General features: G+C 36.5%; 1 protein-coding gene across 1 annotated transcript; it reads left to right on the forward strand.

Annotated features, from left to right (window-relative positions):
* Window positions 1-23532: 23532 nt before the first annotated feature.
* Window positions 23533-53622, forward strand: LOC141690452 (uncharacterized). The gene is made up of 7 exons (XM_074495249.1): window positions 23533-23716; window positions 23852-24324; window positions 50045-50188; window positions 50327-50444; window positions 50972-51421; window positions 51506-52685; window positions 52836-53622. The coding sequence occupies exons 1-7, from the start codon at window positions 23533-23535 to the stop codon at window positions 53620-53622; spliced, it is 3336 nt and encodes a 1111-aa protein (XP_074351350.1).
* The last annotated feature ends 18467 nt before the right edge of the window (window positions 53623-72089 follow it).

A 72089-nucleotide genomic window follows, 5' to 3' on the forward strand; every position in this document is an offset into this window, starting at 1 on the left:
TATCCTTTTCCATTTTGGAGTCCGGTGAGGTCCGAGTTATGAGGGTGATGGAGGAGGCTCGTCTAGAACTGACTAGGGACACCATTCGCACCAGGCATATTCTTTCCCGAAGGTAGAGTTCGACATCATTCACGGCTTTAGTTACCTCTCGAGCTTCAGCGACGACAACTCCCAGTATGATTCCCTATCATGTGTATACTGAGATGGGACGTGAGTGTGATTTTCTCAAGGGACAGAATGCGGGCATGAGCAAGGCCAGGAGAGTGATAATATAAGCTACAACTATGAGGACAGGTATTTCTGGGTCCTAGGTACAACCTAGGGTCAGGGCCATCGAGCAGATCGTGAGGCAGAGGTTGGCGAGTAACTCGATTGGTTAGCTGGATACTTACTGAGTTGCGCATAGTTCATGAGCCGCGTGGCTAGATTCATGAGCCAAGAGACCCGATATAGTATGTAGGATGTCTGTTCTCTTTTTGTTGTGTATTATGGCATGAGCCAATAAATAAAGGCATAGTTTGGATGTGAGTGTGGTGCGAGCGGCAACTGGGATGGTTTGGCATAGTTGTGGTATCTTTTGTATTTATAGCCTATTCCCCTTCCTATCATTTTTATTAGTGACTAATATATGTGGGATTGTATCGAACTAGTTGATAAAGCGTGTTTGACGCTTGTATTAGTACTCTGTTAGATATATTTGATAATGTCATGGCTAATATAATTTATGTTTAGATTTCAGATCTTACTTAACAGGACAAATCAGTACTTAACCGTTGATCAGTACTTATACTGGAAGTCAGGACTTAAGGATATCAGTACTTATATTATCAGGAGATAATCATCAGAAGTTAGATATCAGAACTTAAGTGCTGAAGGACGATCAGATAAGGACAATAGCTGATTAAAGGAAAGAAGATCAAGATAAACATAAGAAGAGATATGCATGAAGAAGGAGTTCCGTGAAGAATGGAATACTTGGAAGAAAAGATATCTGATTGATATATTTTAGGAAGCAGAATTATATTCCATATCAATTAGCGATTATCTTGTAACTGTGTAGTATATAAACACAGACATAGGGTTTACACTATAAGTGTTATCATATTCGAGAAGATTATTCATTGTAACCCTATCAGCTCTCGTGATATTTGTTCATCACTGAGAGGTAACAGTTCCATACTGTAACAGAGTTTATTGTTTCAATAAAGTTTGTTTTCTGTTACTTAAGATTTTAAAGTTCAATTTGATTGTATTATACACTGTATTCACCGCCTCTACAGTGTGTGTGACCTAACAAGTGGTATCAGAGCCTATCTGTTAACACACATACAGTTAAAGATCCAAACACAATCATGTCTGACACAGAAACTCCAACTAAGCCTACCAAAACTGAGGAACCACCAAAGACACAAATTCAGAGTCGGTATGAGACCATCAGAGTTCCCATACTGAGACCATCTGAATATCCCATATGGAAGGTGAGAATGACCATGTTCCTGGAAGCAACAGATCCAGAATACCTTGATAGAATCAAGGAAGGGCCTCACAAACCAACCAAGCTTGCTGTTGCAGTTGCAGGTGAAGCAGCAAAGACTGTACCAAAGGAAAAGAGTGATTATACTGCTGAAGATATAGCATCGATTGCTAAGGATGCTAAGGTACGACACTTACTGCATAGTGCCATTGATAATGTAATGTCAAACAGGGTAATTAACTGCAAGACTGCTAAGGAGATATGGGATGCTCTGGAAACAAGATGTCAGGGAACTGACATAATTAAGAAGAACAGGAAGAAAATACTCACTCAAGAGTATGAACACTTTGACTCAAAGACTAATGAGTCATTGAATGATCTCTATGATAGATTTGTCAAACTTTTGAATGATTTGTCATTGGTTGATAAAGAGTATGATCTTGAAGATTCAAACCTTAAATTCCTGTTAGCTCTTCCTGAATGCTGGGATTTGAAGGCAACAACAATAAGAGACAACTACAATCTTGATGAAACAACTCTTGATGAAATCTATGGAATGCTCAAGACTCATGAACTTGAGATGGAACAAAGAAGCAAGAGGAAAGGAGGAAAGTCAAGGACAGTTGCTCTTAAGGCTGAAGAAGAATCTCCTAAAGTAGCTTCCTCAAGGAAAGACAAGGGTAAAGTTGTTTTCATAAAGTCTGATATTGAGTCATCCAGTTCTGAAAGTGATGATGACTCAGATTCTGAAAGCTTTCCTGCGACTGATGCTGATGAGGAGATGATGAAGTTGTGTGCTCTTATGGTGAAAGGAATCACAAAGATTGTATACAGGAAGTTCAGGAAGGGAAAGAAGTTTTCCAGGAAAGGCATAAGTTCTGATAAGAAGAATTTCAGAAGATCTGAAGGCAGAGGAGGAAAGTATGATAGAGGAGATTATACCAATGTTAAATGCTATAACTGTGGTGAGAAAGGCCACATATCTCCTGATTGCAAGAAGGTAAAGGGTGACAAAGGCAAGGCTCTTGTCACAAAGCAGAAAAGCCGGACAGACACCTCAGACTCTGAAAGTGAGGAGAACTATGCATTGATGGCAAATGCTGATAAAGAAAGTGCTGAGAGCAGTTCTGAACTGAAACAAAGGTACCTCAGACTACTTATGCTTTTCATACTGATGATATTAATGAGTTGAGAAGATATCTTAAAACCATGTTTGTTAGTTATAGAGATCAAACTTTAACATGTGAAAGATTAACTTCTGAAAATCTTGCTTTTAAGAAAAGAAATGATTTCTTAGAAAAAGAGTCAGTCATGTTTCATCAAACTCAGAAGGATAGAGATGATGCTTTCTATGTTAGGGATGAAGTGCTAAAAATGAATGAATCTCTAAAAACTGAGTTAGAAAAGGAAAGAGAGATTATCAGGACTTGGACTAATTCTGGCAAAACAACTCAAAATTTGCTAAGTAGTGGAAACTGGAAAGAGGGCTTAGGTTATGGAGAGGATAAGAATGATAAAGGAACTGAAGAAATTAAGCCTGTTGTTAAGCAAAAGCCAAAGTTAAAACCTGTTAAGTTTGTAACTGTAAAGTCTGAAAATGAGAAATCAGAAGTTAAAGAGGAATTAACTTCTGAAAAACTAAAACAGGAAAAGACAGCTGAAGTAAACATAGGCTTAATGACAAAGAAGCAGCTTAAGCATAAGCTGAAAGATCTTAAGAATGCAAACAAGGTAAAATCACCTAGGAAAAATAGGAATGGAAAGGAAGGTGTGAATAAAAGCAATGATTATAAACCTGTTCCTGATGCTCCTAGGAAAATATGTCATAACTGTGGAAGTTCTAATCATCTGGCTTCTTTTTGCAGGAAGAATAAGAATATTAACTCCTTACCTTCAAAATCAGGAGTTAAGAGTCAATCTGTTAGATACAAACCACAAAATCCTTGTTTTCATTGTGGTAGTTTATGGCATTCCATTTATACTTGTAAGGAATATCATAGTTTGTACTATGATTATTATCAAATAAAACCTTCTTTGAAGAAAGTTTCCATTGTTCCTTCTAGTGTAAATTCTGATACAAAGTCTGATAATGTAAGTTCTGACAAGAAAAATGTTAACATAAACTCTGATGTTAAATCCGCTGCAAATGTTAACAAACTTAATAAGACCAAAGGATCCAAGCAAGTCTGGGTCCTTAAAACTAATAATTAGTGGTCTTTGTGATTGCAGGGCAACAGGAAAAATATTCTAGTTCTGGACAGTGGATGTTCCAGACATATGACTGGAAATAAGGCCCTGCTATCAGACTTTGTGGAGAAAGCTGGCCCAAGTGTTTCCTATGGAGATGGCAACATTGGAAAAATATCGGGATATGGAAATATCAATCTTGGGAATGTCATAATTAAAGATGTAACTCTTGTCTCAGGACTTAAACACAATCTGCTGAGTATAAGTCAAATCTGTGACAGAGGTTATCATGTTGATTTCTTTGAAGAACACTGTGAAATTGTGAGTAAATTTAAAGGCAAAGTTGTTCTGAAAGGATACAGGCCTGGTAACATTTATGAAGCTAAGCTTTCAACAAGTACTGATGGTCCTTGAAGCCAAGTATGGCCTTTGTGATTCCTGTCAGAAGGCCAAACAAAGAAAATCTTCATTCAAGAGCAAGACTGAATCATCAATTCTTGAGCCTTATCATCTACTACATGTTGATCTATTTGGTCCAGTGAATGTCATGTCTATTACAAAGAAGAAATATGTGTTGGTCATAGTGGATGAGTTCACCAGATACACATGGGTGTATTTCTTGCACACAAAAAGTGAAACTGCATCTATCTTGATTGATCATGTCAAACATCTGGATAAATTGGTCAAAGATTCTGTGAAAATCTTAAGGAGTGATAATGGCACTGAGTTCAAGAATTTGATGATGGAAGAGTTCTGCAAAAACCATGGAATAAAGCAGAAATTTTCTGCTCCTGGAACTCCACAGCAAAATGGAGTTGTTGAAAGGAAGAATAGAACTCTCATTGAAGCTGCACGTACAATGCTTGAAGAAGTAAAGCTTCCAACCTATTTCTGGGCTGAAGCTGTGCAGACTGCTTGTTTTACTCAAAATGCAACAATCATTAACAAGCATGGAAAAACACCATATGAGATGGTGAAGAAAAAGAAGCCAAATCTGAAGTACTTTCATGTATTTGGATGCAAGTGTTTTGTTCTCAAGACTCATCCTGAACAGCTATTCAAGTTTGACCTAAAAGCTGATGAAGGAATCTTTGTTGGATATCCACTTTCCACAAAAGCCTTCAGAGTCTATAATTTGAGAACAAAAGTGGTCATGGAATCTATCAATGTCTCTTTTGATGACAAGAAGATTACTGGTCTTGAAGATTTCATTGATCATGATCAGCTGAGGTTTGAAAATGAAGACTCAAATTCTGATACTGAAAAACCTGACAGTCTAAGTCCTGATACTGTAAACTATGATGGATTAAACCCTGATGTTATTGAAATTGTGGTGACTACGTCAAAGGAAGATGCACCAATGCAGGGGGAGCATACTCAAGATCCTACCACATCTCAAGAAACATCAGAACATACATCTGGCTCTTCAAGTTCTGATTCGTTAAGTTCTGATAAGCAAAGTTCTGATAGTGCTGAAAATCTAAATTATGAAGAATCCAACTCAGAGAGCATAGTTTCAAGGGGAGCATCAGAAAATGAAAATGAAGACAGCATGGATCATGGGGGAGCATCCAGTTCAAGAGAAAACCTTCCATCTGCAAAGAAGTGGACAAAGTCACATACACCTGATTTGATAATTGGAAATCCTAATGCAGGTGTCAGAACTAGAACAGGTACTTCAAATGAATGTCTTTACAATTCTTTTCTCTCTCAGACTGAGCCAAAGAAAGTGGAAGAAGCTCTTCAAGATGCTGATTGGGTGCAAGCAATGCATGAAGAGTTAAATGAATTTGAAAGTAACAAAGTCTGGACCCTAGTGCCAAGACCAAAGAATAGATCTGTTGTTGGTACAAAGTGGGTATTCAGAAACAAAACTGACAGTGATGGCATAATTACAAGGAATAAGGCAAGGCTGGTTGTAAAAGGATATTCTCAACAGGAGGGAATTGACTATGATGAAACATTTGCACCAGTTGCTAGGTTAGAAGCCATAAGGATATTTTTGGCTTATGCTGCTCACAAAAAGTTTACTGTCTTTCAAATGGATGTGAAAAGTGCTTTTCTCAATGGAGAATTGGAGGATGAAGTATATGTTGAACAACCTCTAGGTTTTGTAGATTCCAAACATCCAGATTATGTCTACAGGCTTGATAAAGCACTTTATGGACTTAAGCAAGCTCCTAGAGCATGGTATGAGACTTTAGCTCAGTTTCTTCTGGAAAGTGGATTCAACAGAGGAACAATAGACAAAACACTGTTCTACCTCAACCATGGAAAGGACTTACTTCTCGTCCAGATTTATGTTGTTGATATCATTTTTGGGTCTACAAATGACAGACTTTGCAAGAAGTTTGCCAAACTGATGCAGTCAAGATATCAGATGAGTATGATGGGGGAACTTAGCTATTTTCTGGGCCTTCAAGTCAAGCAGAATGAAGAAGGCACTTTTATTTGTCAAATTAAGTACACCAGAAACTTGCTAAAGAAATTCGGAATGCAAGATTGTTCAAGTGCATCCACTCCCATGGCCACTGCAACAAAACTGGATAAGGATACTGGTAAATCAGTAGATATTACTGATTACAGAGGTATGATTGGCTCTCTACTCTATCTAACTGCTAGTAGACCTGATATCATGTATGCTACCTGTCTTTGTGCAAGATTTCAAGCAGATCCAAGAGAACCTCACTTAACAGCTGTGAAAAGAATTTTTAAGTATCTTAAAGGAACAGCTGATCTGGGATTGTGGTATCCTAGAGAATCAGATTTTAAACTAATAGGTTACTCAGATGCAGATTTTGCAGGTTGCAAAATTGACAGGAAAAGCACAAGTGGAAGCTACCAATTTCTTGGAGGCAGATTGGTTTCTTGATTCAGCAAGAAACAAAAGTCAATTTCCACATCAACTGCAGAAGCAGAGTATATTGCTGCAGAAAGCTGTTGTGCACAGATTCTTTGGATGAAGAATCAGTTACTGGATTATGGGTTAACATATTTCAAAATCCCTATTTACTGTGATAATCAAAGTGCTATTGCTATGACTAGTAATCCAGTTCAACACTCTATGACAAAGCACATCAGCATCAGGTACCACTTCATAAGGGAACATGTGGATGAAGGTACAGTGGAATTGCACTTTGTTCCAACAGATCAACAACTAGCAGATATCTTCACAAAACCACTGTGTGAAGCCACTTTTACAAGATTGGTAAATGAACTTGGAATGGTTTCAGGTTCTTTTTCTAAATCTGTCTAGTTTTGTTCTGTTTCATTAGACTTTCTGATCAGTATTTACAGAATGTAATCACTTTGTGTATTCTGTGATTAATTGAAATATGCGTTCAAGTACTGATTGTTGTCTGATATATGTTTCTAAACTCTGATAAGTGATATGTCTATTTAAGTAACTATTCAATCCTATGAGGATAACTGTGCTAGATACTGACCTAGTAGTCTTCAATAAACAAATGATCCCATGTAAGAAGTAATTATTTCTGTGGAAATCTTATGACACAAGCAAATTCTGATAATTGAGCTTAGTTGAGTTTACTTTGTTTATCTTATTACTAAGTCACAAATTAAAATAATGCTACTCATCTGTTAAGTTCTGATACTAGTAAATCTGCTGAATGTACTAAGTGCTGATAAACCTCAATTCTCAAAAGAAAAAGCAAAAAGATCAAAGAATAAAATCAGGTACTCCTTTGAGATCTAGAGTAAAAATGTGGAAGGGACTACCCAAGTGCATTGCTGGTATTAAGTAAATATGCATTAGAAAAGCAAAATATTTTCTTGGTGACTTTTCACACTCTATGATTACTGGAGAAATACTCTGATAATAGCATAAATTCTGATAAGCAGTTGTGACTCACTTACACTGAGAAGCCACTGTAAAATAGAATTTAAAAAGATGCATAAAATTAGCACAAAACAGTTGAGGTGGACTCAAGCATGAACTCATTCATCCGTAGGTTTCAAGATAATGACAGCTCTTTAGCAAAATTTTAGTTATGCCTTATTTCTAAGATATACTGAAGTGAATCAGACTTTACTCCTTGTCTGAAATTTAGCTTAATGCACACACTAATCACTCCATCTGAATGATGAAAATTACTGTGGTGGTCTATGTTGTTTTAGATAAACACTCATTGTGTCATTTTGCACTAACTCTGAGGACAAGTTCTGGTTGCATATTCTGACGATTAAGTTCAGAAGAGTATAACTCAGAACTTGTATGAGGATTTACTCAGATAGGCATTCCTTTTTCGAGTTAAGAAATTATGTTTTGATGATTGTTAAGTTCAAATTGATTTTGATTATGCAAGTGCTGTCTTAGGTTTTATTGGGAATAGGATGACAGAAGATCGAAATACTGTATATTTTGCCAGATTCTGTCAGCTTATTTATAAGTTCTGTTGTTATCAGCCCCAATTTTTGGTGATTTAATTACATCCTTCAGAATTGCTAAACAAGCTTTCACTGACTTATTATCTACTGATAATAAGAAGGCTGTGTTAAGACCCCTCTTAATACCTTTATCTGTCAAACAAGCCTTAATCACCTATGACCCTGTTAAGTACACTGCACTTTTTCCTGATGTTCAACCATCAGAACATCATCCCTCAACATCTACTGTGAAATCTTCTTCTTCTAAATCTAAGAAGAAAAAGAATGTTCCTAAAACACTTCAGAAGAAAAGGAAGTTTGTCTTGAGAGTTGAATCTGATACTGAGGAACATGTTCCTTCTTCAGAACCTGTTGAAAGTGAAGCTGAGAAAGAGACTTCTCAGACTTCTCAGAGGGATTCTAGAATTGGGGGAGCTAGGCTTCTCAAGAGGCTTAGAAGAATGACAGTTCCTGAAACTCCCAAGGAATCCAAATCAACAAAGAGATACAAGAAACAGAGGGCACACAGGCCAGTTTCAGATGATGAAGAGGAAGTAGCTAAGGAAGGGGATCCAGAATCTCTGATCTCACAAGACAAGGAATTTGCTCCAGTTACTTCTTCTCCATCAACTACATCTAAGGAAGCTGTTTCTGAAAAGGCTAACACACCTTCTGTGTCTCCTGTTCATCCAGGCACAAGTGCTGATATTGATGTTCAAAATTTAGTTGTGCCTGAAGTAATTCTCTTAGAAGCTCCAACAGCAACTAATCCTTCAATAACACCTGCTCCTGATGCTGTTCAAACTCCAGAGTTATCTACAACACCTTCTCTGCATCAAGATGCTAATGATCAGACTTTAGGTGAGCATCAGGATATGGCTGTTGATCAGAACTTAGAACCAGATCAGCAATTAGAGGATGCTGAAGCCTCCATTGCTACTCACACTATTGTTTTAGCAGAAGATACTGATTCTTTAAGTTCTGATGCTGCAAATGATGGAGATACTGGTGATGCTGCTCCAACTGCAGATGCTGATGCAGCAGGCCCTTCAGGACATGCTCCTCAACAGACTATTTTAAAGTCTGAACTGGTTAAGAAGTTTGTTACCAGAGAAGCACCAGTACCTTGGAGTGAAACTCCTGCAGGACAGGAGTGGACTAAGGAATGGAACTCAGTTTCATGTGTTCCAACTGAAAAGCATCTTGCTGAGCACTTGACTAAAGCTGATGAAATGTTAAATTCTAATGATTTCAAAACCCAGCTTAGAGTCACTGCATTGAGTACTAAACATCTACAAGGTCTTCACTCAACTACTCATGCAGAGCTACACAAGATTCAGGAAGAATTTATCAAACAGGAACAAGTTTGGAAAATTGATAAGAAAAAGTTCTTCCAACCTACCTTTGACAGGATTGCTTATATTGAGAAGACTCAAGATCATCAACAAGCTTAGATTGATGATATTCTGAAAAATCAAGCTTCTCAGCAATCACAACTGACTGAAATCCAATCCTCAGTGGAATTGCTTATCTCTCTTCTACTACCTGTTGATGCCAAAAAGGGGGAGAAAGTAATTAAGTCCAAATGCAAGACTGACAAGACACTGACATGGAAGGATGATGAAAAAGATGATCAAGGAAACCATGGAATGGGTAGAGGTCATAGTCAAGGTAGAAGATTCACATCAAGAAAAGCTGAAATCACAAGTCACAGGACAAGTTCTGATACTGGGAAAAGAATAAGTTCTGCTGCTGGTAAAAGGATAAGTTCTGATGAACTTTTAGATCTTGATGAGGAAATGTCAAGACAGTTATTTCTTCAGGAAAATCCAGGAATGGACTTGGAAAGTTTAATGGAAGAAGAAGCCAGGCTTAAATCAGAGAAAGTCACATCTAAATCTGAAGCTTCTGGTAAAAAGCCACTTCCAAAACTTAAAGGCATTGTGATCAAAGAAAGGACACATACTGAAGCAACATTCACTAGATCACAACCGTAGATAGATCCAAGATACAAGGGTAAAGAAAAGGTTGGTGAACCTATCAAGGTTTATGTGCCTCCTGAGGATGAAGAAATTACTGATAAAAAAGATAATATTGCTCTGACTTCAAGAAAAGTTCTTAAAACAACCTCTGACATGGCTCAAGTTGTTCAGAGTCAAGAAATTGTAAGTTCTGATATTCAGAAGAAGCAAGTAACCTCTGACATAGCTCAAGTTAACTTGATATCAGAAGATAGACCAAAGACACTCTTACCAGGATTCACTAAAGCAAAACAGACTCAACCTTTGAAGACTACTGCAAGTGGTTTTCAAGCAAGAGTAGTTACTGGAAAGGAAGCAAGAGATAAAACTGGATTGGGAAGTGCTGATATAAGAAGAATACATAACACTACCAATGATCCAACTTCCTTGAGTGAACCAGGTATTAGAGCAACTCCTGAGAGATTGAATCAACTGGAATCTGTATAGATGGTTTAACATACCTACTTGAAAGAATACATCTTGTTATATTTCATGACAGATGGTAGGGTTTATCATATAAGATAAAATACCATTCCATTGAAGTATTTTGAAGAATTGGAGCATGTACTATTCTTACTTCGAGTGGATGACAGAATAACAGGAACTGTTGCAAACTATTTGAAAGAACAGATTCAGAGATAGAAAAGGCTTTATTCTGTTAGTCTGACAGCACATACGTTCCAAAGTACAGAGATCACAATGGTGATATAGTTGAAATGAAGCCCAACACTGCTAAGATTATAACTACCTTTTTGGGGTACAGGGCTGTTGAATTCAATCTTGAGTCTGATAAAGCTTATTTGATCAGACTGGATCAGGATATAAGAAAAGCAAAGATCAATGATCTCAGAGCTGCAATCTTCCAAATAGGTGAAGATACTGCAGAGCTTAAAGATGCCAAAAGGAGAATGATTGATGAACTTAGATATGCTGAGAGATATTTGTTGAAGAATTATCTCAGAACAACTCCTGACATCAGAGAGATCAGATGATGAAGCCAAGTCAAAGATCTACAACTGCTTAAATTCTGATATTTGTACAGATTGAAGTTGTTATCAGAAGTTGAATATTCGTAAAGCTTTAAGGACTGTAAGTTGTAGTTATCTAGTCTAATTCTCATGCATTTGTACTTAATGTTTTTGACATCATCAAATATCTGTTAAACTTGTATATTATGTTAATTTACAAGTTGGGGGAGATTGTTAGATATATTTGATAATGTCATGGCTAATAAAATTTATGTTTAGATTTCAGATCTTACTTAATAGGACAAATCAGTACTTAACCATTGATCAATACTTATACTGGAAGTCAGGACTTAAGGATATCCGTACTTATATTATCAGGAGATAATCATCAGAAGTTAGATATCAGAACTTAAGTGCTGAAGGATGATCAGATAAGGACAGTAGTTGATTAAAGGAAAGAAGATCAAGATAAACATAAGAAGAGATATGCATGAAGAAGGAGTTCCGTGAAGAATGGAATACTTGGAAGAAAAGATATCTGATTGATATATTTTAGGAAGCAGAATTATATTCCATATCAATTAGCGATTATCTTGTAACTGTGTAGTATATAAACACAGACATAGGGTTTACACTATAAGTGTTATCATATTCGAGAAGATTATTCATTGTAACCCTAGCAGCTCTCGTAATATTTGTTCATCACTGAGAGGTAACAGTTCCATACTGTAACAGAGTTTATTATTTCAATAAAGTTTGTTTTCTGTTACTTAAGATTTTAAAGTTCGATTTGATTGTATTATACACTGTATTCACCCCCTCTACAGTGTGTGTGACCTAACATACTCTTATACATATTTTTATCTTTTGTACAACAATTCGTGTCTTGTTTTTATAAGTTTTATCTTTATTTTCAATTTTTTACTTAATCTATTTAGTTTTAATTGTCTTTTATATTATCCAGGTTTTCTCGGTTAATATCTATATAATTAATAAAGCCTGAAGGCTTAATAGAAGTGAAAAGATGAAGTTGCCCTCCTGTTTTAACTAATTTTACTGCTATTTCCTTCTCCTCCTTCCCTTTCCTCCTACCCCTCGCTCCCGCCACTGTTTGCAACTCAATTTCCTCCTTCCTGTTCATCCCAGTTGCTCCCACTACAGTTCTGCTCGATTCTCTGCTACAGTCTGGTCGCTTGAAGATTTGTGTGGCTGTGGAAGCTGGAGGTTGTCCATCTGTGTTTCCTCTGCACGTGTAGGGGGTGGATCATTTGGGAGGCTGTTCTACTTTTGATGCTTTCCCATTTTTCATTGTTTTGGGTCTGTGTTTCTACTCTAATTGTTGGTTCATCTGTTTTTCTGGGTTTGCTTCTTTCTTGCATTTGCTGGTTCCTGCCGTATCTATTTCTTCTGGTTCTGGGTTGTGTTTTGTTTCGTGGCCATCCTTTTGTTTGTTGGCATTTATGTGTCTCTTTTGTGTTAATTATATAGATCTTCTATGTGTGTATTTGGTGTGCGCTTTTTTTGGTTTATCTTGTTTTTTTTGTCTGTGTTTTCATTTGTGTGTGTTGTGTCTGATTTGTTTTTGTTCTTGGGTCTGTGTGTTGTGTCTATTTTTTTTTGTTCTTTTGCTTGTGAGGTTGAAGTGTTTTGTTTTTATCTGTGTTTTCTTCTGTGGATTGTTCTCTTGCTTGTGAGCTTGAAGTGTTTTGTTTTCTTCGGGGTTTTTATTTGTGGAAAAAATGTATTTATTTATGCAAGAAATTTTGGGAGGCTATATTTTGTTATTTTGTTGTTGCTGGTGTGTTCTGTCTGTGTTCTGTTTTGTTATTTTTTGTGTGTTTGGAGTTAGGCCTCTTTCATGGGACCAAAAAAATTGGGCGTCTGTTAGGCCTTTGTTGGATAAATTATGTTGGTGCATTATTGTTGTTGAATAAATTATGCTAGCGCATTATTGTGTGGCTGTTCCACCTTTAGAAAATGTGGAAACAAATTTGGTGGTTCTTGATTATTTGTGGCTGCGGAATTTGCGCCTGTTTATTTTTTTATTTTGTTGGGTGGTAGGTGGGCTTCATGTTGGTGTTGCTACTCCTTCGAGGAATCCACGCGTTGCCATGGGGAGGAAGCCCCGTTAATTTTGAGGTTTTCATGCTGACCTTTCTTCAAAACAACCACTCGTTGATCGGGGGAAGGAGCCGTGTCTAGATAATATTTGTGTTCCCGAGGTTACCGTTCCTCGGGGTCGAGTAAAATAGCCCGTTCATAAAGGGAAGGGGCCGCTGGAACTTTTTCAAGTTTACGACCTAAGCTCCCTTCGAAACAAACGCTCGTTGACCGCGGGAAGGGGCTCTGTCCGGATTATGTTGGTGTTTTACCGAATTCCAAGCTTCGGGGTGATGGGAGACCAGCTATTGATAAAGGGAAGAAGCCACTGCAAGAATATTGCTCGGCATTCGGGAACGATGTTATCAGTAAAGGGTTTGACTTCTCTCTAGCTGATATGTATCTTTCCTTTGCCTTAAAAATTTGATTTTATTTGTTGGTGTTATCTGTCTGCTTTCTCCATATGCCCTGGCTCCAAAAAACCTGTGGGTTAGTTGTTGTTGTGGATGTGCACTGTATATTTATTTTGTTGAGCTTTTCAGGTTTTGTTGGTGAGCCAGAGGTTGGGGCCAATGATAGTGATGAGGCATTGGACTGTGATAATTTTAACGTTTAGGGCGTGATGTCGGTGTTTGAATTATGTTTCTCGCCATGCTGGTCGATTAACAGAGATTATTTACAAGTTTTATGGTTCTTCATTGTTTCTTGCTGTGATTTTTTTGCCAGTTCATTTTATTTTTTTGTTGGGTGGTAGGTGGCCTTCGTGTTGGTGTTGCTGCTCCTATGGAGGGTATATGTACAGGGCCTTTGAGGGAGAACCCTGTTTTAAATAAGATTTGTAAGTGGTCGACTACTTAAGTTGTTGTCTAACGGGTGCATGGTGTGAATAAATTATGTTGGCACATTATTGTGTATCCCTGTGTTTTAAAATAGAGCTTTGGTTGTTTATTTATTTAAGATAATGTACTGCTTTTAGGTTTTCACCCGCGGCAGTCATCTGTGGAGCTTGGGTTTGAGCCCCACGGCTTAAAAGGTAGTGTGTGAGTGTTGTGAATATATTGTGTTGGTGTTCATACATTATTATTTTTCCAGGAATTGTATTTTTTATTTGTTTGCATGTGCTCAAGGATTGAGATGGCCCTATATATTGGCAGGCAATACGCTTGATGGATATTTCAGGTCAAGAAAGAGGCGTGCTGGTGATTGTTTCCGTCGTCAGCAAAATTTGATGCCCGTGATTGTTTCTCCTAGTGAGTGCATTATTCTCCTTTCACTCATTGATAGTTGCTCTGTATTGTTTTCCCGTGTTTTAGCTATTTTTTGTATTTGGTGCTAGGCTGTCACCTCTTAACTTTGTGAAAATTTTGTGTTGCTTATCGGCAGAAAACCATGGACACGAAAAACAGCCTCTGGATATGGGGAAGGCTTCAAGTTTTCAGGCCAGCCTTTCTTTGAAGAAACCATGTGTTGATGTGAGGAGGAAGCCCCGTCAATTTTCAGGTTTTCGTGCTGACCTTTCTTAAAAACAACCCCCCGTTGGTCGGGGGAAGGAGCCCTGTTTGGATAATATTTGTGTTCTCGAGGTTATCGTTCCTCGGGGTTGAGGAAAACATTCTGCTGATAAAGGGAAGGAGCCGCTGGATGATTTTTCAAGTTTACGGCCTAAGCTCCCATCAAAAAAACCACTCGTTGATCGCGGGAAGGGGCTCTGTCCGGATTATGTTGGTGTTCTGCTGAATGGCAAGCTTCCGGGTGATGGGAGACCAGTCATTGATAAAGGGAATAAGCGGCTCCTAGTATATTTCCCGTCATTCAGGAACGATGTTCCCAGTAAAGGGTTCGGCGTCTCTCCAGCTGGTATGTATCTTTCCTTTGCCTTAAAAATTTATGTTTGTTTGTTGGTGTTCTCTGCCTGTCTTCTCCCTGTGCCTTGGATCCAAAAAATCTGTTGGTTAGTTGATGTTGTGCATGTACACTGTAAATTTGTTTTTCTTGACCTTTTCAGGTTTTGATGGCGAGCTAGAGTTTTGGGCCGGTGATAGTGATGAGGAATTGGGTCGTGGTAATTTTAACATTTAGGGCGTGGAGTCAGTGTTTATATTATGTTCCTTGCCACGGTGGTCGATTAACAGAGATCATTTTCTGCCTATTATTTTTTTGTCAGGATGTCATATGGACTTGCGTAGGTCGTGTGGGGGTCATGTTCGTTGGAGTGCAATGGAACACAGTGTGGAGGCTACTGCTGATGACATAGGTGAATCTTTGTTTTCTGTGTTTTGTGCCCCGGTTTCTGATCTGTTTTTGTGCGGGGTATGTATTCTTAAACTATTGTTTTATTGTTCTGTAGAGTATTCCTACATAGCGGATTTTGAGACTAATCAGAGTGATGGTGACTCGGGTGGCGGTAGGTAGACTTAAATGCCATATTTTCGCGGAAGATTGGTGTTCATGCAATTATCTTTGTACCTTAAGAGAATCTTTTGTTTGCTTCCCAAATCCGACGAAAAATTTAATGGTGGAAATTTTGAGGAGTACTCCGCAGCTACAGGTGGAAATTTTGAGGAGTGCCCCGTATATCATTGTGATGGTGACTCATGAGGTGGTAGGTTCTAATTTTTGTGCTTATTTTTTCAGGAGATTTATCCTCAATCTTTTATCTTTGCCCTTCTGACATATTTTTTTTGGCTTCCAGGATCTGATCACGGATTTAATGCTAAAAATTTAGTGGGGTCGTCTGCAACTTATCGTGGTATAGTAATGTTGTAGCTGTATTTTTTTCCTTTGTTTTCATTCTTTCTTCAAGTTTGTTATTATCTGTGATTTGTGGTTGGTGTTTTAATGGCTATGAGATGTTCTGTTTGGGTTCTTTGTATAAAAAGATTGACAAGTTTGGATTGCGTTGGGGACTGGGATTATTAGTGGTCTTTCTGTGTATTTTTGCCCTTATTTTTGTAGGAGATTGGTCCTCAATCATTTATATTTTTCCTTTCCGGCATTTTTTTATTGGCTTCCTGAATCTGATTAGGGATTTAATTTTGGTAATTTAGCGGAGTTCAATGACAAAAATGTTTGCAAATTTTGGGTTACGTTATGGATTGGGATTATTAGTGGTCTTTTTGTGTGTTTACTGATAACTTATGCAGGTTATGTCTTTGTGTAAATTAATCTTGGTGTAAATTAATTATATTTGTCTTGCATTATTTACGTGATATAAGATTTCTATAAATTTCAATATGTGCTTTCTCTGTTATAGCGTCATGATTTTTTTTATATTAAATATGTGTTGCCGAAGTAAATTTGGTTTTTTTTGTGAGGGATGCCGGAATTGTGATATTTGGGTTTTTTATGTGAGGGATTCCTGGATTGTGAAATTTGAGGATAATTTTGCAATTGTCCAGGAATATTTAAGTCGTGGACCTCCTAATATTCAGTGTGAACACTGTGGGGCTTGGATGTAGAAGGAGGAGCGGGTCAATAAATCTGTTACACATGGTAAGCCAATTTTCTCAATTTGCTGTGCCAAAGGGTCTGATCAAGCTCCTCAAAGAGAAGCCAACTTCTGTGCTCCTTTGGCATTTGCATAACAACAGAAAAGATCTAGAAGGTTCAAGGATGGGATGCGGCTTTACAAAAGCCTTTTTGCTTTTACATCGACTGGGGGCAGAGTTGACCATTCTGTGAATAATGGTGGCGCACCTTACACTTATCGCCTGAATGGGCAGAATCACCATCTGTTTGGTTCGTTGATTCCTGAAGATAGTGAGGATCCAAGATTTTGTCAGCTATATATTTATGACACATAAAACAAAATTGAGAATAGGTTGCGATGGGTGAATATCACTAGCGGTAGTGAGGTTGATACTGAGATTGTTCAGTGTTTATTGGATATGTTGGATGACACTAATGAGTTGGTTAATGAATTCTGTTCTGCACGGGACCATTTTGGGGAACATAGCACGGTAGATTTGGAAATTAGGCTAAAGGTCTCCTAGTCTGAGAGTGGGCGGGAAAATCATGTTGGGCCTTCTAATGAGGTGGTTGGGATTATGGTCAGTGGCATGGATGAAACTGATAGGTCTCGTGATATTATAATCCACTCTCGCGTTAAAGGATTGGAGATGATATCTGACATTCATTCTAAGCTCATGGCTTTACAATACCCCCTGCTATTTACTTATGGTTATGAAAATTTTCATAAAAAAAATACCATTTGGCAAGGTGAACAATGTGTCGGATAAAAAAAAGCAGATGATCACAATGAAGGAATATTATTCGTATAAGTTCCAGGTGCGCACAAATCAAGGTGTGTTTTTTTTGGGGTTTAGTTTACTGTGTAATGTTAGGAAATTTTGATGTTATGCGTGTGTTGATTGGTGAAGTTTTGAGTTGTAGCTATGACACCACGTCTTGGTGGTCGTCTTTACCAGCAATACGTTATTGATGCTTTTTCCACAATTGAGCAAGCTCGACTGTGGTGGTTTCATACTAATCAGACTACTTTGCCAACTGAGTTATACAGTAATATAAAACAATCAGTGACACGTGTTTAGTCTGAGTCATCCAATATGGGTAAAGAATTTATTCTTTCTTCTGGATTTGTGGAATCACGGAGATATATGCAGAAGAACTTCCAGGATGCCCTTGTTTTTTGTCATTTTATAGGACATCCCGATATTTTTCTTACAACGACTACAAATCCATTATGGGATGAGGTTGTTCAAATGATAAAGCTGTTACCCCACTGCTCTCCATAGAACTCGCCTAATGTGATGGCGCGTGTCTTCAAGTTAAAGCTTAATCAGCTGATTGATGACATTAAGAAAAAAATTACTTTGGTACTTGTCTAGGGGGTAAAGTTTTAAACTATTCTTTGACAGTAATTTCTGCTTATATTATTTTTGTTGGGCTGACATTGGTGTTTTTTTTCTGGAAGTGATGTATGTAGTGGAGTTTCAAAAAAGAGGGCTTCCGCATGTGCACATGTTGATATGGTTGGATCCTGCCTCGAAGCAGGACTTGCAGGAAAATGTTGATAATTTTGTTTCTGCGGAAATTCTTGATCAAGCGGTGGATCCTATTGGCTATGCTGCAGTGATAGAATTCATGCAGCACGGGCCTTGTGGGAAAGAGTGGCCAAGATCTCCATGCATTAAACAATATAAGTGCACAAGGCATTTTCTAAAGAGGTCAGCCTGAGTTTGTTATCTATTTCTTACTGTATCACGGTTAACCACAATACCTTGTGTCACCGCACAATAATTTATTTTGTAGCTACTGTGAGTCAACCACGTTTGACTAGTCAGGGTTCCACATTTATAGGTGAAGGAAATCAAAAATAACAATGAGGCAGGGGAAGTTGATTTAGATAACCAATGGGTTGTTCCTTACTGTAACGCCCTCCAGACCCGGTGTATAAGTCTTGAGGTTATTAGCTAATAACCAAACCTGTACAATCTGATTAACAAATAATAAAGAAATAAATCTAAACCCCTTTAACACTAAGCATGATCTTTTTAGGTTGAAGTATGAAAACAAGAACCACTAACTATTTTATTACAAACCAAATTCAAAATCTTACAAACTCTCTTTATTACAAACCATTTCCTGACCAGTTTTAAACTAAGTTCATCTTTTTTCAAACACACACACACTAACTATTTACACTCCATATGTTCGGGCAACTCAAAGCTTTCTTCCTGGATTGGGATCAACACCTTGGGTATGAGAGGATCCCGTGGCTTGACCCGCTTCTTTACCACTCGAGTCCTGATGGGTTTCATATTCCTTCTTAACTGAAAACAATAAGGTGAATAACAACAAAAAGGGGTGAGCCAAAAATTGCTCAACAAGTCCACAAAATATAAACAATGTTTAAGCAGTTTAAATGAAACAGTAACCTAGGTATATCTCCAAAGATATAACCTCGTGAGAGTAGAACAAAGGCCATTGCTGGCGAGTACAAACGAACTAAACTGGACACAAGTTCGCATCTATACCCTGCTGATCAGTCAGGATAGAGTGCGGATCTATATCCCACTATATAGATCCCGTCGGGCACCCAGGCACTATGGCCCATCTCAAGGATCCGGTTATGTCCCGGTCCTTAGGATTAAGTAAACTTAATCCCCAAAAGTATCATTATCCAGTCCATGGAGTAGCAACCGGAACAATCGGTATGCTTTGATATATTCTAATCACCAGAATATATCAATATTTGTGAGTAACAATTGGAATCTAAACAATGAATTCAAATGGAAAGGAGAAATCAAGAATCGAAATGAAATATGAACAAGAATCAAAAGAGTGCAAGCGTGATAAGAATCTGAAGAACTATCACTATTCTTAAATTAGAATAGGGGAAAAACTTCCCTTCTGCACGACTCACTGCAATTATGTCACCTTTGTTTATCACCGAATCAACCTGCCTTGATGGCATAGCTTCTGTTAGAGAAATAGACTGATTTAGTCATTTCGTACTTTAATTGCGTCTTGAATCGACTTCACATCATTCCTATTGTCTACCCATGCGCTTATGACTGACTCGTATATTATATATTGACAAGTAAGACTCGATTAACCACATAATACACATAAGCACATAAGAACATAATCATTTTTAATAGTTAAAATAATTTTTAAGAATCAAAATCGACTCACTGATCGCTCAACTGATCATTATCTGACTCATTTCCTATTTTTCAGAATTTTTCGGACTCGTCTCGGCACACAACTCAACTGATAATCAAAAAAATAACAAAGTCAATTAATTTCTAGAATAAATTAGGTCTTAATATTATTTTTAATGAAAATAATTCATTTTTCTGAGTCAAAGGGCTTTCATTTCGCTCGAATCGGTCTAACGGTCCATTTAACATCAATTAAACACAAATAATTCAATTTATTATTCAATATAAATAATCATTTTTAATTTATTAACCCTAATTTTTTTTAAATAATTGTTTAAGAAAAACCAGAATTAAAAATGATTTTTTCTATAATTTTTGGAATTAAAATGAATTTATTATGATTTATTAAAAATTATTTGATTAATTATCAAAATAATTAATCATTTTTAAATTATTAATAAATAATTAATAATTAATAAATAATTAAGAAAATATTTAAATCTTATTTTTAGAAAATATTTCAGAATTATTTATAATATAAATCAATTAATTAAATAATTAATTAATCAATTTATAAAATAAATAAAACTGATTTTTAAAATTAATAAAATTAAATTGTAAAATTAATTTCCAGAAACAATTGTCAGAAACCAATCCCTGACAATTTCAGATCAAAACCGGGTTAACCAAACGGGTCAACCGGGTTAAAATCCGGGTCATGAAGAACATAACCGGATTTTTCCAGAAACCGGCCACCGGAGTAGATTCCGGCGAGCCAATTTCAGGCCAAAAACAACACTGTTTGGTGCAGTTTTTACTGGGTTTCAATTCCACATGACTGCAGCAACTCATCTCCGACAAAAACATACCAAAAACATCCCGTAATCTCTAACTCAAATCAAACCGACATCAATTCCGGCCAAAAATACGAAATCATTCATTTGTACATGAAACTCGATGATTTATAGTGCAAATCGAAGCTAAGAACACGTATAATCAAAGCCCTAACATATCAGGAACCAAATATTCACCAAAATCACGAAGCTATGATTTGAAAATTAAGCATAAACCCCAATAATCGTGAATCATTATCCTGACATCGTTTGTTCAATTAAACACCATGAATCGATTGTAAATAACATCGGGAAGCTATATCAATCATCAAAACATCATAATAACCCTAGAATCAAAAAGTCCTAATTCGAGTATAAACCCTAGAAATCGAAAATCAAAAACTACGAATCAAAACATGAAATTGATGCTAGAAACATAAAGAATTGATCGAAACCTTCAATTTGGGTACTTGAATCACTTGTTTTGGTGTTATAATCTGTTCAAAATCACGGCTTGAATTCCCAACCCGAACTGGTTCTTCCCGACCCGGTTTGCAGAGAATTTTGATTAATTTCTTATTTTTAATTAATAATTATAATTAATTAAATAAAAATTAGGCTATTTATAGTAGTAAAATTAATACTCCTAAATAAAATTAAGGCCCTAATTCTACATCTTTTAAAATTAATAGGCCCCTAATTTTATAATTTTTGAGTATTAAAATTTAATTTATAAATATTTTATATATGCAATATATATGCCAAAATTTCCCAAAAATTGTGAATAATGCAAAAATACAGGGAAATGGTATAAATAAAAGTCCTATAATTTAATAAAAATAAAAATGTGATTTTTGTGGGGTTTTTAACACCCAATGGGGCCCGGAAAAGTCATTTTTCGCAAAACGAAAAAATTTATAAAATACCTAGATGTTCAGAATAATGCGATGGTTAAAGCCGTTTGATTAAAAATAAGTCCCATTATTTTATTTGAAATACCTGCATTAAAATCATGATTTCGGTCGTAAAACGTTTGAAATGAAATCTATAAATGAAAAATAAAATACCTGGAAAATACCTTAAAAATACCGGGACGACACAGATTGCACGTAACACATAGCAATTAGGGTTTGACAGATAATTCCACATAAATGACACATTATCACACATAATTTATTATAAATATGATATAGTACAAATGTAAATTTTCCAGACGTTACACTTACAATCGTGATCTTTTGGTCAAATATCAGGTCATATTAATATCAAAATTTGTAGTCTTAAATACCATTTCAAGTACTTCCTTAAAGTTCATGGTAGGGTGACGGTGCAAATTAGATGGCGGAAAAGAAAGTTGAGCGTTAGAGAGGGGATGGATGAGTATGAGGATGAGATACAGTCATACTTTGATGGCAGATACATATATGACTGTAAGGCTGCGTACAGGGTGTTTGGGTTTAATATTCATTACAGGTCCCTTGCAGTTGAGCGACTGTCATTTCATTTGTAGGGTAGAAAACCATGTACATTTTGTGCCAATGAGCCATTAAAAAAGGTTGCCTCTAGGGAAAGGGTAAAATATAGTCATCTGGAAGCATATTTTACACTAAATACGACCGATAGTAATGCTGTCCAGTATCTTTATGATGAAATACCCCAGCATTATGTCTGGAATGATGCTGACAGGGTTGGGCTCCGAGAAAGAGGGGAAAGAAAATTAGGAGGTTGGCTTATTCATATCATACTTCGGGAGGAATATGGTTTTTGCGTCTTTTGTTGATAAAGGTATGCGGTGCGACCTCATTTGAATCGTTGAGGACTGTAAAAGGAAAATTTTATGCCAGTTTTCAAGAAGCGTGTAGGGATTTTGAAATTCCTGATGATGACAATGGATGGCATCAGGTTCTGAGCCAGTGTTCCGAGACCGGATTTCTCGATCAAATTCGTCAGTTGTTTGTGCATATTTTGGTTAACTGCAAGGTGACTGATCTGAATGCTCTGTGGATGCTCACTTGGTCGACATAGTTGATGACCTTGTGAAGAAACAAGGAGAGATAACAAGTAATCTGCATTTAATCCTGAATGAGAAGCAACAACAATTTTATGCGCTTGCCGGTAGTTATTTCGTTTTTTTTAACTTATGCGATGAAATGTTAGGTACAACTGTGCATAGCAGTTTTTTGGGCTTAATATATTTTTTTTATATCCTTACAGAGGTCCAAAATATTTTAAAAAGAATTGGGAGGTCCCTTGAGGATTACACTGAATTTCCACAGCCGCCACACAGTTATTAGGATTGCGGTCTCAATAATCTCATTATTGAGGAGACAAGTTATGATATTGCTGAAATGGAGAGAGAATTTCTGGAGATTTACTCACGTTGTAACACTGAGAAGCTGGAGGTCTACAACGTTGTCATGCAGTCAGTTGACAGGGGAAGGGGGAATGTTTTTTGTATATGGTAGTGGTGGTAGTGGTAAAACCTTCTTGTGGAGAACAATTATTGCCAAGCTAAGATCTCGATGTGATATAGTTCTTCCAGTACCCTCATCTGGGATAACAGAAACTCTAATGCCTGGAGGTCGGACCGCGCATTCAAGATTTAAAATTCCTATTGTTCTGGATGAGCATTCTATGTGCTCGATATCTCATGCATCAAATAAAGCAGAGTTGATAAAGCGAACCAATATGATTTTTTAGGATGAGGCGCTAATGCAACATAGTTACTCTTTTGAGTGTGTTGATCGATCACTCAGAGATATCATGAAGGCTGTAGACTTTGATATGCCATTTGGAGGTATTACAGTTGTCCTTGGTGGTGATTTCCGCTACATTCTGCCAGCTATTACATGAGCATCACGTGGTAAAATTGTTTCTTCATCTATAAAAAGATCGAAACTATGGAAGATTGCGAGGGTGTTCAAGCTTAAGCATAACATGAGGCTATATATGGGAAATAGTTTGGAAGATGTACAGAGTTTAATAGATTTTGCACCGTGGGTTTTAGAAGTAGGTTATGGGAAAATGGGGACACCAAATAGAAGAGCTGATGGTGAAGGTGGAGATGATATTTCTGTTCCAGAATGCTTTTGCCACTTAATTTCGAAAATTACTGTTAAAAGTATGATGAAAAGTACATTCCCAAATTTTATGTAGCATTATCAGGATCCAGAATACTTGAGTGAGTGATCAATATTAACTCCTACAAATCAAACGATTGGTCGTGTTAACAGTCTTATTGTGGAGAAACTTTCAGGTGAGCTGTCATCGTACTTTAGTGTTGACACAGTTGAGGATTTCCCTGGTTCGGTGTTTAATCAGCTTGAGTCCTTTCCTCCTGAGTACCTGAACTCTATCACAATCCCTGGTTTTCCCCTTCATAAATTAAAACTGAAAGTCAGTGTTGTTTTTATGCAGATGCGTAACTTAAATCAAACATTGGGCTTGTGTAACGACACAAGGATGAAGGTCATCTGGTTCCTGGATCAGTGTGTTGAGTGTGAGGTCATTGCTGGTCAGTTTAAGGGCACCAAAAATTTCATTCTGAGAATGGAATTATGTCCAACTGAGACACAGTTGCCAGTCAAATTATGTAGAAAACAGATGTCTATGCAGGTTTGCTATGTTATGACCATCAACAAGGCTCAGGGACAGTCTCTTCAAAATGTGGCTCTCTTTTTTCCAAAAGGGGTGTTTACTCATGGACAATTTTACGTGGCAATAAGTCAGGTGACGTCGCCCCAAGGCCTGATTTTTTTTCTTAAGGATCAAGATGGGAACAACACAAATATTACTCAAAATTTTTTATATAAAAAGTGTTCTACAATTTACCATTTATTTAATTTGCGGTTCTTGCATTACACATTATATGTGTTCTATGTACTAGACTAGGAGAAGTAGGTTGTACTCTACTTTTGTAATAGTTTGGATAGTTGACAATAACCTACTTTTCGTAACTTCCTTTTTTCATCATGTAATCTGTTCTTTGATGATGAAGTTCATCGTTGGGTTTTATTCTGCGTTAACTCTTGATTGTCTTGGCTCATTCCTGCCTTTTATAAACCTTAATTCGTCAAATGCCAGAAAACATTTTCAAAGTGTAGTGTTGGGCCTGTGTTGGAGGTTGTGAGATGAATAGCGGCTTTGAGGCAAAATAATTGTTAAGTTTATTGTTACTAAAACTAAAATATCTATGTTAACTTGAAGAGCATCAAAAATTAACTACGTGTATAAACCATGGTTACCTAAAAGGCAGATATTCCCTACCTGCTGTATTATGGTCAGGAATTAAAAAGATCTTACTTTGCTAGAGAGTATAAAACAGGACTTAATCGGTGTCACAATCTGGTAAAAGGAAAACTCAGACTCTTATCTTCCTTTTAAATATTTGTTCCAGGACTTTGTTTGCTTGGCTGAGTTTGAGGTTTAGCTATTGGGTGGGTACAAGATAAAAGTGCTCTTTTTTTCTGTAAACTATCTTGCTAGGTCAAGGAGAGTAAAGGTAAGATCTAATGCACTACTAAAGATTGAGTAAATCAAAGCTTCACAGTTCTGGTTTTTTAAAAATATTTTTCTCCCCAGACTTCTTGTTGCGTTTTGGTATGATGCTACAAGATTCCTTCATATGAAGTTTTTTGTGCTCTCCAAGCTTTGTTAAATTACAAGGTAATTATCCAAGGTTCCTTATGATTAGTTATGGCTATCCTAGAAGTTTAAGCCTCCAATTCTTCATGAATCTCTTACAATAAATCAAGGAAGAAGATGATGAATAGTGTTTTCAAGATTACTAACTTTATTTTCTTTGATTTCCTTTAAGATCCAAGCATTCCTAAGCTATCTCAAGGCTTCTTAAGGCTTCCTAGCTACTTTAATCACTCCAAGGAAGGTATAACCCCTCCAAACCCTAGCTTTACTTTGAGTATTAGGTTTGGTTTTGTTGATTATAGTTCATGAGAGCATGATTCATGTATATTTAGAGTTTGGTTGGATTTGTAATGAGTTTGGGTTGTAAATCTTGGTTAGTGGTTAATGAACCTTAAGTATAGTTAGTAGCTCTTGTTATGATTGAATAAGATGGATAAAACATAAAGTAATGGACTGATTTAATAGGGTTTGGATGAAGTTTGGTTGTATGGTTGATTTGTGGTTGAATGATGGTGGAATGGTGTTGATTGGTGGTGGTTTAATATTGAATTGATTGGGTAAAAATTTGGGAATCGCTAAGTTATAGCCGTTGTAATGCCCAATTTTCCTTAAACTGTTTTGTTCTTAACTTCAGGACCCGTGCACTCACTGTTAGATTCTGACCATTGCCATTCTTAGATAGTTCATATTACGAGCTTCGTTTTTATATGTGGTTTGCTTAAATCTGATGTACGGTTTAGGAGAAACGACCGTTTTAAGTAACGGCATTTCGCGAACGAACCATTACCCCTCGCCTTACTTTGAAACCTTGGTTAAGGTCTTTAAATGACTAATTGGAGTATGAAACAATTATTTAAAGTGGATTAGGCAGTTATAAGAGTACTCGCGAAAGAATCTCCTTAAAATTCTTAATGGTTAATTTATTAAAAATGGTGGAGCCGAGGGTACTCGGGCGACTTAAGTGAATCGTTAAGCGCAAAAGCGAACGTTAGGGTCTAATTGGTTAAAGTATAGATTCTTAAGCGACTTTGGTTTAAATCTAACTTATATGTTTTTTATTGGTTGCCAGACTCGTCCCAGGCCTTTTACCACCCCTAGTCGCTCAGGCAAGTTTTCAACCCGTTATACTGTTGTTGTGATGTATATATGTATATGCATTATCTTGTGATAAGTGCATGAATGTTATTAGAAAATCTTGCGCTATATTGGAGCATGCTGATATGGTATATATGCATGTCTGTTTCGTAATCTTGATATCTAATTGTTGATTCAATTGCTTATAAGTTGCATAATACCTATGCTAGAGATAAGCAGTAGTTGCATATTCCCTTAGTATAGGGGACCCAAAGGTGAACATATTTCTAAACCGGGAGTCGATGTTCCCGAGTATAATATATATATATATATATTTATATATATGTATAGATATAGTTTTCAAAACTATTAATCGAATAAGGTTTATTCGATAACTTTATTTTATTTAATGAATATTATTTTGAATATTCATTCGAGGACTTATGACTCCGTCTAGTTTATTTAATGAATATTATTTTGAATATTCATTCGAGGACTTATGACTCCGTTTAGTTTATTTAATGAATATTATTTTGAATATTCATTCGAGGACTTAAGACTCTGTTTATTTTATTTAGTGAAGATTATTTTGAATATTAATTTGAGGACTTATGACTCCGCTTATTTATTAAATAATATTCTTTATAAGGATTATCCTTATGGGGATATTATTTAAATAATAATATTCAGATATTTTCTAATATATCGGGACTGATTTATTTTATTAAATCAGCATTACCCCAAACATTCTTAAAAATATTTTCGAGTCTTCAAAATGATTTTAAAAGTTAGAGCGGATCCCAAAACTCGTTTTCAAATTTAAGATCTTCCTTTCGAATGAGACTTAAATACTCGCTCAAAAATCTGAGGGATCTAGCTTCGTGATGTTTTTTTATATTCGCAACAAGGTTACTGTTTTGATAAAAGAGTTTTTGATTACTTACCCAACACTCGGGAAGTAAAATTCTTGGAATAAGTTAATCCATTAACAGGCATCGCCTGGGAAATATCGGTGAGTTTTTCTTTCCAACTAGATGCGACTTCTTGGTGGAGTTCTATCAACAAGTTCCTACTTGGGGAAAGGGGAGATGAGCTTTACGTTTCAGAGTCATGGATTTCATCTGAACTAGGAGTGGCATAAGTGGTCGAGTGGCGCCGGCCCAGCCTTATTTATTGGCCCAAATGGCCCGGAAGTTCCGTTAAGACGGTCCATTCCTTAGGAGTCCAGTGTTCGGTTGACAAGTAAATTCGACTGTTCTCCTCTACCTGTAGAAAATGGTGGGGTTGCACTACTGCGACTGATCATCGTGAGTGGTCTTCCTGGCGCAGCAAACTCCTGTAATGAATTCATCATCCAATTGGATATTTCTGCAACACTACCCAGAGCACTTCGATAGAAAGGCTACGGCTGGGCGATTGTTGAGTGTTGGCAGGGTCGAGTTTTTAAAATGATGTTTTCATCAAATGAAGTATCTCGTAACTTCATTTCATTTTGATGATATTTCAAAGATTGATTCTATACAAGTTTTTTCGTGTAGCTTCATCTATGGGATGAACTATTTATACCTTGAACGGTGGTAGTTCAAGTAGTATTCGGAAAAAGATATAAGTATATTGGAGTATCTTGTAAGTTCATCTTTTCAACTTATATCTAGTTAATGATTATCTTATGAATGACAAAGGTTTTCAGAAAAACGTTGAGACAAGGTTAGATATATGAGATCACCTTGCAACGATATTTTTATACAGTTATAAACTGGAACTCTGTGTATATTATACATGTTAGAGGATTTCAAAGATTGAGAAAAGTATATATATATATATACTGAATATTTTGTGACTTGGTCGCGTTAAGATATCAACTTGGTTCATTTCTTCTTGACCAAGACTTTCATAAGTACTATGAGAATGCTCATATATTGTTAATTATTATACATATTATTTCGGTGGGCTTGTTGCTCACCCTTGCTTTCTTCTTTCATCACACAACAACAGATAGACAAGATGAACAGGACCAAGCTCCCAATTCGTGAGCGGATAGGAAATGTTTCGCAGTTTCCTGTAGGCGTTGATGCCGTTGTAGCTGAGGTAGGAACTACCAATAGGCTAGGCTTTCAACTTTTGTTGTACCAGACTTATGTATATTTATGAATTGTAATAATGGCAAGGAAATGTAAATTTATTCAGAAAACCTTTTGAGGTGTAATGACTTATACTTGTGGAATAAAATTACTTGTGTTATTTTTGGTATTCATCTCTGAGACTATAACTTGTGGTGTGTGTGTGTGTATATTGTGGGGTCACAGTACGCAGTAGTTGGTTGACTGTTAAGATTAAGTATTGATAAGGGAAATGGAACTCGTGACAAACCGAATCTCCGACCCCGGATCTGGGGGTGTTACAGTATCCTTATCTAGTTTTGTTGCAGTGGCCATGGGAGTGGATGCACTTGAGCAATCTTGCATTCCAAATTTCTTCAGCAAATTTCTGGTGTACTTGGTTTGACAAATAAAAGTGCCTTCTTCATTCTGCTTGACTTGAAGGCCCAGAAAATAGCTAAGTTCCCCCATCATACTCATTTGATATCTTGACTGCATCAGTTTGGCAAACTTCTTACAAAGTCTGTCATATGTAGAACCAAAGATGATATCATCAACATATATCTGAACCAGAAGTAAGTCCTTTCCATGGTTGAGGTAGAACAGTGTTTTGTCTATTGTTCCTCTGTTAAATCCACTTTCCAGAAGAAACTGAGCTAAAGTCTCATACCATGCTCTTGGAGCTTGCTTAAGGCCATAGAGTGCTTTATCAAGCCTGTAGACATAATCTGGATATTTGGAATCTACAAAGCCTGGAGGTTGTTCAACATATACTTCCTCCTCCAATTCTCCATTGAGAAAAACACTTTTCACATCTATTTGAAAGACAATAAACTTTTTGTGAGCAGCATAAGCCAAAAATATCCTTATGGCTTCCAATCTAGCAACTGGTGCAAATGTTTCATCATAGTCAATTCCCTCCTCTTGGGAATTGTTAGTGTATACTGAAAATATTTATTTGAAGTATGTACATTTATTTCTGGCCAGTTTATTTGAGAATCATTTGAATGTTTACATGTTGTCTAATATTATATAATGTGAACAATCTAGTATCAAATGGGATACAGAATATTAGATTGTTAAATACGGTTATATAATATAATAAGGTTCACAACACTGGTGGTGTTGGACAATCCACTGGTATGGATGTAGCATTATTTAGATTAATTTATATTGACTAATAAATAATGCTAGTATACTTTGTGTATATTGAACATGATCAAATTTAGAATTGTTCCCTTAATACTGATTAAGAAGGAGAACTAAGATTTTATGTTATTATTAATGCTTAGGTTCTTAATCCGGAAATAGTAATTGACACGTGTATATTATTTACATGCTTTAATTTATATATGAAATAATTCTTTTGAATTATATCATTATATTTTTGGTGATGGAATTATATACATGGTGGATATTATTTATTGAAGGAATCCATGTCCTGATAATATTCGGGTTAATGATGTCCCCTTGAAAGCTCAAAAAGATTTAATTATGTGAAACCCTGCAGGTGGAATTTATTCTGGCATAATTAAATAAAGGTTGAGTGGATGATCAAGGATAAAAGATATTAATTAAATAAATTATCAGTAATTTATTTAATTAATGGACATATGATATTTTAAACATGGGGAATTTAATAAGAAAATAATATTGGAACCGAATTAATTAAATTACGGTATTAGGAAAGGTAGTGCAAATATTAATTATTTAGTGGATTGAATTAATATTTAATTACATTGGGCTAGGCTCAAGATGTAATTAGAAGGCCCAACCTAATTATCCATGGTCCATATTGTAGCCTATATATATTCTTATTCTCTTCTTGCTTGGAATTGTGTGAAAACATATTGTAGCCACCAAGGAGCAAGAAGAGAGGATAACTTGAGAAGACGGAGGCCACACTTCGCTCAAGGGAATTTGGTAATACAATAGAAGAGCGTGGAATCAACCATTAACAAGGTAATCCTCTTTTCGTAATCTTTATCGTAAAACGTAGTAACACCCTAAGTCCGTGGTTCCCAACAATTGATATCAAGAGCCTGGTAATGGGTTCTACGTTTTATGATATAATTTCCATGTCATAATTATATATGCATGTATATAGTGTTTTGCTTGTATTGGTTTTGATGCAGGTTGTTAATCCACTATTATGGCAATGTATATTTTAATTATGTGTTTGGATCCCATGTGGTTTAATCGTGGTTAATTTTTGTTTTGGTTTCCACGTGGTTTAATCGTGGTTGTAATTTACACGAGGGTTGATCGTGTTAGAATAGATTTTACAAAATTAGTTTTGTATTAGATCTATTTTTTTTGTAATTGTTCCGGGTATTTTGTAATAGTTATGTGCGATCGGAAATCAATTCCGGTAGTTTTTTGTTCCGCTGTGCGATTAGAAGGGGCTACTGGGGCTGTTGCGGTACCTGGGACTGCTGGGGCTGCTGGGGGCTGTTGGGGCTGCTGGGGGGCGCTTGGGGCAGATTTTTTTTTGAGAGCTGGATTTTTTTTTCAAGGGCCATAATAGTGGAAAATTTATTTTAATTTTTCCATTAAATTTTAATTATTGCTTTAATTTATTGATTATGTGTGTCGTTAATTATGTGTGTAATTCTTTTAAAATTGCATGTTTAACTTAATTAGGACGACATAGACATAAATTTTATTTATTGCTTTAATTAAATGTTATATGTTGCTAAAATTATTTTTTTTTTATTTTGAATGCATGATTAGACATAATTATAACAACATAGGACCCCATTTTATTTTAAAATTCCTCAATTTTAATAAAAAAAATTCTAAGTGGGAGAGGGAATTAATATGAAATTAAATCCCATGGTCTCCATTATTGGTTGTAGGTAATTTAACATAAAGACGAATATAAATTATATATACGTCACCCATCGTGGCATGTAATTTATGGTGTCTAGAATGTTATAGAAATTACTAGAACAAACTTCTTAAATTAATAAATTTTGAAAGGAATAAATACGGATTTTCTTTATTTCTGATTTGGGGCGATTTTGTCAAAAACGGGTTCATCGAACTTGTAAGGCTGTGGGTTTTAAGCGAGACCGATGTGACTCCTCCACTACCTGGAAATCAAACCATTGATGAATATTGAATAGAAGTATTCTATTCAAGGCAAAATTACGAATATTGGAAGGTATACACGCCACCCATCGTGGCGTACCAAGTTCCATAGATTTTGAATAATTTAAGATTTGATGATGGTATACACTTAGCTATGAAAAATAATATAGTCCACCCCAACATGGCATATTGTTTAGTAATAGGACCGAAGTAACATTTAAACAAAATTAGGTGGTATACATGTCACACATCGTGGCGTACCAGAAGCTTATGGTGTTTATATGTTAGTGCATTAAATTTTAATAATTGTTAGAGGAATCAATAGATCTTAATAATTAATGCACCCTTATTTATGTGATGTTTTTATGCATGATTCTCAGGATAAAATGGGTTTTAATCCACTATTCACCATACTTATGGATAACAAACTTATCGGACCTAACTATATTGAATGGAAACGAAATTTGGACATTGTGTTGACTGCTGAGGAGTACAAGTTTTGCACTTATGAACCCAAGCCAGAACAGCCTGCTGCTGATGCTCCTGAAGATGAGAAAGAGTATTATAAATGGTGGATTAAGGCTGATGAGATGTCGCGATGTTACATTCTGGCAGCAATGTCGGGTGTTTTGCGGCATCAGCATCAGTCTATGGCCACTGCTTCGGATATGCTCTTTAATCTCAAGGAACTTTTTGGAGATCAGAATAGGGCTGCTAGGCAAGTAGCCATGAAGGCTTTAATGAAAAATCAGATGGCTGAAGGCACACCTGTAAGGGATCATGTTCTCAAGATGATGTCGCATCTGAATGAGATAGAGATCCTTGGTGCTGAACTTGACGGGGAAACCCAGATTGACATTATCCTTATGAGCTTGTCCAAGAGTTTTGAGCAGTTCCGCTTGAATTACAACATGAACAAGAGGCAGTATAGTCTTTCGGAACTGCTGACAGAACTTCAGGCAGCTGAAGGATTATTTCAGCAGAGTGTTCAAGTGAATGTGGCTGAGAAAGGTTCTTCCTCTAAGCCAAAAGGTATTAAGAAGAAGAAAAAGGCTCAAACACAGAAAGCTGTGAAGGCAGTGGGAGTTCAGGGTGGTGTGAAAAAGCCTAAGGGAAAGTGCTTCAGATGCAAACAGTCAGGTCACTGGAAACAGGATTGTCCTCTTCCTAAGAAGACAAACAATACTGGTATGTCTCTTTCTCTAGTTACAGAAACATTTATAGCTGCTATATCTATAAGCACTTGGTGTGTAGATACAGGAGCCACTGATCATGTTTGTAATTCTATGCAGGGGTTCCAACTATCCAGAATGCTTAGAGATGGTGATATATACGTGTTCATGGGAGATGCTACGAAAGTAGCAGTAGTTGCAGTAGGAGTTATTCATTTATCTTTTGGTTCTGATAGGATTTTGGTTTTGAACAATTGTCTTTATGTACCTTCTTTTAGAAAGAATTTAATTTCGGTTTCTAAACTTACTTTGGATGGTTATAATGTTTGTTTGGATCGTAATGTTTCTATTATGATGAATAAACGAATTATATGTTCTGGTACATTGCAAGCCAATTTGTATATAATTAATCCTAGTCAACCTGCACTGCAACTGCAATTTAGGGAATTGAACAACACATCTTCTAACTCTACTAAAAGAAAGGAACCTTCTAGTTTGAACCAAACATATCTTTGGCACTTGAGATTAGGTCATATGAACTTGAGGAGGATTCAAAGACTGGTAGTAAACGGGCCTTTAAGCTCATTGGCAGTGGAGCCATTTCCAGTTTGTGAATCCTGCTTGGAAGGTAAAATGACTAATAGGCCTTTCAAGGCAAAAGGGAATAGAGCCAAACAACTGTTAGAATTGGTTCACTCTGATTTATGTGGACCCATGAATATCCAAGCAAGAGGTGGTTATGAATATTTCGTCACTTTCATTGATGATTATTCTAGATATGGGTACGTTTATTTGTTGTACCATAAGTCTGAGTGCTTTGATAAGTTCAAAGAGTACAAAGCTAATACGGAGAAGCGAGTTAATAAAAGTATCAAGTCACTACGATCAGATCGTGGTGGCGAATACTTGCTTGGAGAATTTAGGGAATATTTATCAGAAAATGGGATAGAATCACAGTTAACTGCACCAGGCACACCCCAGCAGAACGGTGTAGCAGAAAGAAGGAACCAGACTCTTTTAGAGAGTAGAACAACCACAACATAATGTACAACCTGTCACTAATACCGCACCAGTGCCTCGTCGTAGTGGGAGGGTTGTTCAACAGCCTGATAGATTCATGTTTTTGGGTGAGTCTTCAGATTGGTCTCTGGTGAACATGATGATGATCCCCGTACATACGAAGAGGCAGCACAAGACAAAGATGCAGATCTTTGGCAAAAGGCGATGGAATCTGAGATAGAATCAATGTATTCTAATCAGGTCTGGGAGCTCGTGGAACCACCCAAAGGTATAAAACCTATTGGATGTAAGTGGATCTACAAGAAAAAGAGGGGATTAGATAAAAAGGTGAAAGCCTGGAAAGCAAGACTTGTTGCGAAAGGGTATACTCAGAAAGAAGGTATCGATTATGAGGAAACCTTTTCACCGGTAGTCATGCTTAAGTCAATCCGTATTCTTTTATCTATAGCAGCTCATCTTGATTATGAGATTTGGCAAATGGATGTCAAGACAGCTTTTCTTAATGGAAGTCTTGAAGAAACCATCTATATGCAGCAACCAAAAGGATTCATTAAGGAAGGCCAAGAGCATCTGGTATGTAAGCTTAAGAGGTTTATTTATGGACTTAAACAAGCTTCTAGAGACTGGAATATTCATTTTGATCAAGCAGTCCAGTCATATGGATTTGATCAAAGTCCAAGCGAATCATGTGTGTATAAGAGAAGTGAAGGTAATGCAGTGGTTTTTCTAGTACTATATGTAGATGATATTTTACTCATTGGAAACAATGTTGAGATGTTGTCATCAGTAAAGGCATGGTTGTTCAAACAATTTGACATGAAGGACTTAGGTGAAGCGGCATACATCCTTGGGATCAAAGTTATAAGGGATCGCAAGAAAAGGATGTTGGCTTTATCTCAAGAGCCCTACATTGATGAAGTATTAGCTCGTTTTAACATGCAGAACTCCAAGAAAGGTTTTCTACCTTTTAAGCATGGAGTTGCTCTATCTAAGAAGCAGTGTCCTTCGACACCTAAGGAGATTGAGAGCATGAAAGCAGTTCCTTATGCTTCAGCATGTGGAAGCTTAATGTATGATATGTTATGTACAAGGCCTGACATCTGCTTTGCTGTAGGAATGGTTAGTAGATATCAGTCGAACCCAGGTCAGGAACATTGGAGTACAGTAAAAACTATACTCAAGTACCTGAGAATGACTAAGGAGTATATGTTAACTTACAAGGCCTCAGATCTATTTCCTTTGGGATATACTGATTCAGATTTCCAATCAGATAGGGATAAGAGGAAATCAACCTTGGGATATGTTTTTACTTTGGGAGGTGGAGCCGTTATATGGAGGAGTGTAAAGCAGAAATGCATTGCAGACTCTACCATGAAGGCCGAATACGTGGCGGCCTCTGAGGCTGCCAAGGAGGCTGTATGGTTCAGGAACTTCCTTTTGGACTTAGATGTGGTACCTAATTTGCCTAGGAGCTTGACGGTGTATTGTGATAACACTGGTGCTGTGGAAAATTCAAAGGAACCGCGAGACCACAAAGCAGCTAAACATATTGAATGTAAGTATCATCTCATACGAGGAATCGTAAAGCCAGGGGATATAGTTGTGGCTCACATATCATCAGAAGAAAACCGAGCAGATCCTTTCACAAAGAGCTTGCCAACCAAGGTTTTTGACAAGCATGTGGAAGCGATAGGAGTTAGATGGATGGACACATAGATTTTTATGTAATAGTGGATTAAATAAACACTAATGTACACATAGAATATTTTGAGTATAAGTGGGAGATTGTTAGTGTATACTGAAAATATTTATTTGAAGTATGTACATTTATTTCTGGCTAGTTTATTTGAGAATCATTTGAATGTTTACATGTTGTCTAATATTATATATTGTGAACAATCTAGTATCAAATGGGATACAGAATATTAGATTGCTAAATACGGTTATATAATATAATAAGGTTCACAGCACAGGTGGTGTTGGTTAATCCACTGGTATGGCTGTAGCATTATTTAGATTAGTTTATATTGACTAATAAATAATAATAGTATACTTTGTGTATATTGAACAGGATCAAATGTAGAATTATTCCCTTAATACTGATTAAGAAGGTGAACTAAGATTCTATGTTATTATTAATGCTTAGGTTCTTAATCCGGAAATAGTAATTGACACGTGTATATTATTTACATGATTTGATTTATATATGAAATAATTCTTTTGAATTATATCATTATATTTTGGGTGATGGAATTATATACATGGTGGATATTATTTATTGAAGGAATCCATGTCCTGATAATATTCGGGTTAATGATGTCCCCTTGAAAGCTCAAAAAGATTTAATTATGTGAAACCCTGCAGGTGGAATTTATTCTGGCATAATTAAATAAAGGTTGAGTGGATGATCAAGGATAAAAGATATTAATTAAATAAATTATCAGTAATTTATTTAATTAATGGACATATAATATTTTAAACATGGGGAATTTAATAAGCAAATAATATTGGAACAAAATTAGTTAAATTACGGTATTAGGAAAGGTAGTGCAAATATTAATTCTTTAGTGTATTGAATTAATATTTAATTACATTGGGCTAGGCTCAAGATGTAATTAGAAGGCCCAACCTAATTATCCATGGTCCCTATTGTAGCCTATATATATTCTTATTCTCTTCTTGCTTGGAATTGTGTGAAAACATATTGTAGCCACCAAGGAGCAAGAAGAGAGGATAACTTGAGAAGATGGAGGCCACACTTCGCTCAAGGGGATTTGGGAATACAATAAAAAAGCGTGGAATCAACCATTAACAAGATAATCCTCTTTTCGTAATCTTTATCGTAAAACGTAGTAACACCCTAAGTCTGTGGTTCCCAACAGGAATATCCTTTTGCAACCAACCTTGCCTTATTTCTTGTAATTATACCATCACTATCAGTTTTGTTTCTGAATACCCACTTTGTACCAACAACAGATCTGTTCTTTGGTTTGGCACTAGGGTCCAGACTTTGTTTCTTTCAAATTCATTTAACTCTTCGTGCATTGCTTGCACCCAATCAACATCTTGAAGAGCTTTTTCCACTTTCTTTGGTTTAGTCTGAGAAAGAAAAGAATTGTGAAAACATTCATTTGAAGTAGTTGTTCTAGTTCTGACACCTGCATCAGGATTTCCAATAATCAAGTCAGGTGTATGTGATTTAGTCCACTTCCTTGCAGATGGAAGATTTTCTCTAGAACTGGATGCTCCCCCATGATACATGCTATCTTCATCAACATTTTCTAACGCTCCCCCTGAAACTATGCTCTCTGAGTTGGATTCTTCAGAATTTAAGTTTTCAGAATTATCAGAACTTGGCTTATCAGAACTTGACGAATCAGAACTTGAGGAGCCAGATGTATGTTCTGATGTTTCTTGAGACGTGGTTGTATCTTCAGTATGCTCCCCCTGCATAGGTGCATCTTCCTTTGGCGTAGTCACCAGAGTTTCAATAACATCAGAGTTTAATCCATCAGAGTTTGCAGTATCAGGATTTAGACTGTCAGGATTTTCAGTATCAGAATTTAAGTCTTCATTTTCAAATCTCAGCTGATCATGATCATTGAAATCTTCAAGTCCAGTAATCTTCTTATCATCAAAAGAGACATTGATAGATTCCATGACCACTCTTGTTCTCAAGTTATATACTCTGAAGGCTTCTGTGGAAAGTGGATATCCAACAAAGATTCCTTCATCAGCTTTTAGATCAAATTTGGATAGCTGTTCAGGATGAGTCTTAAGAACAAAACACTTACATCCAAATACATTAAAATACTTCAGATTTGGCTTCTTCTTTTTCACCATCTCATATGGTGTCTTTCCATGCTTGTTGATGAAAGGAATATGTCCTAAGTCCAATCATGTATTAGGATTTAGGAATAACTTTTTATGTAATCTGCTCTGATACCATTGATGAATTTTAATCGCAGCGGAGGCATGGTAAAACCCTTTTACACATATAAAATCCAAATAAAAGCATATAAATCGTGATTAAAACATATGAATCGATTACTAACCTTTAATAGTGATCCAAAAGCACCGATCGGAGATCCTTAGCAGCTGCTCCTCAAACGTGAAGCACTCCACCGGTATCCACCAAGAAAATGACGTTAAGGAGGAGGAGGTGGAGAGAATTAGGTTTTTCTAAAATTTTTGGGTTGAGGTTAGAATAAAAATAGGGTTTATAATAGTATATTTATAGGCAAAATTTTCAGCTGAAATTTTTCCATAAAATATTATTATTATTAACCCTTTATTATTCACATTAATAATTAAAACACCTTTTAATTATTAATCCTTTTTCTAAACACTTTAGAAATAATTCTCTCTCTAGATTTAATTTCAAAAAATTAAAATCTTAATTAATAATATTAAGAACTTTTCTTAATTAATTTGTAATCAATTAAATCTCATTTAATCAATTATTAAATTTGCTAATTAATTATTTATTTCATAAATAAATAATTATCAGCCATTATTAATTAATTCCTCCACCATTAAATCATTCTCTTTTTATGGTGTGACCCTGTAGGTTCAATATTAAGCCGGTAGTAGAAATAAATAATAATAAAACTATTTTTTCATTATTTATATAAATTATCTAATTTATTAAATATGATTAATTAATTAATCATATTTATTCTACATCGTGAGGGATACTTCTCAGCATATCGCGACTATCCGGATAATACGAATTCACTGCTTAGAATACCAAGAACCTATTCAGTGAATAGTTACCGTACAATAAACTCCTTCTACCCTACAATGTCCTGATTAAATACAAGGCATGGATCTCGTGTCAAGCCTATCTAATTGAATCACTTGCTTACCATTTACTATGCTTAGTTCTATGCAAATTAGAAACTCCTTTCTAATTTCATTCACTCTGGCCAGAGATTCCTGAACTAGCATAAGTGGATCAGCCTTGAACATTCTCTTCCTTGACTGGAAGGGGTAGATCTTTTATTGATCATACACTATCTTCGTGTACAAATTCCTATACCCAGTAGAGCCCTAATAATGCATTACAGCCCGACTGCCGACATTAAATTTGATTTTTTGGGAGTTTCGTAACTCCGTTTTGGGCGTGCAAAATATCGTTGGATTCGTTTTTCCTAGACGGATCTAATGGAGTGATCAAATTTTAGTTTACTTAAAAGTTTTGAACTTTTTATATTTCCTAAAGTGTTTTAAAGCTATTTTTGACTGTTGTAATTGCTTTTAAATGCCTCATGTGATACATAGAGATGTATAATGCTTAGACCAATATGCTAGATGATGTAACATGCCTACCTTGATGTTTATTCATGTTTATATATGTGATATATGCTTAGTTTATCATGCGATGATAGATTTAGGTGAACTTAAATGAACATAAGGCGTTTGTTAGACAACCTAGTATAGTGAAATTGTTTCATAACCTTAATAATAATATTATGAATACAATCATGAGATTCTTGTGTTTATGAAACACGTAATTGAATATGAATTTTCGATATGAGAGAAAGGATGATTCTGTCAACAACAGATTTCTATCTGTAAGAAAGGGTTATTAAGTGACGCATCTTGACAATGCTCCACCCGATCTGGGAATCATCTGATTATTGATTATTGATTTGAAATATTTAATTTAAAAGGAAGAATCTCTTTATAATATGATTATGATTGTAACGTAATATAATCCCTCTAAAATTAAATAATATCAAGTAGTAATTGGCCAATGACACAACGGGCTTGTGTCGGTCATAGCCTTCCAACATGATAGAAAAGTAGTTCTTATTTTTGAATCATTGTCGGTTCGTGCTACAGCCGAGGGCTTTGATTTCGAAATAAGAAATACTTGTCTATTACATAGAGATGTGTACATTGAATAAGAATCTAAAGGTCGGTATGTGCCACAGCCGTGGGCCTTTGGGGACTGATTCAATTTTATGGAATGTTGGGTTATACTTGACTTAGAATATTGAGTTTGTCGTGCCACAGCCGTGACTCAATTATTCAAGAGGCTAAAGTTTGATTAGGGAATAACATAAGATGTAATTGACAAGAGTTGTCTGCCTATTGAACATTACATGGCGGTTCGTGCTACAGCCGGGGTTGTGTAATGGAATGTAGGATCCCTATTCCCACTAGCATTATGAATGCTTAATTTTTCACGTACGGGGTTGAATAAATTAGATAAACTAGTGGGAGCCACATATGAATAAAGACCCGATTCATATAGTGTTTTAAAATGAAATTGAATATTTGCTAAGTGTTGTTATGTGTTTATCATTTACAGATTTATAATATACATTATGTCTTCTGCACTATCACTCAGGAGCATACTGGATGCTCACAAGTTGACTGGTCCTAATTATGCTGACTTGCTTCGAAACTTGAGAATTGTTCTCAGGATTGAGAAGCTGGAATACGTGATTGACTCACCTAAGCCTACTGAACCTGCTATTGATGCACATAATGATGAACATGTTGTGTATCGTAAATGGGTAGATGATGCAAATGTTGCTCAATGCATCATGCTAGCTTCCATGAACATTGAGCTACATGAGCAATATGAGCATATGGATGCTCACACTATCCTCATGCATCTACAAGAGTTGTATGATATGGCAGGGAGGACAGCTCGATATGAGATATCGAAGGAGCTGTTCGGTTGTAGGATGTCTGAGGGATCATCTATGAATGACCATGTACTTAAGATGATCAATTTGATTGAACATCTTGGACAACTTGGTTTTGCCATGGATGGGGAGCTGAGCCAAGACCTGGTCTTGCAATCACTTCCGAGTTCGTTCTCGCAGTTTATTGTGAACTTTCACATAAATAAGTTGGATGTCAGCCTGCCTGAACTCCACAACATGTTGAAGACTGCGGAATTGAATTTCCCCCCTAAGAAGAGTTATGTTCTTCTAATTGGTGAAGGTTCCAATCCTAAGAAAAGGAAGAGGAACCCTTCCAAGAAGAAGAAAGTAGGTGAGAAAATGCCGGTTCCACCAAAAGCTGAAGACCCCAAGAGCAAAGTTGTTTGCTTTCACTGTAACAAGGTGGGGCACTGGAAGAGGAACTGCAAGGTTTACCTTGCAGAATTGAAAAAGATGAAGGGTAGTGAGACTACCGCTTCTGATTCAGGTATGTTCATGATAGAAGTGAATATGTCATTAAATCAAATTTCTACTTGGGTATTAGATACCACCTGTGGTTCTCATATTTGCAATTTGTTGCAGGGACTAAGGAGAAGTAGGACTCTTGAGGAAGAAGAGGTGATTCTACTGATGGGAAATGGAGCAAGAGTTGCTGCTGAAGATGTAGAATCATTTCATTTACATGTGCCTACGGGCAAGACTATTGTTTTAAATAATTGTTATTTTGTTCCCTCGATTGTGAGGAATATTATTTTTATTCCCATGTTAGACTTGGCTGGATTTTCATTTATTATTGAGAATAATGAATATATTATTCTTAGAGATAATATTCTTTATGGACGTGGTACTTTAAATAATGGCCTGTATGAATGTGACATAATTTACTTCAGATTGAACAAACTAATAAAAGAAAAGGGATGATGAAAATCTCACTTCATTGTGGCACTGCAGTCTCCATTTAGTAGACATGGAGAGAGGGCTGCAAATTTGCTAGGAATGGTACACACAGATGTATGTGGACCAATGTCTACGCAAGCCATGGGTGGATTTTCATACTTCATGACTTTCATGGATAATAGATCTAGATTCGGATATGTGTTTGATGAAACACAAGTCTGAAGCCTTTGAAAAGTTCAAAGAGTATAAGTATGAAGTGGAGAAATAAACCAAACATAGTATTATAATTCTTCGATTAGATTGAGGTGGTGAATACTTGAATGGAGAGTTTTTGGATTATCTCAAAGTAAATGGTATAGTCTCCCAGTGGACGCCTCCAGATTGGTATCTGAAAGGAGAAATCGAACTTTGTTAGACATAGTTCGGTCCATGATGAGCTATGCAAATCTTCCAGTATTCCTATGCGGTTATGCATTGGAAACCTCAGCATATTTACTGAATAAGGTGCCTTCCAAATCTGTTCCTCAAACTCCGTATGAGATATGGAAAGAAAGGAAACCGAGTCTTAAACACATTAAGATTTGGGGATGTCCAGCTTATGTCAAGTAAGTTGACCCAGATAAGCTGGAATATCGATCCGTAAAATATAGTTTTATGGGATATCCTAAAGAGACTTTAGGATATTACTTTTACACCGATCATCGGGTGTTTGTCTCCAGACATGCTACCTTCTTGGAAAAAGAGTTTATCCTTGAAGGAAACAGTGGGAGCAAAATTGAACTTGATGAAGTTCAAGAAGCATAAACTATTACAGATCAAGTGGAAACACCTGTCCTGACTGAACAACCTTCTGTGGAACAGCCCATTCGTAGGTCAGGGAGAGTGTCTCGCCAACCTGAGAGGTAATATGGCCTTGTCATTGAGAATGACAATGAGTTGTTGATCATTGATGATGACGACCCTGTGACCTATAATGAGGCTATGAGTAGTGTTGACTCAGAGAAATGGCAGAGTGCCATGAAATCTATGTATACGAGATACAAAAGAATGATTAGAGCAGATGGCCAGGTGGAGACCTTTAAGGCCAGGCTTGTGGCAAAAGGATTCAAACAAAGGCAATGGATTGACTTTGATGAAACCTTTTACCTGTAGCCCTGTTAAAATCAGTTCGGATTTTGCTTGCGATTGCAGCTTACTACGACTATGAGATCTGGAAATTAGCTAGATGGTTTTCTTTCAAAGAGAAATGAAAACCTAGTGCGTAAGCTGCTGTGAACCATATGTGGTTTAAAGCAAGCTTCTCGTAGATGGAACATCCGTTTTGATGAGACAATCAAAGAGTTTGGTTTTATGAAAAATGTAGATGAACCATGTGTCTATAAAAGGGTTAGTGGGAGCGCTATAACATTTCTTGTGTTGTATTGAAATAGAGTTGACACACATAACAACATAGCAGACCCACTCACAAAGCTACTTTATGAAAGTCACTTTGATCATCATAAAGACTAGATGGGTATTAGATACCAGAGTGATTGGATTTAGTACAAGTGGGAGATTGAAAGGAATATGTCCTAAGTCCAATCATGTATTAGGATTTAGGAATAACTTTTATGTAATATGTTTTGATTTCATTGATATTAATAAAAGACTTGTTTTGTTTTATTACGGGCTCTATCTATTTAAGTGTTTAAATAAGATATACCATAGTTTATAGTAAAGCTTTTATGGATTATGATGAGATCATAATAATGAGACCTAAAAGATGATAACTCTAAACTTAAATAGTTCCTGGTCATAGGATTACTAACTGGTAATTAATAATCCGTAAAGATCGGTACATACTATGCTTGCTTCATTATGAAGGATGACTGTTCTCATAGACATTTGTGTGGTGACACTATAGTTAGTATGTAGGTGCTTATTATAGAAGAAGTTCACTGAACATGACTCGCACAGCTGAACAACTGATGGAGTTCACTCACATGTCAGCAGTTGTTCATATAGTGATAGTTGTACAAGTATCCTTAGACTTGAGGTCATCATAGTCATCTTGTGTACACTGAACTATGCTTTGGTTTAGTTCTTAGTCTCTAGGGACAATTATTAGGGCTCTACTGGGTATAGGAATTTGTACACGAAGATAGTGTATGATCAATAAAGGATCTACCCCTTCCAGTGAAGGAAGAGAATGTTCAAGGCTGATCCACTTATGCTAGTTCAGAAATCTCTGGCCAGAGTGAATGAAATTAGAAAGGAGTTTCTAATTTACATAGAACTAAGCATAGTAAATGGTAAGCAAGTGATTAAATTAGATAGGCTTGACACGAGATCCATGCCTTGTATTTAATCAGGACATTGTAGGGTTGAAGGAGTTTATTGTACGGTAACTATTCACTGAATAGGTTCTTGGTATTCTAAGCAGTGAATTCGTATTATCCGGATAGTCGCGATATGCTGAGAAGTATCCCTCACGATGTAGAATAAATATGATTAATTAATTAATCATATTTAATAAATTAGAGAATTTATATAAATAATGATAAAATAGTTTTATTATTATTTATTTCTACTACCGGCTTAATATTGAACCTACAGGGTCACACCATAAAAAGAGAATGATTTAATGGTGGAGGAATTAATTAATAATGGCTGATAATTATTTATTTATGAAATAAATAATTAATTGGAAAATTTAATAATTGATTAAATGAGATTTAATTGATTACAAATTAATTAAGAAAAGTTCTTAATATTATTAATTACGATTTTAATTTTTGGAAATTAAATCTAGAGAGAGAATTATTTCTAAAGTGTTTAGAAAAAGGATTAATAATTAAAAGGTGTTTTAATTATTAATGTGAATAATAAAGGGTTAATAATAATAATATTTTATGGGAAAATTTCAGCTGAAAATATTGCCTATAAATATACTATTATAAACCCTATTCTTATTCTAACCCCAACCCAAAAATTTTAGAAAAACCTAATTCTCTCCACCTCCTCCTCCTCCTTAACGTCGTTTTCTTGGTGGATACCGGTGGAGTGCTTCACGTTTGAGGAGCAGCTGTTAAGGATCTCCGATCATTGCTTTTGGATCGCTATTAAAGGTTAGTAATCGATTCATATGTTTTAATCACAATTTATATGCTTTTATTTGGATTTTATATGTGTAAAAGTGTTTTACCATGCCTCCGCTGCGATTAAAATCCATCAGTTGATTAGTGTTGCATTCTGAGTAAAACAAGCAGTCTGCACAACTTCAGCCCAGAAATAGGTTGGAAGCTTTGCTTCATCAAGCATTGTACGTGCAGCTTCAATGAGAGTTCTATTCTTTCTTTCAACAACTCCATTTTGCTGTGGAGTTCCAGGAGCAGAAAATTCCTGTTGATTCCATGGTTTTTGCAGAACTCTTCCATTATCAAATTCTTGAACTCAGTACCATTATCACTTCTTATTATCTTCACAGAATCTTTGACCAATTTATCCAGTTGCCTGACATGATCAATCAAGATAGATGCAGTTTCACTTTTTGTGTGCAAGAAATACACCCATGTGTATCTGGTGAACTCATCCACTATGACCATAGCATATTTCTTCTTTGCAATAGACATGACATTTACTGGCAAATAGATCAACATACAGTAGGTGATAAGGCTCAAGAATTGATGATACAGTCTTGCTCTTGAATGAAGATTTCCTTTGTTTAGCCTTCTGACAAGAATCACAAAGACCATCAGGAGCAAATACTAACTTTGGAAGTCGTCTCACAAGATCTTTCTTGACCAGTTCATTTATATTGTTGAAATTTAAATGAGAGAGTTTCTTGTGCCAATTCCAGCCTTCTTCAATTGATGCTCTACTTATCAGACAGATTGCAGAACCATCAGTACTTGTTGAAAGCTTGGCTTCATAAATGTTACCACTCCTGTATCCTTGCAGAACAACTTTGCCTATACATTTACTTACAACTTCACAGTGTTCTTCAAAGAAATCTACATGATAACCTCTGTCACAGATTTGATTGACACTCAGCAGATTGTGTTTAAGTCATAAGACCAGAGCTACTTCCTTAATGATGACATTCCCAAGATTGATGTTGCCATATCCCAATGTTTTTCCAATGTTGCCATCTCCATCAGAAATACTTGGGTCAGCCTTCTCCACAAAGTCTGATAGCAGGGCTTTATTTCCAGTCATATGTCCTGAACATCCACTGTCCAGAACTAGGATATTTTTCCTGTTGCCCTGCAATCACAAAGACCACTAATGATTAGTTTTAAGGACCCAGACTTGCTTGGATCCTTTGGCCTTATTAAGTTTGTTAACATTTGTAGCGGATTTTGCATCAGAGTTTATGTTAACATTTTTCTTATCAGAATTTACACTATCAGACTTTGAATCAGAACTTACACTAGAAGGAACAATGATAACTTTCTTTAAAGAAGGTTTTATTTGATAATAATCATAGTACAGACTATGATATTCCTTACAAGTATAAATGGAATGCCATAAACTACCACAATGAAAACAAGGATTTTGTGGCTTATATCTAACATACTGACTCTTAACTCCTGACTTTGAGGGTAAGGAGTTTATATTCTTATTCTTCCTGCAAAAAGAAGCCAGATGGTTAGAACTTCCACAGTTATGACATGTTTTTCTAGGAGCATCAGGAACAGACTTATAATCATTGATTTATTCACACCTTCCTATCCATTCCTATTTCTCCTAGGTGATTTTACCTTGTTTGCATTCTTAACATCTTTCAGCTTATGCTTAAGCTGCTTCTTAGTCATTAAGCCTACGTTTACTTCAGTTGTCTTCTCCTGTTTTAGTTTTTCAGAAGTTAATTCCTTTTTAACTTCTGATTTCTCATTATCAGACTTTACAGCTACAAACTTAACAGGTTTTAACTTAGATTTTTGATTAACAACTATAGGTTTAATATCTACAGTTCTTTTATCATTATTATCCTCTCCATAACCTAAGCCCTCTTTCCAGTTTTCACTACTTAACAAATTCTGAGTTATTCTGCCAGAGTTAGTCCAAGTCCTGATAATCTCTCTTTCCTTTTCTAACTCAGCTTTTAGAGATTCATTCATTTTAAGTACTTCATCCCTAGCATAGAAAGCATCATCTCTATCTTTCTGAATTTGATGGAACATGACTAACTCCTTTTCTAAATAATCATTCCTCTTTTTACAAGCAAGATTTTCAGAAGTTAATCTTTCACATGTTAAAGTTTGATCTCTATAACTAATAAACATGGTTTTAAGATATCTTCTCAACTCATTAATATCATCAGTATGAAAGGCATAAGTAGTTTGAGGTACCTTTAATTCAGCAGCTTTAGAACTGCTTTCAGCACTTTCCTTATCAGCATTTGCCATCAAGGCATAATTCTCCTCACTTTCAGAATCTGAGGTGTCTGTCCAGCTTTTCTTCTTTGTGACGAGAGCCTTGCCTTTGTCACTCTTCACTTTCTTGCAATCAGGAGATATGTGGCCTTTCTCACCATAGTTGTAGCATTTGACATTTGTATAATTTCCTCTGTCAGACTTTCCTCCTCTGCCCTCAGATTTTCTGAAATTCTTCTTATCAGAACTTGCGCCTTTCCTGGAAAACTTCTTTCCCTTCCTGAACTTCCTGTATGCAATCTTTGTGATTTCTTTCACCATAAGAGCACACAGCTTCATCATCTCTTTATCAGCATCCGTCTCAGGCAAGCTTTCAGATTCTGAGTCATAATCATTATCAGAACTTGATGACTCAGTATCAGACTTTGTGAAAAGAGCTTTACCCTTGCCTTTCCTTGAGATAGCTGCCTTGGGGGATTCTTCTTCAGCCTTAAGAGCAACTGTCCTTGACTTTCCTCCTTTCGTCTTGCTTCTTTGTTCCATCTCAAGTTCATGAGTCTTGAGCATCCCATAAATTTCATCAAGAGTCGTTTCATCAAGATTATAGTTGTCTCTTATTGTTGTTGCCTTCAAATCCCAGCTTTCAGGAAGAGCCAACAGGAATTTAAGGTTTGAATCTTCAAGATCATACTCCTTATCAACCAGTGACAAATCAATCAAGAGTTTGACAAATATATCATATAAATCAGTCAATGACTCATTAGCCTTTGAGTCAAAGTGTTCATACTCTTGAGTGAGTATTGTCTTCCTGTTCTTCTTAATCGTATCAGTTCCCTGACACCTTGTTTCCAAGGCATCCCATATCTCCTTTGCAGTCTTGCAGTTTATTACCCTGTTTGACATTACATTATGAATGACACTATGCAGTAAGTGTCGTACCTTAGCATCCTTAGCAATTGATGCGATATCTTCAGCAGTGTAGTCACTCTTTTTCTTTGGTATTGACTTTGCTGCTTCACCTGCAACTGCAACAGCAAGCTTGGTTGGTTTGTGAGGCCCTTCCTTGATCCTATCAAGATATTCTGGATTTGTAGCTTCCAGAAACATGGTCATCCTCACCTTCCATATGGGATATTCAGATGGATTTAGAATGGGAACTCTAATAGGCTCATATCGGCTATGTATTTGTGTCTTTGGAGGTTCTTCAGTTTTGGTGGGCTTAGTTGGAGTTTCTACTTCTGACATGATTGTTTTTGGATCTTAAACTGTTTGTGTTTTAACAGATAGGCTCTGATACCACTTGTTAGGTCACACACACTGTAGAGGGGGGTGAATACAGTGTATAGTACAATCAAATCGAACTTTAATAACTCAAGTAACAGAAAACAAACTTTATTCAAAATAATAAACTCTGTTACAGTATGGAACTGTCCTCTCTCGGTGATGAACAAATATCACGAGAGCTGCTAGGGTTACAATGAATAATCTTCTCGATTGTGATAACACTTATAGTGTAAATCCTATGTCTGTGTTTATATACTACACAGGTACAAGATAATCGCTAATTGATATGGAATATAATTCTGCTTCCTAAAATATATCAATCAGATATCTTTTCTTCCAAGTATTCTATTCTTCATAGAATTCCTTCTTCATGCATATCTCTTCTTATTTTTGTCTCGATCTTCTCTTCCTGTAAATCAGCTGCCTTCCTTATCTGAACGTCCTTATGTACTTAAGTTCTGCCCAAAACGCTATATAGCCTCACAATCACATAAACTCAAGTTCGAAGCACCAAATTCGTTACAAAACTCGAATAAAAATTAGAGAGTATCGAAGCAAATTTGCACGAAACGAAGGCATGCAAAGCAAAAATGGCGAAAAGAGAGGAGAAGATCAGACTTACAAAAAGCAGGAGAAAAGGAAGAGGCTTCGACGAGAAAAGCTTCGAAAATCTGCAGAATTGCAGAAAATATTTCTGGTTTTTCGCTCTCGACTGTGTGTTCGCGTAAAAGAAAAGAGAAGAACAAAGTGCAAGTATTTAGAGGCGAAGAGGAGAAAGGGGGAAATGCGAATAGTTTTTGGAGTAAACAGACAACGTGGCCATTTGGCCACTTCTTATTCGTCTCAAAAACATAACTGCACAACAGTTATTATCCCGTTGTCACTCTCAATAATTACCTCACGGTAATTATTACACGATGCGTCTTTTAAGAAACAAAAAGGGGGGAACGTTCGAAGATAATACGCACAAACATATATATATAAACATGTATATGTTTGGAAAAATCGTTTGGAATTCCAACTGACCACTGACAACCCGGATTTTTCGCAATTACTTTTAAGGGTCCGGTCAAATCAAGGACATCCCATCCTTATCCATCCATCCTTATCCCAAAATTTTGATTATAATATAAAAGACTAACCAAGTCAACCTCGGAATCTCATATTCATAAGACCTCGGAGTTAGGGGTAACAAATCAGAGAAAACCCCCAAAATTTTCTTCTAAGTAGTTCAGGGCACCCCACCTTAGACACAAATCTAAAGACTAACCAAGTCAACCCCGGAATCTCGTATTCATAAGACCCCGGAGTTAGAGAGCAACAAATCAAAGAAAACCCCCAAATTTTTCTTCTAAGTAGTTCAAGGCACGCCACCTTGGACACAAATCAAAGGACAACCAAGTCAACCCCGGAATCTCGTATTCATAAGACCCCGGAGTTAGGGGAAACAAATCAAAGAAAAACTCAAAAATTTTCTTCTAAGCATTTTAAAAAATAAATTTACTCCCCCATCCGGGAAACCCGCATAAGAGAGTGGGAGGCAAATGATAGCCCGTATTATTTTAAGCCCGGTAGGAGGAGCCCAGGGCCCTATCAACAAATAAATAAAGCACGCCCGGACAGATGGCAACATCCCCTCCGTCCAGGTGCCCTGGATCTAGAACCTTCCAACGGTCCGGATTCAGGGACACATTGGTCCATCACAACCGTCCACGCGTTCCTCATTCCAACATGAGAAGGGCTGAGCCTGAGATTTTTATTTTAGACTACTCTTCATGAAGGAAGGATCTACAATATGAGTCATCATCTCACATGGATTAGTCTGGGAGGTTTACGTCGTTACTACAAAATATACAGCTTTGCCAAAATATCTAAGACTCTTACAAAAGATATCTAGATTGTAATGTTCATGGTTAGTCTCTACAGAGCTCAAATCAAGTGACTAGGGAAAATGAAAAAGCTTGTTCACTGATATGTACTCTTTACCTGTTGGTAAATGGTAGAATTAGTGTTAGCTCGGCATTTTAGAAGTCAAGTTTTCGCAGGGGGCTTTACCATGATTTCAATACTCAAATGACTTCAGTATTTGTTTTTCTTGTAACTGATTATTATTTCTCTTATGACAGAGACTTCCAACATATTGGAGTTGGTACTACTGGGGAAATCCGGTAGCTTGGAGTTTGTACGGCCTATTAGTATCCCAATACGGAGATGTGGAAGCGAGCAGGTGGTGCTCAAACAATCGCTATAAAGCAGTTGCTCAAAGAACAGTTTGGATATAGGCATGATCTTACTATTTTTGAGATGCCTTCCAATTTGTAAAATGAAGCCCACCTGTCTTTTCTGTCCTAATTACTCTTAATTATCTTTTGTCACAAATATCTTGTGCCTTGTTATTATTTTTATAGTTACGGTTTTTATTGCGGTCCATTAAGTTATTGAGGACCATTTGTTCTCATTTGCATATTACCAAGGGTGAGTACGGTGAGGACACACGCTACCCTGAAACTAAGACACTGACCATTGGTCAGTTTAAGATTGGAATATGCCATGGACATTAGGTATGAATCTAACCCCTTAATTCCATTAGTGTACTCCAAATGGTTTTTTTTTTTGAGTATTTGTCAGCAGAATGGTTAAGGTGTCTAACCCACTACCAATCATGTATATTTGAGTGCTGACATTCTAAACAAGTCTTGTTCCCTTACATATTTATTATAAGCTCAGAATGTTTACTCCACTCAAAACTTCTTTTATCCAAGTTATTTAGGGCCGACTCAAAAGAATGTTAGAACATAGTTTAAGGTTAAAGTTGTTAAATAAACGTTGTTATTTTAAGTGGATCTTAAATTTAGAAGTTAATAAAAATATGAAAGGCCAAGAGTTTTTCTCTGTAGGTGAAAGGTCAAGAGTTGTTTCTCTTTGTTACTATAAATAGATTGCTCCTTTGCATTGTAATATGAATGAACTGTTGGAAAAACATATCAGAAATAATAGGGTGGTTATCAGAAATATTTGTGTGTCTTGTTCTTTTGTCTTCAAATTGGTATCAGAGCCCATGGCGAATGTGACGAGTCAATTGCCTCTGCCACGACTAACAAAGTCGAACTACGAGAACTGGAGCATTCAAATGAAAGCCCTGCTCAGTTCTCAAGATGCTTGGGAGGTGGTCGAAGAAGGTTTCGAAGAACCAGCAACCACCACAGGTTATTCGGCGGCACAAAACAAGGCGTTGAAAGAGACGCGATCAAAAGATAAGATGGCACTATACACTTTGTTTAGAGCCGTTGATGAGTCTGGCTTTGAGAAGATTGTCGGTGCAACTACTTCAAAAGAAGCGTGGGACATTTTAGAAAAGGCGTTCAAAGGTGTCGACCGAGTCAAGCAGGTGCGTCTCCAAACTCTTCGAGGCGAATTGGAGAGCATGAAGATGAAGGAGTCAGAGAGTATATCTGACTATATCACTCGTGTACAGATGGTGGCAAACCAACTTAACCGAAACGGTGAAAAATAAACGGATACTCAAATTGTGGAGAAGATTTTAAGATCATTAACCGATAACTTTGAGAATGTTGTGTGTGCAATAGAAGAGTCAAAGGACCTAGCAACTCTCACGGTTGATGAGCTCACCGGTTCTCTCGAGGCACACGAGCAGCGTAAGAAGAAGAAAAAGGAGGAAACACTCGAACAAACACTTCAAACTAAAGCCTCAATCAAAGACGAAAAGGTACTCTATTCTCAAAACATTCGAGGTAGAGGATGTGGACGTGGAAGACATGAAAGATGTGGAAATGGTCGCGGTGGTCAAGGTAGCAGTAATGAAGGGTACAATAAGGAGAAAGGACAGTCAAACCAACAAAATTGGTGTGGAAGAGGACGTGGTAGAGGAAGAGGTGGCCGGTCAGATTTTTCCAACATCGAGTGCTACAAATGTTGCAAATATGGTCACTATGCGAAGGATTGCAACTCTGACAAATGTTATAATTGTGGAAAATTGGGCCATTTTATAAAAGATTGTAGAGTCAACAAAAGGGTGGAAGAAACAACCAACTTAGTCTTGGAAGATGAAAATGATGGAGATTTTCTCTTGATGGCTCAAAATAAAATCAGTAGCAACAATGACTCTCTATGGTATCTCGACTCAGGGGCAAGTAATCATATGTGTGGTCACGATTACTTATTCAAAGAAATGCAAAAGATTGAAGACGGTCATGTGTCATTTGGAGATGCATCAAAGGTGGAGGTAAAAGGCCGAGGTACGGTTTGTTACCAACAAAAGGATGGCTCAATAGGGTCAATCCAGGATGTTTATTACGTACCAAACATCAAGACCAACATCTTGAGTTTAGGGCAACTCACAGAGAAAGGTTACTCAATTTTCTTAAAGGATCGATTATTACACTTGAAGGACAATCAAGGGCGTTTGGTTGCTCGAGCCGAAATGGAAAGAAATCGGATGTATAAACTGAATTTGAGGAGCATACGAGAAAAATGTTTACAAGTAAATGTAGAAGACAAGGCATCACTCTGGCATCTCCGTTTTGGTCACCTACATCACGGTGGCCTGAAAGAGTTAACAAAGAAAAACATGGTTCATGGGCTACCCAACATGGACTACGAAGGAAATTTTTGTGAAGAATGTGTCCTTAGCAAGCATGTGAGAACTCCGTTCCAAAAGAAGGCAGAATATTGGGCTAAGCAACCTCTCGAGCTGATTCATACCGACATATGTGGACCAATTACTCCCGTATCTTTCAGTGGTAGAAGGTATTTCATTTCTTTTATCGATGATTTCTCACGGAAAACTTGGGTTTATTTTCTGAAAGAAAAATTTGAGACATTCGAGGCTTTTAAAAAATTCAAAGTGATGGTAGAGAAGGCAACTGGTAGACAAATTAAAGCTATATAATCTGATAGAGGTGGCGAGTACAATTCAATTGCTTTCGTGAAATATTGCGAGGAGCAAGGTATTAGGAAATTTCTAACCGCTCCTTATACTCCTCAACAAAACGGTGTGGCCGAGAGGAAGAACAGGACCATTCTCGACATGGTTCATTCAATGCTCAAGAGCAAAAAGATGCCAAAAGAATTCTGGGCAGAAGCAGTGAAATGCGCCATCTATGTACAGAATCGATGTCCCCATGCGAAGTTAAAAGATCAAACACCACAAGAGGCCTGGAATGGAAAAAAGCCAACTGTCTCTCATCTCAAAGTGTTCGGCAGTGTGGCATATGCACACATACCGGATCAACAAAGAACGAAGCTGGAGGACAAAAGCAAAAAGTATATTTTTATTGGTTATGATGAAAAAACAAAAGGGTACAAGCTACTTGACCCAACAAGCAAACAAGTGACAGTGAGTCGTGATGTGCGAGTAAATGAAGCAAGTGAGTGGGATTGGAATAATTTGACAGAGGCTACCAATGAAGTTGAAGAATCAACAGGTTTTACGCCAAGTATACCAGTAAACTCTGAAACTAGTGATGATGAAGATGAGCCACGACAACCCAGAATGCGGAGTTTACAAGATTTGTATGATTCAACAAATGAGGCGCACCTTATATATCTCTTATCAGATTTTGAAAATGTTTGTTTTGAAGAGATAGTGCGAGACAAAAGGTGGCAAACTGCCATGGATGAGGAGATTAAAGCGATTGACCGTAATAATACATGGGAGTTAGTAGAATTTCCAGAAGGAAAATAGACCATTGGTATGAAATGGGTGTTCAAGAAAAGGATGAATGCTCAAGGTGAGGTAGAGCGGTACAAGGCGCGACTTGTTGCGAAAGGATACAAGCAGAAGGCAGGAGTTGATTACGATGAAGTGTTTGCTCCTGTTGTGAGAATGGAGACAATTCGATTGCTCATTTCCATAGCAGCTCAATTTAAATGGTCGATATTTCAAATGGATGTCAAATCGGCATTTTTGAATGGTGTACTTGAAAAGGAAGTCTACATAGAACAACCGCCCGGGTACATAAAAATCGGAGACGAGAAGAAGGTACTAAAATTGAAAAAGGCGCTCTACGGGTTGAAGCAATCCCCACGGGCTTGGAATACTCGTATTGATGCATATTTTAAGAAAAATGGGTTCAAGCAGTGTCCCTATGAACATGCCCTTTATACAAAGAAGAGTGGAGGTGATGTAATGTTTGTTGCTCTTTATGTTGATGACCTTATTTTCATGGGTAACAATAATGAGATGATAGAAGAGTTTAAGGGCGCGATGACACGGGAATTTGAGATGACAGATTTGGGTTTGATGAAGTTTTTCCTTGGGTTGGAGGTTAGACAAGGAGAGACAGGTATTTTTGTGTCACAGGAGACATATGCAAAAGAGTTTTTGAAAAAATGCAAGATGGAAAAATGTAACCCAGTGTCAACGCCAATGGAACCAGGTATAAAACTTTCAAAGTTTGATGGAGGAAAACGTGTTAATGCGAGTATATATCAAAGTCTAACAGGGAGCCTTCGCTATCTCACATGCACCAGGCCAGACCTTTCATTAAGTGTCGGCATTTTAAGTTGATTCATGGAGGAGCCGTATTATTCACACTGGAAGGTGCTAAAACGGGTCCTACGGTACATCCAAGGGACAGTGTCACTCGGGTTGTTCTACTCGAAAGCAGAAAATAACAAGTTAATTGGTTACTCTGACAGTGATTGGTGTGGAGACATAGACGATCGAAAAAGTACATCAGGGTATGTATTCTTCCTGGGCAACACAGCTTTTACTTGGACTTCAAAGAAGCAACCTATCGTAACACTTTCAACGTGTGAAGCTGAATATGTGGCAGCATCGTGGTGTGTATGTCATGCAATATGGCTTAGAAATTTGTTAAGCAAGATGGCGCTAAAGCAACAAGGTGCTACTGTGATTCGAGTTGACAATAAATCAGCTATTGAGTTGGCAAAGAACCCTGTAAACCATGAAAGAAGTAAACATATTGACGTTCATTTTCATTTTATTCGCGATCATGTGGACAAAGGAAGTGTGGAATTGGTGCATGTAGCAAGTCAGGATCAGGTTGCGGATATTTTCACAAAACCGCTACCGAAGATACTTCTTGACAAATACAAGAAGATGATTGGCATGATAGATGGAAGAAGTATTTATGTTTATGGGGGAGTTTTGTTGAATAAACGTTTTATGTTATTTTAAGTGGGTCTTAAATTTAGAAGTTAATAAAAATATGAAAGGCCAAGAGTTTTTCTCTGTAGGTGAAAGGTCAGGAGTTGTTTCTCTTTGTGACTATAAATAGATTGCTCCTTTGCATTGTAATATGAATGAACTGTTGGAAAAACATATCAGAAATAAATAGAGTGGTTATCAGAAATATTTGTGTGTCTTGTTCTTTTGTCTTCAAAAGTTACTGAACCCAGCCAAGCATTGAGATGGTGTTAATCACCGTATTTACTATTATGATGTCACTCTGTTTAATGAAAGGTCAGTACATGTGGGGATTCGGATTTTGGCCATGCCCCAGAGGCTATTAGATGTAGATATCTTAGTTACAGGTCAGACTCAGCAGTTCACATCAGTTCACATCCTACAAACATGAAGCAGGAGGAGTTATTAACCCGGGATCTGCAACTGGGGCCTACAGTAGCATGACTTATGATGTCAATGACAGAATCTAATAATTCTATAAACATGTAATTCTCTAAATAGAGATAAGTACCGCAATCATCATATCTAATTATCGAGATTAAACCGAAGGCGGAAGCGTACCTGTATCCATAAGATGATAATTGTGACGGTATCTGAATCTGTATTATGTTCTTGATAATTGTCTTACTCGAAGGGTTTTTCAAAAGCTCTCTCAGATGGATACAAGATAAGTATATTAGGGACTGTAACTCTTTTTATATACCACCTAATTAAATCTCTGATTATAATTTAATTGGGTCTGGTATTAGGTATCCACTTATTAGGTCAATACAATAATTTAAAATCTAATTGGGTTTCTTATTTGATCACTTAATTTAACCCAATATAATAAATAGAAAATATAATTGATATATTTATATGTAGCCCATAAATTAATTATTATTATTAAAATAATAACAACAATCTCCCACTTGGGCTTCATATGAATCCAGAATCAATTATACAAAACTTTAGTGCGCAACTTTATTCTATCTATCGTACTTAGATTTTACCAAAACAATTCGGTCCGTCTACTATATATGCATGAGATCCTGGTGGAATTCCAAACAAACTTTACGTGACTAAACCTTCCATGGTCACCACACAAATATATTCAACGACATGAATGAATGCATGGATAAGTGGCATGAAAATTACATACAATGTGATCTATATAATGTCTATTTCCAACTAGTGCTTAATCAATCTCTAACGAGATTGATTCTAATTTTCTCAACTCAATGTTAAACCACAATAAGAAAATTGAACAAAAGTAGAGTGACATTTAATAAAATTCCATCAACTATATTCTGCAGAACATAAACAACTCAATATTTATTACATAAAGCACCAAAATACAAACTCTAACTCAACTAAAGTATCACATAAGGTAACACCCATATGAGCACTATGCTCGTGAAAAACCTTAGGTGTTAACGCCTTAGTGAGCGGATCCGCAATCATGGAGTTAGTGCTAATGTGTTCTATCGAAATCTGTCCACTCTGAATCTTTTCTTTAACAACTAGGAACTTAATATCTATATGTTTTGCATCTGTAGTGCTCCTATTGTTGTTTGAATACTCCACTGCTGATTTATTATCACAAAATATCTCTAATGGTCTTTCAACACCATCAAGGATACGTAAACCAGTGACAAAGTTTCACAGCCATAAAGCTTGATTGGATGCCACAAAATATGCTATATATTCTGCAGCCATGGTGGATGAAGCTATGAGCGTCTGTTTGGCAGACCTCCATGAAATCGCTCCACCAGCCAATAGATAAATATAGCCCGAAGTAGATTTTCTTTCATCTTTGTATCCTTTAAAGTCAGAATCTGAATATCCAATGTTTTCTAGATGATCTAATTTCATGTATGTGAGCATATAGTCTTTTGTTTTTTTCAAATACCGTAAAACTCATTTCATTGCTTTTCATTGCTCCATTCCCGAATTACTCAAATATCTTCACAATATTCCAACAATGAATGCTATGTCAGGACGGTACAAACTTGAGCATACATTAGGCTTCACATTGCCTATGCATATGTTATCCTTTGCATTTCCCTTATCTCAAGTTCATTCTTGGGACACTGTTTGAGACTAAATTTGTCTCCCTTAGACACGGGTGTATCCATTGGTGCACAATCTTTCATGTCATACCTTTCCAGTATCTTTTCGATATAGCTCTTTTGTGACAATCCAGGAATACCTCGAGAGCAATCTCGATGTATCTGAATTCCTAATACAAAAGATGCGTTACCAAGGTCTTTCATCTCAAATTTACTAGTGAGCAATCTCTTGGTATCGTGCAATAAGCCTATATCATTAATAGCAACTAAGATGTCATCAACGTATAAGAGAAGAAAGATAAATTTGGTCCCACTTAACTTGTGATATATATAATGTTCCACCTAGTTCACTTCAAAACCATATGATGTGATTAGATGATGAAATTTGTGATACCATTCATGGGAAGCCTGTCTGAGATCATATATGGACTTCTTTAATTTGCAAACCACAGTCTTTGGATTTCCAATGACAAAGTTTTCTGGTTGCACCATATAAATTGTCTCGCCAATGTTTCCATTCAGAAACTCCGTCTTGACGTCCATCTGATGTAGCTCTAGATCATAATGAGCCACAAGTGTCATAAAAATTCTAAATGAGTCTTTCGTGGAAACCGGAGAGAAAGTCTAATTGTAGTCGATACCTTTCTTTTGAGTGAATCCTTTAGCGACTAGACGAGCCTTATATCTTTCAAAATTACCAATCGAATCCCTTTTGGTTTTAAATACCCATTTGCAACCAATAGGTTTTGAGCCTTTAGGCAACACGACAAGATCCCAAACGTCATTGTATTTCATAGATTGCATCTCTTCTTTCATGACATCAATCCACTTTTGAGAGTTAGGACTCTGCATGGCTTGTTGAAGATTTACAGGATTATATTCCCCAATGCCAATTCCATCTTCATGTTCTTTTAGAAAAAATATAATCATCTGGAATTGCACTTTTTCGCTCTCTAGTGGATCTCCTTAGTGGCACTTCTTGTGATTCACGAGGTTGTTTTTCTCAATTGGTTCCTCGTGGGGAATTTCAGTGTTGTCTTGAACCGGAGGGCCTTGAACAATGATAGGTATCATAATCTGATCATTGCTCTCGGTAGATTCATAAATAGGATCATGACTATCTTCTTCAAAGAAAATACTTTTACCTATATCTTCCCTCCCAAAATCAACATCCTCAAAAAATATTGCATTATTAGTCTCAAAGAAGGTTCTAGTAGCGGGATTATAAAATTTAAATCCGCGAGTATGTTTCGGATACCCAACAAAATAGCAACTGACCGTCCTAGAGTCCAGTTTCTTTTCATTTGTCCCATATGGTCTTTCCTCAGCTAGACAACCCCAAACATGTAAATGCTTAATACTAAGTGTTTTCTTAGTCCAAAGTTTGTAAGGAGTTTCGGCCACTGCTTTAGTTATAAACCGGTTTAGGATATAAATTGTAGTATTTAGTGTATTTCCCCAAAGTGACTCAGGCAAGGAAGAATGACTTATCATACTTCTCAGCATATCTTTAAGAGTACGATTTCGCCTCTCAGCAACACCATTCATATTTAGTTTTCCTGGAATAGTGTATTGAGCCACATTTGAATTTAAAGAGAAACACATTTTATTATTTCCAAAAGAACAAGTGTAGCCATATTTGTCCAAACAGGAAATAGAAATAAGATTCCGTCTAAAAGACGGTGCAATAAATGTCTCAAATAAATCCAAATAAACACCAGTTTTTAATAATAATCTAAATGTTCCAATAGATTCAACTGAAACTTTATTATCATCGCCCACATAGAAGAATCTTTCTGAATCAATTGGCGGTCGGCTCCACATGCAACCCTGCATTGATACGCTTATGTGAGTAGTAGCACCAGAATCTACCCACCAAGTATCCTTAGGTACAGAAGCCAAATTAACTTCAGAACAAACAAAGACAGAAGTCTTACCCTTCTTCACACGCCAAGTAGCATATCTGGAACACTCTTTCTTCATGTGTTCAGCCTTCTTACCAAAGTAGTAGGTTGTTCCCTTATCCTGCTTCACTTGCAACTGATGTTTGGGTTTTCCACTTGTAATATCATTACCTCTCTTTGTCTTCTTATGATGAAAGCTTGATGCCAAGTGAGCACTCTCAGTCTTCTCTCGCAAAACCCTCTCTTCCTCTTGCACATAGTGTGAAATGAGCTCATTAATAGTCCATTTTTCTTTTGAGTATTATAACTCACCAGAAAGTGTCCAAACTGAGGAGGCAGAAAAATAAGAACCAAGTGAACAAGAAACACATCTGAAAGTTTTAACTTGAGTTCCTTGAGTTTACCAACAAGATTAGACATCCCAATGATGTACTCCCTTATGTCCCCCTTTCCTTTATACTTCATGGTCACGAGTTTTGACTGAAGATTACTCTTTTCCGCTTTCTCATTTTTAGCAAAATATTGCTCAATCTCGGAGAGGAACTTTATGGCACTTGTGCTCTCAGCAATAGAGCCCCGAAATCCAGTTGGAATCGTTCACTTCATGATCGCCAGACACATGCGATTAGGGCGTTCCTATTTCTCAATTTGATCCATTTTGGGATCATCCGTAGTGGGAACTGGTTGCTCTTTCCGTAGCGCAAGGTCGAGATCCATACACCCAAGAACGATCTCAACATTCTCTTTCCACGTGACATAGTTTGTCCCATTCAACATTGGAATCATGCTCAACTGAGTGGAAGCAGAATTAACACTAGAAATAACTGAAATAGAAAACAGATATACGACAAATGCTCAAAACTAGTATATTCAATAATGTGATAAATTTTAAATATTGGCAGCACCATCACAAGATACCTAGCGTAAGATTAAATTTTAGTCTTTAGACATAAAATTTAATTTACTGTTAGGTCACACATACTATAGAAGGGGGTTGAATACAGTATTTACTACAATCAAATCGAATATAAGAACTCAAGTAACAGAACACAGATTTTATTCAACACAATAAACTCTGTTACAATATGGAACTGTCCTCTCTCAGTGATGAACAAATTATCACGAGAACTGCTAGGGTTACAATGAATAATAACTTCGATAATGATACCACATTTAGTGTAAACCCTATGTCTGTGTTTATATACTACACAGTTACAAGATAATGTTCTAATTGATATGGAATACAATTCTGCTTCCTAAAATATATCAACTAGTTATCTTTTCTTCCAAGTATTCTATTCTTCATAGAATTCCTTCTTCATGCATATTTCTTTCTGTCTCAGTCTCGATCTTCTTTCCTTTCAATCAGCCGCCTGCCTTATCTGAAAGTCATCTTAAGTCCTGATATTATCTCCTGATAAATATCTTCTGATAACTTAAGTTCTGATAACTTAAGTTCTAATATCTTAAGTTATGTCTTCAGTATAAGTGTTGATTTCCAGTTAAGTACTGATTTATCCTGTTAAGTAAGATCTGAAAACTAGACACAAATCATATTAGCCATGACATCACAAATATATCTAACAATCTCCCCCAACTTGTAAATTAGCATAATATACAAGTTCAACAGATATTTGATGATGTCAAAAACATTAAGTACAAATGCATGAGAATTTGACTAGATAACTACAACTTACAGTCCTTTCAGCTTTACCATCCTTAAGATCTGATATCAGCTTCAGTCTGTATATACTTCAGAATTTAAGCAGTTTTTAGATCTTCGACTTGGCTTCAATTTCTGATCTCTTTGATATCAGGAGTTGTTCTGAGATAGTTCTTCAACAAACATCTCTCAGCATATTCAAGTTCATTGACCATCCTCCTTTTAGCATTTATCAGTTCAGCTGTATCTTCACCAGTTTAAAAAATAGCTGCTCTGAGATGATTTATCTTAGCTTTTCTTATCTCCTGATCTAGTCTGATTAGATATGCCTTGTCAGACTCTAGATTGAATTCCACAGCCTTATAAGCCAGAAAAGTAGTTATGATCTTAGCAGAATTAGGCTTCATTTCGACAATATCACCTTTATGATCTCTGTACTTGGGACAGTATGTGCTGTCAGACTTTACAGAGTAAAGTTTCTTCTGTCTTTGAATTTGTGACTTTAAATAACCTGTAGCACTATCTGTTAATATGTCTTTCACTTGAAGTAGGAATAGAACATGTTCCAGTTCTTCAAAATACTTCAGTTGAATAGCATTCTGCCTGATATGGAATACCCTTCCATCTGTCATAAAATATAACAAGATATGTTCTTTCAAAACAGAATGGTAAACCATTTGTACAGATTCAAGTAAATTCAATCTTTCAGGAGTTGCTCCAACACCTGGTTCACTTAAGGAAGTTGGATCATTGGTAGTGTTGTGTACTCTTCTTTCATCAGAACTACCCAATCCAGATTTATCTCTTGCTTCCTTTCCTGTAACAACTCTTGTTCGAAACCCCTTGTTGCAGTCTTCAAAGGTTGAGTCTGTTTAGCTTTGGTGAATCCTGGCAAGAGTATCTTTGAAGGTTCAACGTGAGCAATGTCAAAGGTTTCCTTTTCCTTATTTTCTAATATCAAGTCAACTTGAGCTATGTCAGAGGTTGCTTGCTTCATGGAAAAGAGTTGAGTCGATCGGGCTCGACGACTGGGAGAAGTAAAATGAAATCCGGATTTGGCCGTCATATCAGAACTTACTATATCTTGACTCTGAACAACATGAGCCATGTCAGAGGTTGTTTGAAAAATCTTCTTTTGCATCAGAGTAAGACTAGCATCTTCCTCCTCAATTATTTCTTCATCCATGACTGACATATAAACCTTTACAGGTTCATCAACTTTTTCTTTGCACTTGGACCTTGGATCAATTTCCACTTGTGATTTGGCTTTGATTGCCTCAGAATTTGTTCTTTCCTTTATCACAATACCCTTAGGCTTTGGAAATTTCTTTTCAACAACAGAAGTTTTTGATTTTATCTTGACACCTTCTGCTTTGAGTCTAGCTTCCTCTTCCCTTAGACTCTCAAAGTCCATTCCTGGATTTTCTTTAAGAAATAATTGCTTTGAAATTTCTTCATCAAGTTCCAGATGTTCACCAGAACTTATCCTTTTACCAGTATCAGAACTTATTTTTCTCCCAGTATTAGAACTTGTTCCTTGACTTATAATTCTAGCTTTACTTGATGAAAATCCTTTGCTTTGACCTTGACCTCTACCCTTATCAGAGTTTCCCTCGTCATCATTTTCATCATCCTTTCCCTTCAGTGTCTGAATAGATTTGTATTTGGACTTAATCACTTTCTCCCCTTTTTTGGCATCAGCAGGTAAAAGAAGAGAGACAAGCAATTCCACTGAGGATTGGATCTCATTGAGTTGAGTTTTCTGAGAAGCTTGATTCTTTAAAATTTCATCAATCTAAGTTTGTTGCTTCCCCTAAGTTTTCTCAATGTTGGAAATTCTGTCAAAGGTTGGCTTGAAAAATATGTGCTTTTCAAGTTTGGTATTCATATCTTGTTGGATCAAGGTTTCTTGAATTTTATTCACCTTAGCATGAGTTGTTGAGTGTTGACCTTGAAGGTGCCTAATACTCAATGCAGTAACTCTCATCTGTGCCTTGAAATCATCATTTAACAACATTTCATCAGCTTTTGCCAGATGCTCAGCAAGAATCTTTTCAGAAGGAACACAACTAACTGTGTTCCATTCCTTAGTCCACTCCTTTCCTCTAGGAGTTTCACTCCAAGGTACTGGTGCTTCCTTAACAAACTTCTTGATTAGATCAGTTTTATTAACTGTTTGTTAATGTGTATGTCCAGATGGACCAGCTGCATCAGCATCTAAATTAGCAGCAACTTCACCAGGTATATCCTCATTGGCAGCATCAGAACTTGTAGATCCTGCAGGATCAGCATCCTCTGATAAAATAGCAGTATGTGAGGCTATAGAGGCTTCAATATCATCCTCTAAATTCTGATCTGCAGCCAGGTTCTGATCAACATCCAAAATTGGTGTTGTTGGTGGAGTGAGTTGTATTTGTGGAGCTTCCAAGTACAAAACCTCAGGCACAATCAAGTTATGAATATCAATTTCAGCACTTGTACCTGGTTCTTCAGTATGTACTGGATTAACTATAGGTGACATAGAAGGTGTGGGTATTATGTCTTGAGCAGTTTCTGGTTGTGCAGAAGGAAGTGATTCAATAACAATTGGTTCTGTTGAGATCAGAGATTACTGATCCCCTTCCTTAGCTGCTTCCACTACATCCTCTGAATCTGACTCAACTATGTCCCTGTGAGCTCTCTGTTTCTTCAATTTCTTCAAAGGTGGAGACACTGTAGGAGCTTTATCATCAGAATTTAACTTTCTAAGCCTTTTGAGGGGCCTAGAGCTCCCAGGTACAGTATCTTTCTGAGATGATATCTTCTCAGCTTCTACAACAACAGGTTCTGATGTTTGAACCTGTTCCTTAGTTGTTTCCTCAAATTAACATAATTTAATCAAAACATTCATCACAAAATAAAATCAAAAATCGATGAAGTAAAGATTAATAAATTGCAATTAAACATGTACAGTCACATAATTTGAGAAACAAAGAACAAATCTTGCAATTAAAGAAAATTTCATTGATATATCGGATGAGTACATTTCATGAAATTTATCAATTACATGCAAAAATAACAAGATAGTCCTATTCTACGATTCTTAACATCAACAGCTTTAGTCCTAGTCTAAGAAGACCTAACGACTACTTCTTCTGTTGCTGACGAAGAGCACTGCAAGATGAATGATTCGTTCTTGCTGACGGAGAGCTTCTCTCCTTTCCTCTTCCAACCTATCAAGATGGAGGTGATACTCCATTGATAAGAACAAGAGTTCTGTGTGAACCTCTTATGGAACTGAGTTCCAAAGCTCTTCAGGAATGGAGGTGACATGCCACTCCTGTTGCCATTCATCACAACTCAACTCGATGTTAAAGGTTTCATAGTTCAGGAACAAGTTGAAACGGACCATTTTTGTTGATGTGAATAAAAAGAGAGTGAGTTTTTAAAAAAATGAAAGATGTTTTGGCTAGAATGAATAGTCGATTTAAATAGCCAATTGAATACCAAGGGACGCGAGGACTGGTTAAAAATTACAAGTAAAAATAATGACCCCTCGACTCCCTAGACTGATGTGTAATAATAACAGTCAGTAAAAGATCTAAAGCCAGAGTTAATGGGCACGGGATATAATAACAATTACTGTGCGCATGCAGGTTTTCAAGACATACACGCTAACCACTAACCCATAATGATTATGACTGTTTTATCTCACATTAACCAATATTCTGTAAAAATATTATCGTTCAAGTAATGACCAAAAATAATTTAAGTAAATAAATACTGCCACGTCAGCATCAGAACTTGATTATTATCAGGATTTAAAAGTCATCAGAATATGGCTCCTTAACTCGAAAAGTGAATGGTTATTCCTGTAATTCTTCACACAAATACTGATATGGTTTCATCAGAAATTAATCATCAGAACTTCCAACAGAAGTTGCCCTCAGAATTTATGCAATTGACGCTTAACCTGTTCATCTAAAACAACATTTATCACCACAATAATTTCCATCATTGATATGGAGTGTATGTGTGTGCATTAAGCTAAATATCAGACAAAGAGTAAATTCTGATTCACTTCAGTACATCTTAGAAATAAGGCATAACTAAGAATTTTGCTCAAAATCTGTCATTATTCTGAAGTCTACTTTAGAATGAGTTCATGCATGATTCCACCTCAACTGTTTTGTGCTCATTTTATGCATCTTTTGAAATTCCACTTTACAGTGGCTTCTGGGTGTAAGTGAGTCACGACTGCTTATCAGAATTTATGATGTTATTAGAGTATTTCTCCAGTAATCATAGAGTGTGAAAAGTCACCAAGAATTTTTTTTGCTTTTCTAATGCATATTACTTAATACCAGCATTGCACTTGGGTCTTCCCTTCCACATTTTTACACTAGATCTCAAAGGGGTACCTAATTTTTAATTTTTTATTTTTTTCTTTTGATAAGTGAGGCTTATCAGCACTTAGTACATCCATCAGATTTACTAACATCAGAACTTAACAGATAAGAAGCACTATTCTAATTTTTGACTTAGTAATAAGATACACAAAGTAAACTTAACTAAGCTCAATATCAGAATTTGCTTGTGTTAAAAGATTTCCACATAAATAATTACTTCATACATGGGATCTTTAGTATATTAAAGACTACTAGGTAAGCATCTAGCACGGTTATTCTCATTGGATTGAATAGTCACAGAAACATTCATATCACTATCAGAGTTTAGAAATTTACATCTGACAACAATCAGCATTTAAGCAAATTTCAATTTAAGCACAGAATACACAAAGATAGTAATATCTGTAAATACTGATCATAAAGTCTGATGTATCAGAACATAAACTAGGCAGATTTAGAGAAAGAACCTGAAACCATTCCAAGTTCATTTACCAATCTTGTAAAAGTAGCTTCACACAATGGTTTTGTGAATATATTTGCTAGTTGTTTATCTGTTGGAACAAAATGCAATTCCACTGTACCTTCATCCACATGTTCCCTTATGAAGTGGTACCTAATACTGATGTGCTTTGTCATTGAGTGTTGAACTGGATTACCTGTCATAGCAATAGAACTTTGATTATCACAGTAAATAGGGATTTTAGAAAATTCTAACCCATAATCCAGTAACTGATTCTTCATCCAAAGAATCTGTGCACAACAGCTTCTTGCAACAATGTATTCAGCTTCTGCAGTTGATGTGGAAATTGACTTCTGTTTCTTGCTAAACCAAGAAACCAATCTACCTTCAAGAAATTGGCAACTTCCACTTGTGCTTTTCCTGTCAATTTTGCATCCTGCAAAATCTGCATCTGAGTAACCTATTAGCTTAAAGTCTGATTCTCTAGGATATCATAATCCCAGATCAGTTGTACCCTTAAGGTACTTGAAAATTCTTTTCACAGCTGTTAAGTAAGGTTCTCTTGGATCTGCTTGAAATCTTGTACAAAAATTGGTAGCAGACATGTTATCAGGTCTACTTGCAGTTAGATAGAGTAATGAGACAATCATACCTCTGTAATCAGTAATATCTATTGATTTACCAGTATCCTTATCCAACTTTGTTGCAGTGGCCATATGAGTGGATGCATTTAAATAATCTTGCATTCTAAACTTCTGCAACAAATTTCTGGTGAACTTAAATTGACAAATAAAAGTTCTTTCTTCATTCTTCTTGACTTGAAGGCCCAGAAAATAGTTAAGTTCTCCCATCATACTAATTTCATATCTTGACTGCATCAGCTTGGCAAACTTCTTACAAAGTCTGTCATTTGTAGAACCAAAAATGATATCATCAACATGTATCTGCACCAAAAGTAAGTCATTTCCATGGTTGAGGTAGAATAAAGTTTTATCAATGGTCCCTCTGTTAAATCCACTTTCCAGAAGAAACTGAGCTAAAGTCTCATACCATGCTCTTGGAGCTTGCTTAAGGCCATAAAGTGCTTTATCAAGCCTGTAGACATGATTGGGAAATTTGGGATCTACAAAGCCTGGAGTTGTTCAACATATACCTTTTTTTTCCAATTTTCCATTGAGAAAAGCACTTCTCACATCCATTTGAAAGACTTTAAACTTCTTGTGAGCAGCATAAGCCAAAAATATTCTTATGGCTTCCAATCTAGCAACTGGTGCATATGTTTCATCATAATCAATTCCCTCCTGTTGAGAGTATCCTTTTGCAACCAGCCTTGCTTTATTCCTTGTAATTATGCCATCACTGTCAGTTTTGTTTATGAACACCCACTTTGTACCAACAACAGATCTGTTCTTTGGTCTTGGCACTAGGGTCCAGACTTTATTTCTTTCAAATTCATTTAACTCTTCCTGCATTGCTTGTACCCAATCAGCATCTTGAAGAGCTTCTTCCACTTTCTTTGGTTCAGTCTGAGATAGAAAAGAATGATAGAGACATTCATTTGATGTAGATGTTCTAGTTCTGACACCTGCATCAGGATTTCCAATAATTAAGTCAGGTGTATGTGCTTTAGTCCACTTCCTTGCAGATGGAAGGTTGTCTCTAGAACTAGATGCTCCCCCATGATCCATGCTGTCTCCATTAATATTTTCTGCTGCTCCCCCTGAAATTAAGCTCTCTGAGTTGAATCCTTCAGAATTTGAGTTTCCAGAACTTGGCTCATCAGAACTTGATGAATCTGTTGTAGATTTTGATGCTTCATGAGATGTGGTTGGATCTTCAATATGCTCCCCCTGCACAGGTGCATTTTTGTTAGGCGTAGTCACCACAGTTTCAATAACATCAGAGTTTAATCCATCAGAGTTTGCAGTATCAGGATTTAGACCGTCAGGATTTAGAGAATCAGAATTTAAAACTTCATTTTCGAATCTCAGCTGATCATGATCATTGAAATCTTCAAGTCCAGTAATCTTCTTATCATCAAAAGAGACATTGATAGATTCTATGACAACCCTTGTTCTTAAATTGTAGACTCTGAAGGCTTTTGTGGAAAGTGGATATCCAACAAAAATTCCTTCATCAGCTTTTAGATCAAATTTGGATAGCTGTTCAGGATGAGTCTTAAGAACAAAACACTTGCATCCAAATACATGAAAATACTTCAGATTTGGCTTCTTTTTCTTCACCATCTCATATTGTGTTTTTCCATGCTTGTTGATAAGTGTTGCATTCTGAGTAAAACAAGTAGTCTGCACAGCTTCAGCCCAAAAGTAGGTTGGTAACTTTGTTTCATCAAGCATAGTTCGTGCAGCTTCAATAAGAGTTCTATTCTTTCTTTCAACAACTCCATTTTGCTGTGGAGTTCCAGGAGCAGAAAATTCATGCTTTATTCCATGGTTTTTACAGACCTCTTCCATAATCAAATTCTTGAACTCATTGCCATTATCACTCGTTATGATTTTCACAGAGTCTTTGACCAATTTATCCAGATGTTTGACATTATCAATCAAGATAGATGCAGTTTCAATTTTTGTGTGCAAGAAATACACCCATGTGTATCTTGTGAACTCATCAACTATGACCATAGCATATTTCTTCTTTGCAATAGACATGACATTCACTAGACCAAATAGATTAACACGTAGTAGGTGATAAGGCTCAAGAATTGATGATTCAGTCTTGCTCTTGAATGAAGATTTTCTTTGTTTTGCCTTCTGACATGAATCACAAAGGCCATCAGGAGAAAATTCTGATTTTTCCAATCCTCTCACAAGATCTTTCTTGACTAGTTCATTTATATTGTTAAAATTTAAATGAGAGAGTTTCTTGTGCCAATCCTAGATTTCTTTAATTGATGCTCTACTCAACAGATAGATTGCAGAACCATCAGTACTTGTTGAAAGCTTGGCTTCATGAATGTTACCATGCCTGTATCCCTTCAGAACAACTTTTCCTGTAGATTTGCTTACAACTTCACAGTGTTCTTCAAAGAAATCCACATGATAACCTCTGTCACAGATTTGACTAACACTCAGCAGATTGTGTTTAAGTCCTGAGACCAGAGCTACTTTTTCAATGATGGCATTCCCAAGATTGATATTGCCATATCCCAGAGTTTTTCCCATGTTGCCATCTCCATAAGAAACACCTGGGCCAGCTTTCTCCACAAAGTCTGATAGCAGGGCTTTATTTCCAGTCATATGTCCTGAACATCCACTGTCCAGAACTAGGATGTTCTTCCTATTGCCCTGCAATCACAAAGACCACTAATGATTAGTTTTAAGGACCCAGACTTGATTGGATCCTTTGGCCTTATTAAGTTTGTTAACATTTGCAGCGGATTTAGCATCAGAGTTTATGTTAACAGTTTTCTTGTCAGAATTTGCAATATCAGACCTTGCATCAGAACTTACACTAGAAGGAATAATGTTAACTTTCTTTACAGAAGGTTTTATTTGATAATAATCATAGTACAAACTATGATATTCCTTACAAGTATAAATGGAATGCCATAAACTACCACAATGAAAACAAGAATTTTGTGGCCTATATCTAACAGACTGACTCTTAACTCCTGATTTTAAAGGTATGGAGTTTATGTTCTTATTTTTCCTGCAAAAAGAAGCCAGATGGTTAGAATTTCCACAGTTATGACATGTTTTTCTAGGAGCATTAGAATAGGCTTATAATTGTTACTTTTGTTCACACCTTCCTTTCCATTCCTATTTTTCCTAGGTGGTTTTACCTTGTTTACATTTTTAACCTCTTTCAGCTTATGCTTAAGCTGCTTCTTAGTCATTAAGCCTATGTTAACTTCAGTCGGCTTATCCTATTTAGGTTTGTCAGAAGTTAATTTCTCCTTAACTTCTGATTTCTCAATATCAGTCTTTGCAGTTACAAACTTAACAAGATTTACCTTTGGTTTTTGTTTAACAACTATATGCTCAGTTTCTACAGTTCCCTTACTGTTCTTATCATCTCCAAAATCTAAGCCCTCTTTCCAGCTTCCACTACTAAGAATATCCTGAGTTGCTCTACCAGAGTTAGTCCAAGTCCTGATAATCTCTCTTTCCTTTTATAACTCAGTTTTTAGAGATTCATTCATTTTTAGCACTTCATCCCTAACATAAAAGCCTGAGCGTTGAAGTCGAATCCAAGGTGATCTAGTGGTTAGACGATAAAGCCTGAGCGTCCGAGTCGGCTCAGAGTCGATCAGTAATAACTGTAAAGCTCTGCAAGGCAAGTACCCCTAAACAAATCTTTTACAGTTTAGTATATATGAATAATTATTGATTTAAATAACGTACTGGAACAAAATGTTTTAAGTTACGTATTCCCCGTATTTAAATATGTTTTACTAATTGATGTTTTGGGGAAAAAGTAACTTCTGAAAATACCTATCTCTAGATTGTGATTAAATTGAAAAGGATTTTTGAATGTGTGTTGTAATTATTTAAAAAAGAGATAGGTGTAATTGAATTTGAAAACTGGATAAAAACAAATCAGATGGTGGATGGCTGCATAAGAGGTCGTCTGAAATGGCCCAGCATGGTTGCGTAAGAGGCTAAGTCGGATGCGCGCACTGGTAGGCCGCTTAGTCCAGCATAACAGAGACCTAGCTAGTCTCTGAGTTCCGGAAAAAATTATGGTGGAATAAATTAATCAGCTGTCCCTAAGATTCGTCCAATTATATATCTGATTTTTGGTTTAATGGTTCCCATAACGGAACGAATAGTTTACGGTCCCCGTAACTGGACAAATGATTTATGGTTCCAGTAATGGGACAGTGGTTTTGGAAAGAAAATGGCATGCTAAAACTGAACTCTGGTATTTTTCACAGCACACGACTGATGTTATTATTTTTCAGAGCATGCTAGTTTTGATATCCAGTTTACACATGTTGTACTTGTTTTCTAACGAACTATGAATTTTGTTCCTATAACTGTTTTATTCAAAGCTATTTTACTTGTTATTGATATAGTGGTACTGCTGAGCAATTGATTGCTCACCCTTGCAGAATGTTTTATATATGTATTGTAGATGCCTAGGAGACTCTTCTGTGGTAGTCAGGGTAGAGCTCCAGTTCCCTCTGTGTCAGGCTCCTCTGAGGTAGTTGTGTTGGACCAAGGATGGTCAGATGAGTTGTTGTATTAGGTTGCTGCTTCAGGATGGTTTGTTGTAAGTCGGTTGTGTAATAGTTGTAACCTAAATCATACTTAAACCTGGAAAAGGTCTTGGTAAAGGGGTCGTGGTTATGTATTATTAATGATCTGGATTATATTATGTGGCTATTGTAATTGTTGGTGACGTCAACTCCTGACCCCGGGGTTGAGGCCGTCACAGTTGGTATCAGAGCTACAGGTTTGAGTCCCTAATTTAGGTTATGAGTTGAGTCAAAAGAGTGCAGGAAGGTTTATATCTAGATGTGGGACAACAACTCAATCAGAGTAGCGAGTCTAAGAGTTTAGTCCAGGGTTTCTAAGGCAAAACCCTGACGCCTGTAGAGGATTGGCTGGAGCTGCCCTAGCTTTTAATATGTCTCCTTCGTATATATGTATCGTTGGCAATGCCGATAGAGGTTTAGATATCCCTCCTGAGAAAACGAGTCTGATCGCGAGAGTTTAGTGTTTGAGCAGACCTTGGATGTGTCAGTTAAAGAGACACCAATGTTAATTTTTAAATATCGTATTTTCTATGCCAAGTAATGTTGCTGGACCAGGTGTGTGACCTCGGTGAGTTCAGATGTAATGATAATAGTCATTGGCTGCTATGACAGCCAAATTTCGTAATGAATGTGGATCAGTACTGTGGGTTGTATCTTTGAACCTTTATACATCTTTTTGAGACATAGTTTTGTTTCCAGAGTAATTGTTTCCTATTCCATAAGTTGCTTACTTTTCCTGTGAGAAAGTTGAGAACTCAGAGTAAGTAACTTAGGATTTTGTTGATTCCATTATAAATCAGATTTTCTCCCTCCCTATTGTGAATTTCCTTTTAAACATTGTTTCTTTCCTCAGTGATTCTATCGGTTGACTGGGGCAAATAATGCATATGATTTGATTATTTGTCTGTGTGACAAAGGGTCTGGTGGGACGCCGCCGATGTATGTGTTGTGAGCTATCAGGTACTAAGATTGGCCATCTTATGTACTTGTATGGTTGCTCTCAGTCATACATATATCTTCTTCTCTTGTCCTTCTTGTATTATTAATTCCTTGACCTTGAAATTTCATTTGAAGTCCTGAAGAAGTGAATTGGAGGAAATAGAAGTTTTATGTCGGGTTGCTAGCTATCTCGGAAATGAAAATGGTAGAGAGGATTCATGATTCGATATTGAAGGTTGCAGCTTTGGAAAAGTTAACTCCGTGCAAAAGTTGGGCATATTGCAAGGAGTTTTAAAATGGTTACCCAAGATATTACATCCCAAGGTCCAATATCTAGAACAGCTAGAGGCAGAACTTTCAAAAGAACCAAGAGA

This window comes from Apium graveolens, chromosome 10 (genome assembly GCF_009905375.1).
Source record: "Apium graveolens cultivar Ventura chromosome 10, ASM990537v1, whole genome shotgun sequence".
NCBI classification, from domain to species: Eukaryota; Viridiplantae; Streptophyta; class Magnoliopsida; order Apiales; family Apiaceae; genus Apium; species Apium graveolens.

Bases quoted from the DNA above. Each gene is read 5' to 3' on its own strand.
- LOC141690452 (XM_074495249.1), top strand. From the start codon at position 23,533: ATGAGGCTATATATGGGAAATAGTTTGGAAGATGTACAGAGTTTAATA. The intron at 23,717-23,851 runs GTATGATGAAAA...AGAAACTTTCAG, and splicing joins TTCGAAAATTACTGTTAAAA to GTGAGCTGTCATCGTACTTT. The intron at 50,445-50,971 runs GTCAGTTTAAGA...AATTGGTATCAG, and splicing joins AACTAAGACACTGACCATTG to AGCCCATGGCGAATGTGACG.